General features: G+C 45.8%; 3 protein-coding genes across 15 annotated transcripts in view; 2 read left to right on the forward strand and 1 right to left on the reverse strand.

Moving 5' to 3' along the window:
• Positions 1 to 2,070: 2,070 nt before the first annotated feature.
• Positions 2,071 to 30,821, forward strand: LOC147025771 (transcription factor E2F8-like). 10 transcript variants are annotated; one of them, XM_085880544.1, is made up of 13 exons: positions 2,071 to 2,111; positions 2,154 to 2,191; positions 6,880 to 6,935; positions 7,221 to 7,362; positions 18,016 to 18,163; positions 18,403 to 18,648; positions 19,020 to 19,181; positions 19,992 to 20,129; positions 24,221 to 24,482; positions 25,001 to 25,151; positions 25,396 to 25,530; positions 27,353 to 27,488; positions 30,012 to 30,821. In XM_085880544.1, exons 3-13 carry the CDS (start codon positions 6,916 to 6,918, stop codon positions 30,281 to 30,283), a joined length of 1,812 nt encoding a protein of 603 aa, XP_085736670.1. In that variant the 5' UTR covers positions 2,071 to 2,111; positions 2,154 to 2,191; positions 6,880 to 6,915; the 3' UTR covers positions 30,284 to 30,821. The 10 variants fall into 10 exon arrangements, with proteins under 10 accessions (XP_085736670.1, XP_085736679.1, XP_085736680.1 ...); XM_085880553.1 differs by lacking the exon at positions 27,353 to 27,488; XM_085880545.1 differs by lacking the exons at positions 2,071 to 2,111; positions 2,154 to 2,191 and adding an exon at positions 2,298 to 2,366.
• A 26,374-nt stretch (positions 30,822 to 57,195) lies between these two features.
• The window catches only part of SYT13 (synaptotagmin 13), a 31,299-nt gene continuing 16,405 nt past the window's right edge, over positions 57,196 to 72,089 (forward strand). Inside the window, exons 1-5 of one of the 4 annotated variants that reach the window (XM_085880556.1) lie at positions 57,196 to 57,373; positions 60,026 to 60,096; positions 61,490 to 61,571; positions 61,699 to 61,858; positions 64,227 to 64,428. In XM_085880556.1, the coding sequence (XP_085736682.1) occupies positions 61,700 to 61,858; positions 64,227 to 64,428 (361 nt within the window). In that variant the 5' untranslated portion in view covers positions 57,196 to 57,373; positions 60,026 to 60,096; positions 61,490 to 61,571; position 61,699. Of the gene's footprint in view, positions 57,374 to 59,755; positions 60,097 to 61,489; positions 61,572 to 61,698; positions 61,859 to 64,226; positions 64,429 to 72,089 lie in introns of those variants that run through there. The other 3 variants (XM_085880555.1, XM_085880558.1, XM_085880557.1) reach the window with 3 other exon arrangements.
• On the reverse strand, positions 58,433 to 59,687 carry LOC147025773 (uncharacterized; the record flags this gene model as incomplete). Its single annotated transcript, XM_085880284.1, has 2 exons — positions 58,433 to 59,106; positions 59,387 to 59,687. Coding segments are annotated over 2 exons (894 nt in total), but the record flags the coding sequence as incomplete, so codon positions are not given.

Consider the following 72,089-nt stretch of genomic DNA (forward strand, 5'->3'; position numbering starts at 1 on the left):
AAAGGAGGGACAGTGAGTATTTAAAGGAGGCACAGTGAGTATTAAAAGGAGGACCAGTGAGTATTAAAAGGAGGAACAGTGAGTATTAAAAGGAGGCACAGTGAGTATTAAAAGGAGGGACAGTGAGTATTTAAAGGAGGCACAGTGAGTATTAAAAGGAGGGACAGTGAGTATTTAAAGGAGGCACAGTGAGTATTAAAAGGAGGAACAGTGAGTATTAAAAGGAGGAACAGTGAGTATTAAAAGGAGGAACAGTGAGTATTAAAAGGAGGCACAGTGAGTATTAAAAGGAGGGACAGTGAGTATTTAAAGGAGGCACAGTGAGTATTAAAAGGAGGGACAGTGAGTATTTAAAGGAGGCACAGTGAGTATTAAAAGGAGGAACAGTGAGTATTAAAAGGAGGAACAGTGAGTATTAAAAGGAGGAACAGTGAGTATTTAAAGGAGGAACAGTGAGTATTAAAAGGAGGAACAGTGAGTATTAAAAGGAGGGACAGTGAGTATTTAAAGGAGGAACAGTGAGTATTAAAAGGAGGCACAGTGAGTATTAAAAGGAGGGACAGTGAGTATTTAAAGGAGGAACAGTGAGTATTAAAAGGAGACACAGTGAGTATTAAAAGGAGGAAAAGTGAGTATTAAAAGGAGGAACAGTGAGTATTAAAAGGAGGGACAGTGAGTATTTAAAGGAGGCACAGTGAGTATTAAAAGGAGGCACAGTGAGTATTAAAAGGAGGGACAGTGAGTATTAAAAGGAGGGACAGTGAGTATTTAAAGGAGGCACAGTGAGTATTAAAAGGAGGCACAGTGAGTATTAAAAGGAGGGACAGTGAGTATTTAAAGGAGGCACAGTGAGTATTAAAAGGAGACACAGTGAGTATTAAAAGGAGGAACAGTGAGTATTAAAAGGAGGGACAGTGAGTATTTAAAGGAGGCACAGTGAGTATTAAAAGGAGGCACAGTGAGTATTAAAAGGAGGCACAGTGAGTATTAAAAGGAGGGACAGTGAGTATTTAAAGGAGGCACAGTGAGTATTAAAAGGAGGCACAGTGAGTATTAAAAGGAGGAACAGTGAGTATTAAAAGGAGGGACAGTGAGTATTTAAAGGAGGCACAGTGAGTATTAAAAGGAGGACCAGTGAGTATTAAAAGGAGGAACAGTGAGTATTAAAAGGAGGCACAGTGAGTATTAAAAGGAGGGACAGTGAGTATTTAAAGGAGGCACAGTGAGTATTAAAAGGAGGAACAGTGAGTATTAAAAGGAGGAACAGTGAGTATTAAAAGGAGGGACAGTGAGTATTTAAAGGAGGCACAGTGAGTATTAAAAGGAGACACAGTGAGTATTAAAAGGAGGAAAAGTGAGTATTTAAAGGAGGCACAGTGAGTATTAAAAGGAGGACCAGTGAGTATTTAAAGGAGGAACAGTGAGTATTAAAAGGAGGGACAGTGAGTATTTAAAGGAGGAACAGTGACTATTAAATGGAGGCACAGTGAGTATTAAAAGGAGGGACAGTGAGTATTTAAAGGAGGCACAGTGAGTATTAAAAGGAGACACAGTGAGTATTTAGGAGGTACAGTGAGTATTTAGGAGGCACAGTGAGTGGTTTACCGTTCCCTCCTGTGTTTCCCATTTTATAGACGAGAGTAGACCGTGCCCCCTATTGGACACGGGCTCCGGAGTGAGACGGTAAAAATAAAAATGCCGTCTCGTCGTTGAGCCGACAAGGAGGGACGGACAACTCACATCGATGACGTTATTTAATTACCCTGACGGTGTCGAGGTTTTGTGTATTGTGGTTTTGATTGTGTATTAATATTTATTAATCACTGTCCGTCGTTTTATTTCATTCTGCGGCCTGTAAATCAAAATATAAATTAACTTACAAACAACTTCAACGCCGGACGAGGTTATTCGGTATATCAATCCTGCACAATGGTCGCTAACTTATTGATTGGTCGATAACTTATTGATTGCCAACTAATCCATTTTGAGAATGCTGAACATCAACGAAGCAGCAGCACGTGACCGTTTTCATCGCCGTTGGCACAACTTGACCCGCGGTTCGGGGGAAAATCCCCCCCTCACCTCCTCACGTCACGTGGGCTCTTGGTGTGCCGCTCGTTAGAAGCACGTGACCGCTCCTTTGAAGCACGTGACCGCTCGTTAGAAGCACGTGACCGCTCGTTTTTAAAAGGTAATTCTCTTCGCCGTTTTTTGAAGCGCCTTGGAGTACTGTGTCTGTCGTCATGTCAATGGTTTGGGGTTTCTTGTGTAAAATATCAATAATTACCTGAACGGGAGTGAGATGGAAGTTCTTCTCTAGTTGCGTGTTGTGTCCATGTGCGGCCGGTTTGAGGAGGTTTGAGGAGGTTTTCCCACAAATCAAAATGTCCACCTCCGAGTTTTTGAACGTCCGTGAAGTTAATACCCGTTACCCGTTAACCTAATACCCGTTAACCGTTAACCTTCACCCGATTCAAAGATCGGGTTGTACCATAACAAACACTGGGGGAGTTGTACATTAGTAAAAGGGAGAGTGCGAAATAAAGATTATGTACAATAGAATAGGGTAAAGGTTCTAATGGGGGTTAAAGGTTCGACTATGGTAGAGGTTCTAATGGGGTTAAAGGTTCGACTATGGTAGAGGTTCGACTATAGTAAAGGTTCGACTATGGAAAAGGTTCGACTATGGTAGAGGTTCGACTATAGTAGAGGTTCGACTATGGTAGAGGTTCTAATGGGGTTAAAGGTTCGACTATGGTAAAGGTTCTAATGGGGTTAAAGGTTCGACTATGGTAGAGGTTCGACTATGGTAGAGGTTCGACTATGGTAGAGGTTCGACTATGGTAGAGGTTCGACTATGGAAAAGGTTCGACTATGGTAGAGGTTCGACTATGGAAGAGGTTCGACTACGGTAGAGGTTCGACTACGGTAGAGGTTCGACTACGGTAGAGGTTCGACTATGGTAGAGGTTCGACTACGGAAAAGGTTCGACTACGGTAGAGGTTCGACTATGGTAGAGGTTCGACTATGGTAGAGGTTCGACTATGGTAGAGGTTCGACTATGGTAGAGGTTCGACTATGGTAGAGGTTCGACTATGGTAGAGGTTCGACTATGGTAGAGGTTCGACTATGGTAGAGGTTCGACTATGGAAAAGGTTCGACTATGGTAGAGGTTCGACTATGGTAGAGGTTCGACTATGGTAGAGGTTCGACTATGGTAGAGGTTCGACTATGGTAGAGGTTCGACTATGGTAAAGGTTCTAATGGGGTTTAAGGTTCGACTATGGAAAAGGTTCGACTATGGTAGAGGTTCGACTATGGTAGAGGTTCGACTATGGAAAAGGTTCGACTATGGTAGAGGTTCGACTATGGTAGAGGTTCGACTATGGTAGAGGTTCGACTATGGTAGAGGTTCGACTATGGTAGAGGTTCGACTATGGTAGAGGTTCGACTATGGTAGAGGTTCGACTATGGTAAAGGTTCGACTATGGTAAAGGTTCTAATGGGGTTTAAGGTTCGACTATGGAAAAGGTTCGACTATTGTAGAGGTTCGACTATTGTAGAGGTTTGACTCGGGTCGAGATTCAAAGAGGGTAGAAGTTCAAATCCGATAGAGGTTCCAATTGGGTAAAGGTTTGACTCTGGTAAAAGTTCGACTAGGGTAGAGAGATTCGACGATGGTAGAGGTTCGAATCGGGTAGAGGTTCTAATGGGGTTAAAGGTTCAAATAGGGTAAAGGTTCGAATCGGGTAAAGGTTCTAATGGGGTTAAAGGTTCTAATGGGGTTAAAGGTTCGACTAGGGTAAAGGTTCGAATTCGGTCATGTCTGACTTGGGTCAAGGTTTGAATAGGGTAAACGTTTGAATCCAGCAATGATCTGAATAGGATAAAGGTTTGAATATGACAATGGTTTTGATTGAGGGACAGGTATGATCACCTTCACGAAGAAATGGAATGTTTGGCGAAGTGGAAGAAGTATGGAGAAGCATTTAGGGGAATTGCAGAAGTTTTGTATGGAAGGTCAGGAAAGCTGTTAGGTCGAGGTTTGGTAAAGGGTTGTCGAAGGATAGAAACCAGGTATGGTGGATGGAGGAGGTAGCGAAGGCAGTTGGTGAAAAGAAGATTTGGAAGAGGATAGAGAGGATCAAGGATAGGGGGAGGCACCCGGGTGTGCGGTTCCTGCACCTGTATGGGTAGAAGAAGAAAGCAGCAAGGAGAGCTGTGGATAAGGCGAGTAATGATATGGAAGATGAGGTGTACACATTGTAAGAGGACGGTGGGAGAAAGATTATGTATAAATTGGCTCATGACAGGGATGAAGATAGTGAGGACGTGAAGGGTAGGGGGGTGGGAGGGGCAGTGATTGACGATGGTGGCAGGAGGCCAGTAATAGATTGGGGGGGTAGTATTGAAGGTGTGGGAAGGATATTTCAAAAAGACTTGTTGAACCGGGAAGGAAGCAGCAGCAAGCCGGAGCTACTGTATTGCGTAGATGGGAAAATGGAGTTGGTGGAGATCACAGAGGAGGAAGTACGGATGGCATTGAAGAGGATGAAGAAGGGAAGAGCACCAGGAATTGATAAGGCGTGTACAGAAATGATAATTGCAGCAGGAGAAGTCGGAGTCAGTTGGATTGAAGAGGATGTTGAACATGTGTACGAGAGAGGGTTTGATTCTGGAGGAGTGGAGGACTGGGTTAATTGTGCCGATATGGAAGGGGAAGGGCGATGTTCAAGATCCGGGGAAGGGCGATGTTCAAGATCCGGGGAAGCACAGGGCGTTACTCTCCTAAGTCACGTTATGAAGGTGCTGGAGAGGATTCCAGATGTGAGGATAAGGACGAGTGTGGAGATGGAGATCGGAGAAGAGCAGCGAAGGTTTACAAAGGGAAGGGGGATGACGGATGTGATGTTCGTGCTGAGACGGCTGGTGGAGAAAAGGTTGGAGGTGCAAGGTGAGATGGCATTGGGATTTGTGAACCTGGAGAAGACCTACGACACTGTCCCGAGAGAGATGGTGATGGCGACACCGAGATGGATGGTCATGACAGAAACGGAAGTTAGATTGGTGGAAAGGATGTACAAGGGAATGAAGGGAAGAGTTTTGGTTGGTCCTGAGATGTCTGAGGAATTCAGTGTGAACATCGGTTTGAGGCAGGGAAGCTCTCAGCCCACTCATGTTTATCATGGCGATTGAGCTGGGAAGCAGGATGGTGAGCTTGGGGGTGGTATGGGGAGGATGCTGTATGTGGATGATCTGGCTGTTGTGGTGGACAGTGGGTGGGAGATGCAGGAAGTACTGGGGGAATGGGAGGAGGCTTTTGGGAAGCATGGGCTGAAGAATCTCAATGCCTCTAAAATGAATGACTGGTCCTGATGGAATCCCTGTGATTGTACTGAAGATGTGTTTCCTTCATCCTGGAAAGTGGCACCTGGAGCACCACCAACCTGCCTCTTATGTTTACTTGATAGGCCCAGAAACGCATCGTTAACCTGGTTGGTGCGGAGATGAGTTCAGCTCTTCAACCGCTCTCTCACCGCAGGTCAGGTACCCACTCTTAGTTTGTTCCACAGATATTTTTACGGCAAATGTTCTGCTGGACTTTCTCACTTGGTTCCTCCTGTACAAGTGTTTGGACGCAAGACTCGGTTTGCCATCACTGCACGTCCATGCACTGTATCTGATCCAAAGTGCAGAACGAAAGGCCATGGTGCAGGTAGTTTTATCCCTCGTGCTGTCTCACTTTGGAATTCACTACCTGGAACATGCTTCCCATTATCCTACCATCCACCAAGATTTAAGAGCAATGTCAATTCCTACTTCTTGCATCTTTGAGGTTCCATCGCATTTCACGTGACTTCTGCGACTTCATGCGTCTTGGATGGTTTTTTTTTGTTATTTTGTTATTTCTTTTATTTTGTTTAGCTTTGTCCAACCTTCCCTTAACCACTCACCTGTAGTGGCTTAATGCCTTGTTTGGGGCGATTTCCATAAAAAAAAAATAAACAAACAAGTTTTACTTTGAACCTTATTCATGCTTCAGTCACATTTGGCTCGGCGGCCGTAGGGTCTAAAAAAAAATCTACGGCCACGAGCAATTATAGGGTGGATGCAGTATTTCCACGGTCACACAATGTAGCAATCGCATATGTTTTTCTTTTTCGGGTAGCCGCACGGGGTATTTAGAAATTGTGGAGACTGAAAACGTGGGGGTGCCGTACGGTCTTTGATTTGATGTCGCACGGTGACCTTAGGGCGTCCCTGTGGCGGCCATAGAATTTTCAAGGCAGACGCAAGATGCCCGAAAGGTGACCGCAGGGGGGCCCTCAGGCGAACGTGGAAATAGTGTGGCCGCCGTAATTTTTTGGGGGGTGGCAAAATTCATTTTTCATTGATAAGAGCCTACGGAAAACGCACGAATAACGCAAGCCCACCGTACACGCCCTACGTACGGTCGACGTGGAACACATCTACGTCATGGCTACGGCTTGTCGAATTTCTACGGCGAACCTAGAAATGAAAAAATTTATAACTCCGCGCTTTAATTCCACGGAGACCCCTACGGCCTGTAAAAGATAGCCATACGGCGTAGGGCCACCCTGAGGCCACCTCAGAAACTCTGCGGCCACCGCACGTTTCTGTCAATTCAGGGGGGGGGGTACGGCCACCGTATCTGAGCCGTAGAGCAAATGTGACTCATGCTTTACTGAAACTCTCTCCAGTCCTCAAAGTTAATGTGTAGTAGATTCCACGTTTGTAACCAAAATCTTCATGTTTTGTCATGGTCTCGATTCGAAATTGGATACTTTTTAATGTCTATGTTCATTATGCCAGGTTAATGTTACCGGTGACCAATTTCACTTCTCCTTGTCTGTTCAGCGTTCACTGAAGCTTGTATGAAGTTCATGAAACGTCATGATTGGGAAAATGCCTCGGTGAGATATTAAAAACGAATGAGTTATTAAATGTGGGTCATGTTGGGCAGTTTGTTAATATGGATGCATTTATTATCGGTGGCACATTTATCCAGGTTCTAATTACTTGTCGATTTCTAATTTGCTGGCATGGAGACATTTTGTATGCTGAGTCGTGCTCTGTTTAAAATAAAAAGAAGAAATCCATGATATCTGGTGATATTGTAATTATGTGATGTTTCGCGCGGATATTTGATGATAAAATGCGATGTACAGTATTGTGTTAAAATTTCGCGCGTCCACCAGGTTTCCCGCTCACGGAGAGCGCTTGCCATGGCGCAGTATGCGCAGATTACTTCGGCGGGAAAACAAATCCTCGCAGCCACGCCCAGTCGGTGCAGCCACGCCCAGTCGGTGCAGCCACGCCCAGTCGGTGCAGCCACGCCCAGTCGGTGCAACGACACCCCCCCCCACATTAATCCCAATTCATTTGTTTTATCTCCAACAGCATCCACTCTGTTTTTTTTTTTCTTCTTCTTCTTCTTTATAAGAGCGAGGCTCATGGAAGAGGTGAGGGGATGAACTGATGCTGAACAAGGAAATTAATGAAGAGGAATAAAGAGGATAAAAAATTCCTTTTGTTTATCAAGTGCCTCCTTGTTCAATGCCCATCAAGCTCATCAGCTGAGCAACATCCACCATCGAGGTTTAGACCCTTTTTTTTAAGCCCGTAGGTCAGAACCTCTCTGAATAGGGGCTCTGCAACCTGAATTTCGTGTGAAGGAGAGCAGGAAGTACAGTGTTACCTGCAAGTAAACCGCTTGGGGATCAGGTTTTGGTATGTCGTAATGGAGTAGAAAAGATCACGAGGTGGAGGGGATATATTTATTTATTTTTCTTCTCCGTTCATTAAAAACGCTCAATCAACTGTCTTCATCAAGGAGTTTCACAATTTTTTTTATTTTTTTTTGTCAAAGTGGGTAATTGATAGTTTTTATTTCCAGCTACTCAATTATTGTTCAGCATAAGATCAGGGCTGATTAATAAGTCCATAGCCTGACAACAAGACACTCACTTCAATGAAACAAATATTTTTCTTCCTAATTCTTTCACAACAATACAAGTTTGAAATGAACAATGGTCCTTTTTATTTATTTCCACCTTAATTATTCCGAGTAAGATATAGATATATATATATATATATATATATATATATATATATATATATATGTATATATGTATATATATATATATATATATGTATATATATATGTATATATATATATATATATGTATATATATGTATATATGTATATATATGTATATGTATATATATGTATATATGTATATATATGTATATGTATATATATGTATATATGTATATATATGTATATATATGTATATATGTATATATATGTATATATATATATATATGTATATATATGTATATATATATATGTATATATATGTATATATGTATATATATATATGTATATATATATATATATATAGATATATATATATATATATATATATATATATATATATATATATATATATAATCATATAAATATACATACTAGCGATACCCGTGCACATGGACGGGATAGCAGTAGAACATAGCTGGTAGCAGACGACAGACCGTACACGGGGAATGATAGAAATACGCATTGTGCAAAATGCAAGTGGTACTATGGAACGCCAAGACTTCCCAAACATTATCGGCATGTCCACTAAGTGCCACAGCAATTTCATAGGGACGTGTGACGGCGAGCCGAGTTTTTAGTGTGCAAGCTTGGTATTATAATATATATATATATATATATATATATATATATATATATATATATATATATATATATATATATATATATATATATTTGACATGAGCCGTTGACTCGTGACTGATTGAGTAACTTGGAAAGGAAATTGAAACATTTCTCAATTGGAACCTTTAATAGAAATGTTTCATATTTACATGTCATTGTAATAATAATAATAATACTACTATTGTGGAATATTACTCGTGTTCATCATCCTCATCGTACACTGTATGTGTTTGTATCTGTACAGGGTTCCTAGCTGGGGTTACATTCCTCGACCGGTCACCATTCCGATGCGAGACTCGACTGAGGAGTGCGCGGATTTGTAGTTTGTTCATGCTGCCGACGATAGCTCGCCAATTCCTCACGAAGGATATTGTGGGGTCTTTAACGTGTACCACCTAATGCTGGCAGACAGACGTCAGTTTAACACGCATCCGAGTGACGGCACACACACACACACACACACACACACACACACACACACACACACACACACACACACACACACACACACACACACACACACACACACACACACACACACACACACACACACATATTGATGAATCCCCCTGCCTGTGAAACACCAGGATGGCAGTTTATAGCTGGGTTGGGATTCGAACCCAGGCTAGACAGTTGAGAGGAGATTGTGTGTACGATGTCCTGACCTCGAGGGTCAGTGTCCTGGCAGCCTTATCGAATATTGCTCATGATCATATTTAATCGTTATTATCGATTTTTTTATTGTATTGGCGCGGAATGTTATCGATTGTAACATAGCTACGAGTGAAGATTATTACTGTTCAAGCGAAGCATCCCGCCCCTTTATCAAGCTCTTCCACGAGCCTCGACTCTTACGTATACGTAAAAAAAAAAATCAGTCCACGATGGCAGAATGAACTTGAACCCTCGGACGACCTTCGAGATAAAAAATATTGAAGTTCCAACCAAACGTGATTTAGTGCATGCATGCACCCCATTGGTCGCCCGAAGGTTTAAGTTCAAGGCGTTTGTTTTGGGGTTTTTTTGTTTTTGCGATATCAAATCATTATTGACATCGTTATATGTCCGCAACACAATAATCTCATGAAAAGGATCGATGAGCCGAATACTGATGTCGCATGTGCTCACGAAGTGAACGATCTGCCGAGTTTGAGGCCGTTCGGCGCGAATTGGCGCATTTGGCGGGAGCTATGACTGGCCAGAATCCATAAAAGGAAAGCATAGTGGGCGGAGCGAGCGGTCCCTCGTATTATTTATTAGCGCACGCTCCACCCACGGTTCTCCACTTGCTTATTACGTCGTCCACGTGGATGAGTATTTGCCACACCGGTCATGGTCAGGCGGGTTGGAACGGGCGTGTGTGGACTTGTTGGCTAACTGTATGAAACGTTCGAGTACTGCACAAGGGCGACGTGGCAAGCGGCTTGGGGTAAGTTGAGTGCAGTGATGTAAAGTAGTTAAGTGTTTGAATTTCGATCGAGATCCTCGGACCAGTGTTAATTTTAACTAATTATTAAGGTGTCATTTTGACGACTTCAGTCGCTTCACGTACACACCCGATGGTATTAACGAGATATTTCGAGATTTTCATTCGTAATTCCTGCCGTTTAATTAACAACTGTTGGTATAATAATTTTTTTTATTTCCTAAATATTTGGTGTTTTTTACTGAATGTCAAGGAAGTGAAGTTAATTAATTGTCACTCGTTTTGTTCATTTTTCCCACTTGTCCGGTGTCCTCTTTCTTCTCAGAGCCGGCGTTCCGTTCCAAAACTCCCGGTTGTCACTCAACTTGCACTTGTGACGGTTCGCTAGCCTGAGCTTATAAAATCCTGGTCACACCGACACCGCACACGTCCGTACTCACCAAAACAATAACTATCCACCTCGAGGAGGGTCCCTTTGTCAAGGTGAGTCAGCATGGTTTTACATTGTCATGACGTCATACGATGTTGCTGCTGGCGTTTTAAAAATAGGTTCGTAGCAATAATTCGCACTGTTGTGATTGTTGTTTGAAAGTGGGTGGGGCCTCATGTTTGACTCTGCCCCCGACTGGCCAACACCGGCCCTGCTCTTCCTTTACGCAGTGTGTCATTGTGCGGTTTAACCACCCACACGCTCATTCTTCTGACAACGCAATATCAGTCACGTCATAGCTTTAGTTAGATATATATATATATATATATATATATATATATATATATATATATATATATATATATATATATATATACACATATATATATATATATATATATATATATATATATATATATATATATATATATATACATATATATATATATATATATATATATATATATATATATATATATATATATATATACATACATATATATATATATATATATACATATATATATATATACATACATATATATATATATATACATACATATATATATATATATATATATATATATATATATATATATATATATATATATATATATATATATACATATATATATATATACATATATATATATATATATATATATATATATATATATATATATACATATATATATACATATATGTATATATATATATATATATATATATATATATATATATATATATATATGTATATATGTATATATATATACATATATATATATATATATATATATATATATATATATATATATATATATACATATATACATATATATATATATATATATATATATACATATATACATATATATATATATATATACATATATATATATATACATATATATACATATATATATATATATATATATATATATATATACATATATATATATATATACATATACATATATATATATACATATATATATACATATATATATATATATATATATATATATACATATATATATATATATATAATGGCGAGAAAGAAAAAGAGAGAATTTGATATTGATCGGACGACGTGTTCAATGAGCTTAATCTCATGTTGTCGCGAAAACAAAGTTTGCTTTGTGAGTCATTCCTACTGTGGACACCTGGGCAAGGTGTCATTGTGTACTGTATTTGTGAACATCCCTCGACTTCCTGCAGGGAAATGCCAGCGCGCAAGATGACGTCACCGCCAGCCGTCAGCCCTTTGCGGGAAGGCATCCCGGCCGTTGCCCATTGGTCGCAAGTGAGCGTGACGGTATGTTCGTCTTCACCTGTGTTCACCTGTCGTGACGTCATCGTTTAAGGGGATTCCCGTGCGTGAGATTAAGGGGGCGTGGTCGAATGACATGCTCTCATGTGACTGAAAACGCGTCGCGGTGCAGGAGATTCAGCAAACACATTTTTGATCGAATGACTAAGGAAAGAGGAATAAGAACAGTAGGCCCAGAACAAGTCTGGCGAGTTCACTGCAGGAAGACAACTGTTCAAACAATTATATAATTTAATTAGTCGACAGAAGTGTGCATTTCAGGTCATATGAGGAGTGGCTGAAGAAGAAAGGACTTTATTGATCAGAGAGGAGGGGATTTAAGATGATGAAGGGTATGTATAAAATAAAGGAAGAGCCCTTCAGCAGAATAGACAGTGGTAGGACCAAGGGGCATTGCCTGGGAATAGAGAGGAGAGTTAAGGTGGTAGCAAAGCAGGGGTCTTCCACTTGGTGTAGTTAATGAATAGAATGGTCTCTCTGGAATGAGACAGATACTGAGAATCATTGGAGATGTGGAGGGGTACAGGGATATTGGCAGGACCTGCGCATTGCTTGAGTGTGGAAAAAGTGCATGAGAAGTTGATGTGTTTAATTCCTCACCCAACAACCTTCTTTACCCGCTCCCCCCCAACTCTCAATGTAGCTATGCTACCTGACGGCATCACCGTGTTCCTCCCCTCCATCACTCAGGTGACAAAGTCCAGAAACTGATGGATTAATGAAATGTGTTGTTGATAAAGCACAGGCATGATGGGCCAAATGGCCTTTTGCTGTGTCCAAGTCCCTTGTCTGTCCTTGTACTTCGAAGCACAAATGCGATAAACAATATTGCAAACAAACTCGTTTAGATCATTTTCCTACCAAAACGTGTGTTCGACGACCAGCCGCGTGATGCAGCGTGAAGGTACTCGTACCGTGCATCGTGTGATCTGATATTTTATTTATTCGTTTGCAGCCAACAGCTGCTTGGTTGCATCATTCTCTGGGGGCCTGATGATACCACTAATACAATGCCCCCATTACTAGCATTCTTTCACTCACCCCAGAAGGATGACAGGCTAAGTCAACCCACATTGTGTTAATTCAACGGATAAAACATGGCTTGAACTCAAGACCCTAAGATCTTAAGCCAGGCACCCTAACCGTTAAGCCAACACTAGACTGATATGTGATGAGTGAAATGAGTACAACATGGGTTGGCAGAGCATTCCGTGATGATTTATATAAAGTTTGATGTTTTGCTATTGTCAGTTGAAATAATTTATTTTACATAAAATAAAACATTAATTGTGGATTACAGTATTGGTATATTATTTAATTAGAAACTAGAACGGGCACTCAGTAGAGCGCATACCTTCGCCAACGCTACATTTTGCCACCCACCCCCCCCCCCCCAGAAAAGGTTGATTGTGAGGGTATTTAACCCCATACCACATCTGCTATCTCATATGTGTTATGATGGCTTAAAAACATTCAATTTCCTGTGTCATATCGTATATCAAAAGATTGGGCGTTGAATTCACAACATTTTGGCATTGGTTGCATGCAAATTGGATAAAAATCGACTGCACTATGACGATTTTGACCTTTTCATGACCTCGACCTTGACCTTTGTAATTGGTATTAGAGTGTGGGGAACAGAACAGTCAACATTTTGGTGTTGGTTTCATGCAAATCGGATAAGAATTGACCGTGTTCTGACTAAAACCGCACATTTTGCAATGTTGTGACCCCCCCCTGACCTTTGACTCCCAACCGCTAATAAGGGTTATTACGTCATTGTGTCATGTCACATATCACAAGATGGGGCATTGAATTCTGAACATTTTGGCATTAGTTACATGCAAATTGGATACAAATTGACTGCGCTATGGTAAAAAGACGATTTTGACCTTTTCATGACCTTGACCTTGACCTTTGACCCGATCGCTCCCAAAATCTTATCAGATGGTCCTCGGATAATAACCAATCCTCCCAACAAATTTGCTGTGATTCAATTCAATACTTTTGGAGTTATGCGAATAACAAACAAACAAACAAACAAACACACATATTCACAAATAAATAAATAAATACACAGCGATCAAAACATAATCTTCGCAACAAAGTTTGCGAAGGTAATGAGCAGGAAAAAAACCAACATCATAAATATATGTGGAAAAATTACATGCCCAGACCAGGAATCGAACCCAGGTCCTCAGGAAAACCATACCAGTGCTCTGCTCTCTGAGCTCTCTGGGCAAGTAATTGAACCCAGGTTCTCTGGCAAACCATACCAGTGTTCTGCCATCTGAGCTACCTGTGTGACCTGCCAGCTGAGCAACGCAATTCTTCCACATATACAGGTGCCACTCTAATCTGAACACACACTTATCGACATAACTGATCTCTGGGAAGTCTGAATGGTGTTCTGTGAATTTCCACAACCGTAACAATATATATATATATATATATATATATATATATATATATATATATATATATATATATATATATATATATATATATATATATATACACACACACACACACATGTATATTATATATAGATGTTCGGCTTTCGGCTTTTATGATCCGCATACTGATTTGGCACAGGTTTTACGCTGGATGCCCTTCCTGACGCAACCCTGGTCGCCTCTTACGACACAGGGATAAGGATTGGGTTTTGCCATGATTCCAGGCTGCCCTTCACCCTCTCATAGCGCGGCCCAGCGCAGAGCTCCCGTCCTCAAGCGATCCTCCGAGTAGCCGGATTACAGGCGTACGCCACTACGCCCGGTGTATTTTATATATAGATACACACACACACACACACATATATACATATATATATATATATATATATATATATATATATATATATATATACATATATATATACATATATATATATATAAATAACATGATACATTATGACTTTCTTCAAGTGAGGCTTTATCAGGTATATCGTCTTTCACCTCTTCGAGTCGTACGATTTGTTCTAATTTCAGCATTTTTCCCCAAACGTTGTCAAGCTTCACTTTTAGTAAATCCCTCTTTCCAGTCTTTTCCTTTGTTTTTGGCTCCGGCTTGTATATCTCTGTCGCAGTCATATCCAAAATCGCTGAACTAACTGTGTTGCCTCAGTAATACGTTTGTTACCCTGCGTGCGTGAAGCGAAAAGTGGAGTTCAGAAATTTGGTTCACTTTGTCTATCTTTCTGTCTATAAACATTAGTTTATGATCGAGGAACAACTTATTTAAAATGAATGTTATATTTTAAACATGAATCGGAAAACGAACCTGTAATTTAACAATACTTTGTCTCTGAATTTCTCCCAAATCGCACATGTGCAGAGAAGTGTTTTATTTCTTCTTCTTCTTTTCTTTGTTTGCTCGCCTGGCAGTCAAACAAAATTGAGAATCATTCCAAAGAAGAAACTCAATGTTTTTAAGGACATAATAAAGCACACAAACAGGCACAAATAACTAATATAACATGTTAGTTAAGGCGGTGTAGAAGACTGCAAGACTGGTGTTGGCTTGGTGGTTAGGGTGGCTGGTTTGGGATCTTAGGGTCCTGAGTTCAAGCCCTGTTGGCTGCTAAATTAACACCAGGTGGGGTTAACTCAGCCTATCATCATCCTGAGGTTGACAAAATGAGTACCAGTGTACTGGTGGAAGGCCATTGCATCAGTGGTGCCCCCATACTCGGTAGCAGTGGCAATGCATCGTTGATCAGAGCCAGTTGAAAGTATGGAATTATGCCACCACAATGAGTGGAAGTATTAAAAAAGAAAAAAAAAAAGGACTGCATCAATGGTGGTAAATATCCGAAAAAAAATTATTTTCTACAGCCTTTAAAAATCTCTAATTTCATTTAAATTATACTTTAACACTGTAGAACACAAATCACCTTTTGGCACTTTTGAAAACCTTCCGTTTAGCAGTACTTGCACAAAATATGATGGCATTTTACGTCATCACGACCAATCAAATTTGCTGCTCACAGACCTCACTCACAGTGCAGGGGAAGGTGTTCCTATGAATTCTCTCGTTCCTTCTACCATTATTTTGGGTATCCTTTATGCTCTGCAGGTTCACTGGTTTTTAAAAAAAAAAAAACTTTATTTTGAAATCAAAAGGTCTTGTAATTGTAAATATATTGAAGAAGTCTTTCAAACTTCCTTGCTTTCATGTAATTCAATCATCTTGCTAGTTAAATGAGAGATTCTTCCATAGCTATGCATTCAATATCTCACCGAAGTCCTCAGCATATGATTGAAGGCAGGGACTACATTTGGATTATTCGTGGGAAGAACAGGAAGAGGCAGACCGTGTATGAGCTGGATGGATGGTTTCAAGGCTGCGACCAAGCTGTCTGTCAGGTTCGGGAAGCAGTGCAGGAGATGGATGTTTGGAGAAATCTAATTATGAATGACACCAGAAGTTGGTCATGACTTGACAGAACTAGATACCTACATTTGGATTATCATTATATTTAAATTGATCTCCCTCCCTTTCATTTGTACCACATGGTTATCATGTTCTTCATTCCTGAATCCAAAACCACTCGTGCTCCTTCATGTAGCTATTTTTTTTTAATCTCCGCCACCGAAGGTGGATGGAGGTTACGTTTTCACCCATCTGTCTGTGGACAGGTTATTTCAAAAAGTTGTGGATGGATTCGGACGAAATTTGGTGGAGAAAGGTGGGTTTGTGAAAAGGACAAAATGTTGAGATTTTGGTGAAGATCCAGATAAATATAATTTTAAAAGTGATTCTTCACCATTGAGAGATTGGGCCAAAACTATATAGAGCACGATATTTCAAAAAGCTGTGGACGAGTTATGACAAAACTTGGTGAATGAGTCGGTCAGGTGACGAGAACAAGCCCATTAGATTTTGGTTGAGATCCAGCCTTTGGGTGGTCCAAAATGTGAACTGTTCAGCCTGGTGGAGGTACGTGCTGTACCGAGTGCCGTTCTCATTTGTACCATTTATTAGTCTCTCACTACCTGGAATTTTTTATATATTTTTTTTCAATTATTCGTGTACTTTCCCCAGTCTGCTTCAGAGTGGTGACCTATCCAGGATTGCAACCCAAACCAGGAATCTGCTTTGACAGAAGATGCTCTGTATCGAGCCTGGTGCATAATATGAAGAACAATAATTGCATTCAACATTTCATGGAAAAAAAAAAACAACTACAGACGAGGAAACAAGAATAGCCAACTGTTCATCAGTAATTACCAATTGGTGAAATCGTTTTTTAAAAAAAAATATATAGAAGTGACACCATCACCAGGCTCAGCTCAATTGCTACACATACTTCAGATGAGGAATTCTTGCTGTGGAACTACTTGCTCAGATGGGGGTGGTAGGATAGTCTGGAGGTATGAACGCTCCCCTCTGAACTGTCTAGCCTGGGTTTGAATCTCAGCCGAGCTATAAACTATCATCCTGGTGTTTCACAGGCAGGACAATACATACATCTGTGCGCCGTCCCTCGGATGGATGTTAAACTGGGTTTCTTGTCTTCTGGCATTAGTACGGGGACGTTAAGGACCCCACGGTGTCTGATCAGAAGAGTAGGTGAATTATCATCAGCACCTGGAACAAATGACATGTTCCTGCCTGCACTGCGGGTAGTGAGTGATTTGGTCTTGTTGGAGGTTCCTCGACTCCGGATTATCTTACTTGCTACGTTGTGGTGTGGTTGCTATCTGGACACTATAAACAAATTGACGACGTGGTTCACTTTTCATGTAAACGACGTTCAGAAAAGAAGGACAAACAACACACTTGCTCAGATGATGTGGACAAAACAGTTGTACACAACTAACTTGTGCGATTTCGAGAGCAATTTTGTTGCACAACTGATCACTCAGGTGCGAATCCTGCACAGAAGTACGAATAACTTATTGATGGATTGAAAGACACGTTCTCGTAAGAAGACCGTTTGCTAATCTCTTGAAGATACATTGCGTCCAAATCCTACTTTGCTAATTGCCAATTTGCTCGCCACTACGGTTTGTTACTCATTTGAAGGTTTAACAAGTAAAAACATAACGTTATAACTTGGCACATCTCCATTACCCATCCAGGATGATTTTCAGACATACTCGCAACAACAAAGCCGAAAAGACAAAAGCCTGGGCCTGCTGAGTCTCCGCTTTCTGCGCAACCTTCCCAGTCCAAGTGATGCTGCAACAGGAAGACAGATCTACGTGGACAACATGGCCAGTGTGCTTGGTATGGGAGAAAGGGCTACGATAATAGTTTGGGTTATATATAATATTAACATGCATACTATAGAATGTTATTGTTGACAATCCAGAGCAATGGTGCACTCTATGGTTTTCTTTTCTATCTGAGCAAAATAATGTACTTATGTCTCCTTCCTAAGGTGAAAGGAACTTATTTAAAGCCACATGAGGGAGAGAAAGAATGAGAGGGGCAGAGTAATATATGATGCCCCAATGTTTGTGCAGGTGTTGAGCGCCGACGCATATACGATGTGGTGAACGTGCTCGAGAGCTTGGCACTGCTATCCCGTGTTGCAAAGAACCGTTACTGTTGGCATGGGCCTGAAGCCATGAAGCAGGCCCTCAAGCAGTTAGGTGCACCAGAAGAAGAAAGCAACCCCAGTTCTTGCTCTTCCTCGGACTCTTCAGAAGAGCCTCATCCTATGCATGCAGAAACTGGATCGCGTCTGAGCAACAGATTTCCACACATCTGTGAGTTCTTAATTTTAAAGTTGTGGGTGGCTGCATCCTTTTCTCTTGCACCTATTTATACGTGTGCCTCAAGGCTCCTGATAAAGATGAAAACAAAGTTTGTGGTTGTGGGAGCAAAAACAGACAGCAGCTTGAAATGCCCGTCAAACATGACGGCAGGTGCGAGTTGCCTGTGTGGTGCAGTATGATGGAAGAGTTGATCCGCTACCAACGGAATGTTGGTGCTTTTTCTCTCTCCATCCTCCCAGGACCTCACACTACGATGATAGAGATTTTGTCCCGAGAGTTAATCACAGATGGAGCTTCCGTGTGCATCATTTTCAATGAATCGTTCATCCTGACAACATAGTTCGTTCATTTTCTGTGTGCAGTGCGTGGGGGACGTAAAGAGAAGTCCCTGCGTACCCTGAGCCAGAGGTTTGTGATGCTCTTCTTGACGTCCAGCACAAAGGATATCGACCTTGATACAGCGGCTTCCAGCATCATCAACCATTATTCCCCGTGCGGCCCAGAAGATGAAAAGCAATTCAAAAGTAAGGCAAATGTTGAGGTGCAGATCTAATCGATGCTCAGAACAACGCTCGGATTGAAACTGTCGGTAAATAGCGTTGATCAGCTTTCACTGCTCTTCGGTACTAAGTTGTGGGGAAATACCGAATGAAGACCAGTATAGGAGGGGAGATCAAAATTTTGTGGCCTGACTATGGAGGAAGAAGAATGTTTTAATTTACCTGTAAATATAATGAAAGTAATGCATTTGTTCAAAGGGTGATCATGTTGAAAATGGTGGCTCTTGTTTGTGTACACGTTTCATGTGCATGTTGGGCCAAGAACTCTCGACCCTTCTTAACATCTGTTGTGGACTCGATGACTTTGCATAATATGATGGTTAGTCACTGTACAAATGATAACATTGATGTTACGGAAAGGTAGTGTTCGTTAACTGGTAGTTTTAAAGTGGTGGCATCTTTTGTTAATATTCACGATGTACGCAAATACAGCGGGAATTTGGACAATACCACTCCCCCACCCTCCCCAGTATGTTCCATGCATGTTGCTTCTATCACCGTTCTCCCCGTCCCTTTATTCATATTTCCTCCCAAACTTATTTCCCTTCTCTCGCCATTCCTCCGACCACTCTCCTGACTCCCCATTCGCTTGCCAATGATGCTTTTCCCCCAATCTCTCTCTTTCCTCATATCATCTTCTCCCATGTATACGTAATAAAGTACAACACCTCCGTTTATTATCACGTATCCTCATAATAATGATGGTAGGCAGAAGGAGAATTTAAATCGGGTGACTGTCGATCGATATTGAAAGCATTTCTCTGTTGTCTACAGCCACAGTACGCCGACTGTACGACATTGCCAACATACTCAGCAGCCTCGGCCTATTGCGGAAGACTCATACCGTCAGTGGTGGTCTGCGTCGGCCGACTTTCGAATGGGTCGGCCCGAGTGGCCTTACTGATGCTCACGGTGAGAACTTGTCGCAACACCTGGACTTTTAAGTACTCGATCCTAAACTCCGCTATGGTTCAAATTTTGGGTTTGTCGGTTCGTCGATTGAAAATGTCTTATTCTTTATTGGTTTAGAGTTTACACAGCCGATACCCATGGTCTCAGGTACCCATGGTCTCAGGCCAAAAGGTATTTCTTAAAATAAAAGCATAAGCTAGTGTTTGCAGCTGTACAGGGTAGGGAGCTGATCGTCCTTTTGAAACGACATGCATGCTTTATAATGCAGTACCTACTGCTATTTGTGTTCTTTAAAATTAATTGCAGTCAACTTGAGCCCTCAACTGGATGACTTGCTCGTATCAATCTTCTTCCTCTTCTTCTTCTTCTTTCGTATGCAGCACAAGACTTGGGGTACAATCATTGGCTGAGGGTGTGGCTGTGCTGTTTATGCAGTGCCTTCTGTAGGTTAGGGAAGGAATTTAATTTGTTCAGGGTGCTGGTGATCGCTCTCCTACTCTTCGCAAAGGAGACTATGGGGTCGAGAACATCCACAAACTATTGTTGGCAGATGAAGCGTCTCGTTTAACGTCCATCCGAGGGACGGCATATACATTGATGAAGCACCGGGATGACCGTTTATAGCTTTCAAGATTCAAAACCAGGTTAGACAGCGGAGAGGTGAGTGTGCGTACCTGTACAGCAGCCTGCCAGCTTTTTCATATCAACCAAAAGATGCCTAAATAGGTGAAGGACAGTCTACATACTATGTACACAAGACGTGGCAGAATTCTGACCCACAACACATGGTGCCTTCAGAAAGTATTCACACCCCTCGACTTGTTTCACACTTTGTGTCACAGCCTGAATTTACCAGAGTTGGTGTCAAAGCCACCCAATGCTTGCCTGTTTATACATTTATCGTTTTTAAAAGACTTGTCTAATAATTAATATTTTTTTTATAAAGCATTGCAGTGAAGTCTGATCCAAATAATTTTAAAGCAATATATGTATTTGTATATTATAATCAGTAACAAGAGCGCAAGTGAGCACAATATACGCCGGAACAAGAAGGTATATACAGAATTGTGCTACTACGTGGAAAACAGCATCCTGGTTGCCATGGCAACCACTTTAAATGAACGTATGTCGCGACACACCGTCTCCACAGTCTGTACCTATATACCAAATATGAAACGTGAAAACTTTGGGAGTTAGAGTGCGGACAGGAACGGACGGACGACTGGTATCACATAATATGCCCCGATTATATATATATATATATATATATATATATATATATATATATATATATATATATATATATATATATTGTGACATCCACGGGACTTGAACAGTCCCGCCAACATAGAATGAGCCGAAACGATGGAGGCGGTTTATTTATTTATAACCCAAACATGGCGGTTCTAATCGCTCTACCGCAAACGGGACGAGGAAGGTGGCACAAGTCACTTTTCACTGAGTTGATGATGTTTATTTGTTTTTTTACTATTAACCGGAAATAACAAGACTCGGCAAGAAAAGGGATCCGGGGCGATTCGACGGGATGGTGTGGGATCGGGCGTGGGGAAAACCACAGACAATTCCAATGAATATACAGATCTCAAACCCTCTAAGGCGCCAAGCACACACACACACACACACACACACACACACACACACACACACACACACACACACACACACACACACACACACACACACACACACACACACACACACACACACAAAACGTAGCTATTTCTGGTGGTCAGGCTGGACCGTGGTGTGGACGCAACTGTCCCTGGATCGGCGTCGGACGAGCTAGCCTTGCTCTCATCAGGGGGGCAGGAGAAACCGTGGTGCTGTCGACCTCCTGGTCCCGGCCCAAGTCCGCTCACAGCCGCCAAGGAACCAGTTCTGGCGCCAAGTTGCGAGCAGGAGAGGGAGGCAGGTCCGCCCGCCGTTCGACCCCGTACTCCGAGCCAGCAGAACCCCAGAGCCAACCAAGGTGAGGCACGAGGCTCAGCAAGGCTACAAGACACGATGAAGAACACGATCGAATCAGCACAACAACAAGAATGCTTTTCGCGTAACAGCCTCCACACCAAAAAAAACCGCGATCGTTTTGTCCCGATCTTCTTCCTCTTTCTTTTCGACCCCGAACAGAACCTTTTTATCCTCCTGTCCTCGTCACTTCCAATCGAGCCGTTTATTGGCCCACCGCCGTCGCCTTCTGCCAATCGTGATCACGGGGCGGAGCCATCCGCTGCACTGTCCTGTGACGTCACGGCCAGTCTCCAGAGAATACCAAAAGGGGTTTACGCAGACACACTTACCCTATCCCGTGTCCCTATCTAATTACGTGACAATTATCATTTCCCCCCTTGAAGAAATGAACATTTACTAGACAACTTATCACCACTGAATTGCTACTTATTACATCGAGATCCTGGTAAACTCGAGCAGCATGGCATACCAAATTAAACATCCTAATTACCCTTTGAATGCATACCCCCCCCTCAAACGTAACAATATATATATATATATATATATATATATATATATATATATATATATATATATATATATATATATATATATATATATATATATATATATATATATATATATATATATATATATATATATATATTTCGGGCGTATAAAAAAAGTGTGGTAGATAAAAACATGAGAAAGGAAAAAATAACTTACACCAAAAACTTTAACATTTTCACGCTGACGCTCACACACGCTCACGCTGACGCTCACGCTGGGGGTATCGTTATAGCTCTCTGTTCTTCGAACAGGCGAGCTAAAAATGGATAAAATTAAAAAAAAATTTTTTTATCACAGATCCATACAAAATACATCACTCCATGATGAGAAAATGAAAACATGTCTTAATAATTTTTTTTTACAAATTAATTTAAAATGCAAATCTGAAATGACTTGAGTCAATAAGTATTCAACCCCTTTACTATGACACTCCAAATTGAGCTCAGGTGAATCCAATTTCCTTTGATCATCCTTAAGATGTCTACAACTTCATTGGAGTCCACCTGTGGCCAATTCAATTGATTGGACATTGAGAAAGAAACACACCTTTATAGATACGACGTCCCAGAGTTGACTGTGCATGTCAAAGCAGAAACTCCACCATGAAGTCCAAGGAACTGTCCGTAGAACTCCAAGATAGAATTGTGAAGAGGCATCGATCTGGGGAAGGGTATAAAACAATTTCTAATGTTGAGAGTTCCCAAGAGCACAGTGAGCTCCATCATTAGGCAAACAAAAGAATATGGAACTACCCAGACTCTTCCGAGAGCTGGCCATCTGACCAAACTGAGCAACTGGGCAAGAAGGACCTTGGTCAGAGAGATGAACAAGAACCCAAATGACCACTGACAAAACTACAGAGTTCCTTGGGTGAGATGGGAGAACTTGCTATGGAAGGACAACAGTCTCTGCAGCATTTTGCAAACCTAGACTTTGTGGGAGAGTGGCCAGACAGAAGCCACTCCTGAGAAAAAGGCACATGACAGCACACCTGGGGTTTGCAAAAAGGCACGTGAAAGACTCCGAGAGCATGAGGCAAAAGATTCTGTGGCCTGAAGAGACGAAAATTGAACTATTTGGCCTGACTGCAAAGCGCTATGTCTGGCGGAAACCGAGCACAGTTCATCACCGATCTAACACCATCCTTTGTCTGCATGCCAAACGTGGTGGTTGTCGACCCAGCGGTCTTTGCAAAAAACACGAACATAGAGACAAGACGGATGGCAAATCTTATTAGATGTGTATCTGAACTCGATAAGAAAATACAGGAGTGCGTTTACCCTTTACCTGCAAAGACTCCGATCAATTCAGTGGTTTTACTTACAGTGGGTGTACATAAGCATCGACATATTACGTACCAAAATTCAACTTGTGTAATCATATATAAATAATCTTTATGCGTGTTACCACTCTCTTGTGGAGCACGCGCTCGAGGATAGCTCGTACGCGGAGCTGCACGAGCACATTTGGGGATGACTATATTGATTGTGACGTGAAATGTTAGCCTGGAAATTTGTTTGAGGAGATGTGCATTGACTTGAGACCGTTTGCAGTTCCTCATGATACTTCACCGATGGAGAAGGAATCGACTGCTGCGCAAACAACACAAAAATCAAAGAAGAAGAATGATAAGAAGACTCATCCATCTCAGCCTGCCGGTGCTTCTGCCGAGCCTGGACTGGTGCCGGCAGTTTGGAAGGTTGAGCAAGGGCAGTGTACCGGAGCACATGGAACGGAATCACCTGTCCCGGGGGAAACGACGCCTACCTGTCAATCAAGTGATTTGATTGATTGTGAAAGCAAGGACAATTGCATGTGAGGTTTATCTCATTTTTTTTTTCTTATTCGTTTTTATTGCTTGTGAATCATTGTTAAAAAAAAAAATGGTTTTGGTGTTTTCTTAATAAATCGATGAGGCAAAAACGACGGCTTTATAAACCCTTTGGAGATCACGTGTCATATCGCATGAGCAAACCAAGTTACTACACTTCAGGGTGAAGCTTGATCTTTAAAAAGGTAGACCAAGCGACACCAAACAACGATTAAAAACAACCCAATATTGTCAAACAGGGTGCAGAGCCACAGCCATTATGACAAATACAGAAGCCAAAAACATTCCTACACAAATGACCGGTGGGGTGGAGGGGGGGATTCAAAACTGCTTGAAAATGACATTAGAAAGCCATCTTTGCTAAGTTTTACTGGGGCAGAAGCAGTTCTTCATCGTTGGGGAAAACCTTTGATCCAACCCCCACCACATTCAAGCTTTCAAAGATACTTGAAACAATGGCAAAAATGTAACTGCATTGTTTAATACCTGCTTTTGCTTCAAGGTTTAATACCAGAGTGGAAGATTGTGATGGAGGGCTCACAAAGAAGCAGTTTTTAAAAATGCTGCGTCTTTGTCCGAACGCTACGACCAACTCCGAGGAACAACCGGAATCGAAGCGACGGTGCATCTTCCTTCCTCCTGATGCACCTCCGGTTTGTTGAGCATCCTCAAAACGTCATGTGCTTTACACAGCCAATCGTTGTCCCTCATGTGAAATTTTACCAACTCATTAACATCGCTCAGCAATTACGACTCTGCCACATCATGAGCCAACCCGCCAGCATGTTATCCACATTGTTTTGTAAAAGATGCCGCATTGCCGCCCACCACGGGACATCTGTAAAAAGGGGCGGGAAAGTGATACGCTTTTTTCTTTTATACCTACCCACCTCTTAGTCCACAAAAGTTCTGGAGAAAGAGGGTTCACGAGCTCCAAACACTGCTGAAAATCAAAAGGCAATTGTCCAAAACGTTCCAAGGAGAGAGTCTGCACACATCAATGATGCATCATGCACAACCTACCATGGAAATGTGAGATCATTTTTATTTTATTTTATTTAGAAACAATTGAATAGTCTATGGTGCTAATAAATTTCAATATCGGATCATTTGCATCAACACTTGGTACCTCCGCCACCGAAGGTGGAGGTAGGTTATGGTTGCACCCGTCTGTCTGTGAGCATGACATGTCAAGTTGTGCGTGGATTCGGATGAAATTTGGTGGGCAGGTTTGGTGTGCGACGAAGATGAGTCGATTCTATTTTGGTGAAGATCGGGAGAAGAGGATTAAAAAATATATATATATATATACATGTTCTTTAAATGATTCTTCACCAGCGGGATAGGGCCAAAAACGACACGATATTTTTAAAAGTTATGGACGGGTTATGACAAAACTTGCTGGATCATTTTGGTAGGTGACGACAAGAACAAGCCGATTAGATTTTGGGTCCGGTCTGGATGAAGATCCAGCCTACGAGTGGGATACAAAACGTAAACTCTCTCTTCATCCTGGTGGATGAATGCGCTATACCGGGTACCATTCGAGTTTTAAAATATAATTTGTAACCTGCACTAGTCTGACAGAATGGTGCAGAGGTGATGCGCTTCGCTGCCCAATCTGGGTTTGATTCCCGACCTGGTTATAAAATGTCACGTTGGTGCTTCGCAGGTGGATATTGCATGATTGTCACTCGGATTGACTTTAAGCTGGGTGTACTGTCTGCTTGCATTAGTTGGTGGACCTTAAAGATCACACGGCATCTACTGTGAAGAATAGGTGAGTTAGCATGGGCACCCTAAACAAATGACAAATTGCTGCCCAAATCTCCTTCTACCATAGGTCAGGGCCTGGCCAGTCACTTTGTGGAAGACTTTGGCCAAAAGTCTTACCCGGTCAACCCCCCCGAAGAAGTAGTGGCAGTATAACTTGGAGGTATGTGCACTCACTTTTGAGCAGTTAAGCCAAGGTTGAAATCTCAGCCTGGCTATAAACTGTCATCCTGGTGTTTCACATGCAGGTTGATTTATCAGTGTGCGCGCAGTCCCTCGGAAGGACATTAAACTGGACGTCCTGTCTGCCAGCGTTAGCTCTTCGTGAAAAGTAAGCATGTCATTGCGAACACCCTGAACAAACTAAAATACCTGCATGTACTGCGGGTATTGAGTAGCCTGATCTTCCTGGAGGTTCCTTGACACCAGGTTACACCACCTGCTATCTCAAAATATGGTTGCTATCTGGGAAGCAGTTTCTAGCCTTCTACCCAACAATTCGACCAGGTGGTTTGCATATCTCCTGTCAACGGCCTTCTTCAAATACGAGGGGCAACCACGAACAATAGCATCTGCAGCAGTGGTATTTCTAAACCACATCACTTTTGCAAAATACTGCGCACAAACCAGTGCCCAAGGAAGTGACGTCATTCCTGCATAGTGGTTTCAAAAAGATTCAAGACCACAATATGCAGTTGCTTGTGAATCGGAACCGCAGTTATTGAGCTGAAACGCTGCTTGCTGAAATATATGGGGAAAACAGAAACTTGTCTCGAACAGGATTCGTGGCAATGTATTTCTTACACGAGAAACACCCACTCGTTAAGGGAGCATTGGCAAGTCGTCCGTCGTCCGCCCCCAATCTTCCTCCGCCCTGGCAACACCGGTCTTTATTTATTTATTTTAGAAGAGAAGGGAAGGAACGTGTATAGACCACATGGAGGGGGAGGTGGGGGGAGGTGGGTTAAACGTTCTGCTACGTTAGTTTACATTATAAGTAGATGGCCCTGAATTAACGTCCATAGACCTGTCAGTAAAGTGACATTCTTTGGGGTTTTTAAGTGAGGTTGTCCTCACACAGGTTACGCGACCGGTCATATGGGTGCCTTTCATGTTTGGAGGTGAAGCTCCGGGTCATGACGTCCAACGTGCTTACTCCCGCTGTGCCACGCTTCCTCGAGTGCAGCAAGGACCATGCCAAGGCCGTACTTGCCCAGGTACATGGATGGCCTTTAAAATCCAGTCGTTAAATCAGTAATTCCTTGGTCTGATGTATCATTCTCCTTGACCAATGTCTTCACACAGGTAGTCACAGTAGTAATTTGGGACCAGCCATAATTGCTCTTAGTTATTTATTTATTTGTTTATTTTCTTACTAATATTGTTAATTCACCATGATGAGTCTTGACATAAAATATAATGACCGTTTTTACAGCCATTTTTCCCTGCTGTGCAGGGGTTTGGCTTTTTCTTGAGGGAATGTTTTATGGCCGGATGCCCTTCCTGACGCCAACCCTGGTCGCCTCTTACGACACACAGGGATATGGTACACCTATTCTAACCGGGGCATACACCGGGACCAGTACACTGGCACTCATTTCGCCCACCTCGGAAGGATGACAGGCTGAGTCAACCCCCTGGTGTTAATTCAGCAGCCAACGGGGCTTGAACTCAGGACCTTGGGATCCCAAGCCACCATCCTAACCACCAAGCCAACACCAGGCTTGAGTCTTGACACCTGTGTATAAAAAAAAAAGACTTTCAAATCACCATTCACGCCTCGTAGTGCCTTGAAGAGAGCACAGAATGCAAACAAGATGATTAATATATAGTATACAAACAGGAAATAGAAAACAACACAGACTTTTGTAAGACTTGCTGAACTTGTATGTAAGGAAGACTGATAAACAGAGCAAGCAGATTTCACTTATTCACAAACTTCATGACATTTAAAAGGGACGTTGTGGCCTAAATTTGCTATCGATCTACAGCTTAGCAATATAAATAGTGACAAATTTATCCGTAATAGATCTGCCGCCCAGCAAGGTCGTGAGAGATGCCCCCTAAAAAGAGCGTGTGATGACGTCATTGGTGGTAAAGACTGATGACATCACCAGTTAGTTACGATACTGGCGGTCATAATCCAGTGAACAACAAACCCGATAATACGACATCACGGTCGTTTGCATGGGTTAAAGACCCGTGGAACAGCATTCTGAGAATCCAGAAAGTTTTATTTATTTACCTTTTTTGCATACATTGTCAAGGCTCGTGTGAGAGCTAACACACAACGCAAGACAAGGAGGGCAGGAGAGGGAAGGACAAAACAGTGGGGAACAGAGACATGAGATCTGTGCAAGGGAGAGGGATGGGGCTGGGAACACGGGGTATACAAGGTATACAAGATGGACACCGCAGGGACTTTCAGGAAGGAAGGCAAGGAATTTGGAGGAGGTGGGTTTGGGGTGGATTCATTGGGGTAGAGAAGATCGTGGTTTTGGATGGGGGAACATAGGTGGTGGTGAACAGCTGTTTGGAAGACCTGGAGGGAAGAATGGGATTGAACAGAGTGAGGGAGTTTATTCCAAAGGTGGGGAAAAAGAGAAATTAAAGAGTGAAGGTGAGCGGCGATTCGTGATTTTGGTTGTTTTACCAGAAGAGGGTTGCTGGCAGACATTGAGCACCCTGCGGAAATATGGTGGGGACATCTCAAACAGAGTAGGGGGGGGGGGGGGCGAGGCCAGAGAGGAGATGGTAGAAAACAGAAAGACGACCGACCTGCCTGCGGTGATTGAGTGAGAGACTCAAAGACTCAGCCTCATTGTGGGAGATGCCAATGATCCGAAAAGCCTTGGTTTCCACAGCGTGAAGCCGAGAAAGGTGGGAAGCAGGAGCACCAGCCCAGAGGAGAGAGCAGTACTCCATCAGGCTGTGGACGAAAGCTTTGTATGTGGTCAGGAGCTCAGGTGGGCCGAGGAAGGATTCCCAATCGGCGACTGGCTTTGGAGGCCAGCTTGGAAATGTGGCTTTCCCAGGAAAGATCATGGCAGATCGTGAGACCCAGAAGCTTGAATTAAAGGACATCTTTGAGTTGAAACGCTTAAACGCTGAAACATTGAAAGTTTTTTTTATTTAAAAAGTTACTTTTTAGTTGAAACGTATTTTGTTTTTGTTATTGACAATGGAGGTACGAGTGACGTTACGTGTAGGCACACACGGCACATTGGTTATTCACATTTTTGTGTGTGCGTCATCGTGTGGTTGGAAACGGAATGACATAAAAGCAATATTGATACGGAAGAGTTAAACTTAAATTTTCCTTCAGTGTGTGTGTGTGTGTGTGTGTGTGTGTGTGTGTGTGTGTGTGTGTGTGTGTGTGTGTGTGTGTGTGTCTGTGTGTGTGTGTGTGTGTGTGTGTGTGTGTGTGTGTGTGTGTGTGTGTGTGTGTGTGTGTGTGTGTGTGTGTGTGTGTGTGTGTGTTTTTCCTCACTTCCCCCACAACTCTTCTCTTCTTTTCTTTTCTCTCCCCCAAACAAGATAAGAAATGTCTCGGTTGGTTGTCTCCTTCCTACCTGTGCTGTTTTTCCCTTTGTCACAACAATACGGTGTCATGCTCGGTTTGCGTCGAGGTAGAGATATTGTGAGACTGATCGGAAGAATTACCGGTTTGCCGAGTTTTCTTGTGAAATATTTTCATCATTTGTAAAACATTGCAAAATCTCCTGCTTTGAATGTTTCAGAAACGTGTCATGGGTCTACTTCTGACACCTGCACGAGCTCCACGGGTCACCACTACCAGCCACCAATGCCGTCCGAGCTGCTTGATTCCTGCTCGTGTCTGACCGACTCAGCTCCTGGGTCGCACGGTGTATTGCGGCCGTGTGGAACAGCCGGTCTTTGCATGTCACCGCAATGGGTTCCCACAGCGTCAGCTTTGTGGCTCTTGACTCCGCAGCTCGCCCACGTCATACCGTCCTTACCCAAGAGACCTACGGCTGACCGTATGCATTGAGGCAATTGGGTCACCGTCGGTCAGTTGGGTGTTTATATGACTGTGCTTATGGATTGGCAGCCATGGACGACCATTGAAATGCTGCTTCGTTGAGAGCGGCCCATTCAATGATGGTCAAGGTGCAATATATCAAGCAGACCTTTTTTATTCTCACCAACAGGCACATTTTGTTATTACCTCATCACAAATAATACAATAGGCCCTTATACTCTCGACACCCTCTACGAAGGACCTCTCGCTCGTTAAAAGGCCGACATGGCTGTTGTTGTTGAGGAGGCATGCCGATTTGTGATTATATCTCTAAAACTTGATTCATCCTCAGGAAAACCATTTTTTATATATCTATTAACCTATTGAAGCCTAAATGGACACCTTGTTTGTTGATATGCCAACTGCATATTACTGCAGCACTTCCTTGCTGGGTTTGCAACCCTGTGAGCAATGTTTACTCGTTGAAATGTTGGATTGAAACGTTTTTATGCTGAAGTACACAACTTAATTGAAGAAAAAGATTTGCTAATAAAGCTTTCTTAAACAAGGGGTAAATGGTGGGGTTTTTATTTTTAATACGTTTCTGTGACGAAGTCGTTGGAGGCATTACGTTTTTGTGGTGTCCGTCCGTTTTTGTGGTGTCCGTCCGTTTTTGTGGTGTCCACAAGTCCATACATCTGAATTGTGTTTAGCGCTGGTTGATAGCTTGTTCGAAGAACAGAGCTATAGCGATACCCCCAGCGTGAGCATGAAAATGTTAAAGTTTTTGGTGCAAGTTATTTTTTCCTTTCTAATATTTTTTATCGACCACACTAATTTTTATACGCCCGATATATATTGTGACGTCCACGGGACTTGAACAGTCCCGCTAACGTAGAATGAGCCGAAACGATGGAGGCGGTTTATTTATTTATAACCCAAACATGGCGGTTTTAATCGCTCTACCGCAAACGGGACGAGGAAGGTGGCACGAGTCACTTTTCACTGAGTTCATAACGTTTATTTCGCGAACCAGAAATAATAAGACTCGGCAAGAGGAGGGATCCGGGGCGATTCGACGGGATGGTGGTGTCGGTTCGGGCATGGGGAAAACACAAACAATTCCAATGGATATACAAATCTCAAACCCTCTAAGGCGCCAGGTACACACACACACACACACACACACACACACACACACACACACACACACACACACACACACACACACACACACACACACACACACACACACACACACACACACACACACACACACAACGTAGCTGGTCCTGGTGGTCAGGCTGGCCCGTGGTGTGGACGCAACAGTCCCTGGATTGGCGCCGGACGAGCTGGCATTGCACTCGTCAGGGGCAGGAGCCACCGTGGTACTGTCGACCTCCTGGTGTCGGCCCAAGACCGCTCACAGCCGCCAGGGAGCCAGTTCTGGCGCTAAGTTGCGAGCAGGAGAGGGAGGCAGGTCCGCCCGCCGTTCGACCCCGTACTCCGAGCCAGCAGAACCCCAGAGCCAACCGAGGTGAGGCACGAGGCACAGCAAGGCCACGAGACACGATGAATCCAGGAACGCACCAGCGCAACAATCGAGCACGCTCCGAGCACAACAGCCTCCACCAAAAAACGGTTTTTCTTTACCGATCTTCTTCTTCCTCCCCCCCTTTTCCCCGAACAGAACCTTTTTATCCTCGAGTCCTCGTCACTTCCAATCGAGCCGTTTTATTGGCCCTCCGCAGTCGCCTTCCGCCAATCCTGATCACGGGGCGGAGCCATCCGCAGCACTGTCCTGTGACGTCACGGCAAGCCTCCAGGGAATACTAAAAGGGGTTTACTCAGACACACTTACCCTAACCCGTCTCCCTGTCTAATGACGTCACAATTATCATTTCCCCCTTAAAGAAATGGACATTTACGAGACAACTTATCACCACTGAATTGCTACTTATTACATCGAGATCCTGGTACAACTCTAACAGCATGGCATACCTAATTAAACATCCTAATTACCCTTTGAATGCATACCCCCCTCCCCCAGACATAATATATATATATATATATATATATATATATATATATATATATATATATATATATATATATATATATATATATATATATATATACATATCGGGGCGTATAATGTGATACCTGTCGTCCGTTCCTGTCCGCACTCTAACTCCAAAAGTTTTCAACTTTCACATTTCATATTTGGTACATAGGTACAGACTGTGGAGACGGTGTGTCGTCACATACGTTCGTCATCTAAAGTGGTTGCCATGGCAACCAGGATGCTGTTTTCCATGTAGTAGCACAATTCTGTATACACCTTGTTCGGGCGTATATTGTGCTCACTTGCGCTCTTGTTGCTGATTGCAATATACAAATACATATATTGCTTTAAAATTATTTGGATCAGACTTCACAGCAATGCTTTATAAAAAATATTAATTATTAGACTAGTCTTTTAAAAACGATAAATGTATAAACAGGCAAGCATTGGGTGGCTTTGACACCAACTCTGGTTGTTTCCGCGATAACTAAAGAATGGTTGAAGTGATTCAAGTTATACGTGGTACAAGTATGTATAATGATGCAAACATGAACCGATGAGATTTCTGCACCAAGAGGTCAAAGGTCCCGTGAGGTGAAAATTCTGTAACTGCGTCAACTTGTGAACCAGTGCTGGTACTATATATATATATATATATATATATATATATATATATATATATATATATATATATATATATATATATATATATATATATATATATATATATATATATATATATATATATATATATATATATATATTTGCGGGCTGGCGGGGTCGGGTGAGAAGACCACTAGGTGGGGGAAAGCTACGTCATTTCTCACCAGACTCCCCGGAATTGTTGGCCGTTGCTCACGGATAATTCCGTGATGCGGCAGGTCGCTTAACCGACCATGGACGCCAATACCTCAACCGCGTGGCGTAGCGTCCTCCTATCTAGAATCAAGTTACCTAATTAACCACGCGGTTTCGACTACCGGGGAACCTTGCCCGAACCGGATCACTCTCCCAACTACCGACTACCTTTCCGGATCAGATGCAGTCGAGCGGCACTGCCAAGGACATACCGGCTAGAAGGAACGGATTATCGGGAATAAAGACCCGGCTAAACTCAGATTCGAACCATGCTAGACCAATGGAGGAAAAGACAAAGACGAGCTGGGAACATTTCTACAATTAGTTATTTACAATAAGTTGGGAAAAGGATGTGGCACAACAAAAAGATTTATTCGGTATGTAATGCAGGGGAAAGATGAGACAGGTGCGGTGCGGAAATTTTCCAAGCAACTTACAAAAGTGGACACAGTGCAGACTTGACGCGAGATTAATAAAAACAACAATGAAGATCTTATACAGGCTTATCTAACGGACAGGCGCCAACAGACTCAGACACACAAACCCAATGAAAATAAAAGGGACCTTTTGCAGCCAGGGAGGGAGGGAGTTGAGGTCACAGTTTTTGGTACCTGAGCGTTTCAGGGGAAGGGATGCTCCGTGGTGCGGCACCCAACAAAAGCTGTGCAATTCGGTCCACAGCCGCACGTGTGGTAATCGTGTCTGGCAGAGTCCAAAGAGGCGAGAGATGAGCAGTAGGCAGGACCAGATAAGAGGCTTGGTCGAGGTCGTGTGGGCGAGGACCAGTACAGTAGGCGGGCCGTCGAGGAGAGATGTAGGCAGAGCCAGGCAGCAGGAACACTTTCACAACAATTCTCTTCAACCTCTCCAACTTGCAATTCTCTTCAACGCCAAAAACAACTCACAATTCTAACTCGACCTCTCCAACGACCCACAAAACCAACTCGACACAACTCTGAGGATTGCTCCGTACTTTATAGATCACAGAACTCGGGGAGGAGCCATGGCGAAACCTGTGCTGTGTCACGTGATTGGGTTTTCGTATATCATGCCTCGCCCGCTAGGGGTGGCAGGACTGTGCTTCTGGTCGCGCAATAAAGCGGAGTAGATGGTGGCCCGCGTGCTTCTTGCTTCCCACCGCACCTAGTACACACTAGTTGGCGACGAGGATGGGATCATACGGACTTATGCCCGTTTTCGACGGGGACGACTTCGAATCGTTTTCAGAGCAATTGGATTGCTATTTCCACGCGAACGATGTGGTCGACGAGAGCAAGCAGAAGTCAATCTTGCTCGCTTCACTTTCGCCGGAGCATTATCGGCTGCTGGGTGACTTAGTGGCACCGAACAGGCCCCGGGATGACGGGCTGGCGTTTTGGGACATCGTGGAGAAAATGAAAGCACACATGGCGGTTGAGCAGGCTCGCGGGGATGTTCGAGCCATCACCGGCCACGCGGGGTCGCGAGCGCCCCGGGACGCGCGCACGACCTTCGATGCGGGTCGGACGTCGCCGCGCGGCCACGCGTGCGGCGGGGTGACACCGCGGACATGCTTGGGATGTGGAGGTCGACACCTGCGCCGTGCATGCCCGTATAAAGGCAACGTGTGTTTGAAATGTCACAAGGTGGGTCATTTGGCGCGTGTGTGCCATGGGGCGTCGGCCACCGTTAAAGTCGTGGACGGCGATGTGCGACGCGACTCGGGGCGGAACCAGCGGCCGGTGTTGAGCCTGGGTTCAGTTGGCCCGACGACGGCGCGCCCGATGACGGTGGAGGTCGAAGTGAACGAAACGCCGATCACGTTCCAGGTCGATACGGGAGCAGCGGTGTCGCTCATCGGCGAACAGACCGTGCGTAGACTCAACGGCTTGAAGCTTATCAGGTCAAACCTCGCGCTGTTCACGTACACCCGCGAGAAGATAACGCCAGTCGGGATGGCAGACGTGTCTGTGCGGTACCAAGGCCAGGTCGCCACGCTTCGGGTGTACGTCGTACGGGGGAGGGGGCCGTCTCTCCTCGGCCGAGATTGGATGACCCGCATCAGGCTAGACTGGGCCGCAGTTCACCTTGTGCAACCCGTGCCGAGCCAGTGGGAGGATCAGTTGGAGGAGATTCTTCAAAGACATCAACGGTTGTTTAGAGACGACCTTGGGAAACTCAAGGGCATGGAGGCGAAACTCTTCTTGAAGGAGGGGGTGATTCCTCGGTTTTGTAAACCGCGTCCAGTGCCGTATGTCCTGCGGGACAAGGTCAAGGGTGAACTGGATAGGCTAGAGGCCTGTGGAGTGATCAAACGGGTGTCATGCTCGGATTGGGCCACCCCGGTTGTCACGGTGCTGAAACGGAATGGGGACGTCCGATTGTGCGGGGACTTCAAATCGACAGTTAACCTGGGGCTCAGCGTGGAGCAATATCCATTGCCGTCAATCGATGAAATATATGCGCGATTGGCGGGGAGTCGATACTTCACGAAGCTAGACCTGCGTGATGCATATTTTCACCTGCCGATGGATCCCGGGAGTAGCGAGCTTTTAACAATCAACACGTGTCAAGGACTCTATCGATATACCCGACTCTGTTTTGGGATTGCTTCGGCTCCAGCTTTGTGGCAGAAAGCTATGGATCAGGTTTGCATTGGCCTGCCCGCTCAGACCTACCTGGACGATGTACTCATTGCGGGAAAAACGGCGGACGAGCATCTGGCGAACATTGCCCGAGTGCTGACGAAGCTAGAAGCGTGCGGCCTGCGCTTAAACAGGAACAAGTGCACGTTCTTCAAGCAGCGCTTGGAATACCTTGGGCACATCATCACGCCGGAGGGGCTGTTGAAAGGTCCTCGGAAGGTGGAGGCGATTCAGCGCATGCCACCGCCTCGCGACAAGACGCAGCTGCGCGCGTTCATTGGTATGGCCCAGTATTACCAAAGGTTCGTGCGCGGGCTCAGCTCACAACTTGCGCCGTTAACATGGTTGCTCAAGAAGGACGAGCGCTGGGCTTGGGGGTCTGCACACCTGGCGTCGTTCGACCGCGTCAAGCGGCTGCTCACAGAGGATACGGTCCTCGTGCACTACGAGCCTGCGCGTCCGCTCCTGTTGGCATGCGACAGCTCTGCATATGGCATCGGGGCAGTGCTCTCCCACAGGATGGACGATGGTTCCGAGCGGCCTGTTTGTTTTGCATCCCGGACCCTGTCCACAGCAGAGCGCGGATATGCCCAGATCGAACGGGAGGCTCTCAGAATCGTCTGGGGTGTGCGGAGGTTTCATCAATATCTGCTGGGATGGCATTTCATTTTACAGACGGATCACAAACCGCTTCAATTCATCCTGAGACCCGAACGCGGAGTGCCGGTGGTAGCAGCCGCGCGAATACAGCGGTGGTGTCTGTTTCTGGGTGCTTACGATTATGATATTCAGTTCCGAAGCACCGAGAAGCATGCTAACTGCGACGGGCTCTCACGCTTGCCGTGTGCGGAGGGTCCACCTGCGTCTGAGCTGGGCGACCGGGTCGACGTGTTTGCGCTGGACCAGGTCCAAAGCGGGCCGGTCACGGCCAGGCAGGTCGCGGTGGAGTCGGCTCGTGATCCGGTGCTTGCCCGTGTCGTCCAGGCGATTTCTACGGGGAATTGGAGCGATCTGCCTTCGACACTGGCATTTCGACCTTTCACGTCACTCGCAGCGGAGCTGTCGTTGGTCCAACGGTGCATAATGTGGGAATGAGGACCGTGATTCCACCGAGGTTCAGGCAGCGGTGTTTGGAAGAACTGCATGTCAGTCACCTGGGCATCGTGAAGACCAAGAGTCTTGCTCGTAGCCTGTTGTGGTGGCCGGGGTTGGACAAAGATATTGAGCAATTGGTTAAGCGTTGCACCACGTGCCAGACAGATGCTGATAACCCACGTCGAGCTTCGAGTCTCTGGCCTGTGCCAGACCGAGCTTGGCAGAGGGTCCATGTAGATTTTGCGGGACCGGTTAATGGCAAGATGTTTTTGATTGTGATTGATGCATTCTCGAAATATCCGGAGGTGGTAGTAATGCAGCATACTTCAGCAAGCATTACGGTAGAGAAGCTGCGGACGATCTTTGCTAATAAAGGGTTGCCGGAGATCCTGGTCTCTGATAATGGTCCGCAGTTCATCGCGGGTGTATTTGATGAGTTTATGCGCCAGAATGGTATTCGACATCTAAGGTCCGCACCGTATCATCCTGAGACGAATGGCCAAGCTGAGTCGTTTGTCAAGATGTTGAAGCGGGCTTTGTGCAGGGGGGGTGTTGCACCTGTGCAGACGGTGGTCGATGTTTTTTTGCTCCATTACAGGAACGCAGTTCATCCTGTCACGGGTGACTCGCCTGCTATTCGTCTCTATGGACGGGCTTTGCGGTCCAGGCTAGATTTGCTGCGACCTGGAGGGTCGGTGAGTGGGGCTATGTCGCGTCCGGCGCGGCTGCGCAGCTTCGAGGTGGGGCAGCGGGTGATGGTACGCGATTATTTCCACGGTTCCAAATGGGTGCCGGCGGTGGTCTCTGGGGTGCTGGGGCCGGCGAATTGCATGGTGCGGACTGATGGTGGGGATGTGTGGAAGCGGCACGTGGACCAGATGCATGATCGCTGTTCAGAGTCACCCCCCCCAAACCTCCCCGAGCCGAACGTTGCGGGGCCCCCACCGGTAGTCTCGCCGGCACCTGACGTTGTATCGCCGGGACTGGCTGGGCCGGCGCCGAGGGGGTCTTCGCCTGATGCCGTCCTACCCGGGGACGTCGAGCAGGCTGGGCAGTCGGGGGTAGCTGGTGTTGCGGAAAGTGCGAGTCCGGCGAGGGTGTCACCTCGACCGAGCCGGGAGGCGTATGAGCCTGGACTGTCTGGTGGCGCTGCCCGTCCGAGGCGGGTCAGGGTGCGGCCGCGGTACTTGGAGGATTATGAGTGTTGATGGGTTTCTGATGGTCATGTTGTGAGTATCCGTTCGTTATGTGACGGGTCATTTTACGGGGGGGAGGAGTGTGCTGTGTCACGTGATTGGGTTTTCGTATATCATGCCTCGCCCGCTAGGGGTGGCAGGACTGTGCTTCTGGTCGCGCAATAAAGCGGAGTAGATGGTGGCCCGCGTGCTTCTTGCGTCCCACCGCACCTAGTACACACTAAAACCGACGTCATCGTCCGATCCGAGCATTCCGATTGGACCGGGCCTTCATGTGGTCCGCCCTTCTGGGTAGGGTTTCGGCCAGACGCTAGTTTGGCCCCGCCCACCTGGGTGCAAAACGAACGTGATTCACCGCCCACGTCTGGTTTAGATTAGACGGTGGAATACTCAAAGCGCAGGTCTACTCCATGGTGCATGTTGCGATTTTGCCTCAGAAGCGATCGTTGGGGAGGGTACCGTGGGTTCTCGTGGATTTTGCCTCGAAATGAAATGGAGTGGGATAAAATAAACGGGAAAAATGATTTAATAACCTAACTAAAGCCCATCGCAACGCACCCCCGTGTCATCCCACTACATAAGAAAGGGATCTAACTACACGTATATTTATGGAATAACTGACTCGGGACAACGGTATGTTGTATGCATACGGTTCCGAAAACCGTAACAATATATATATATATATATATATATATATATATATATATATATATATATATATATATATATATATATATATATATATATATATATATATATATATATATATATATATATATATATATATATATATAGCCTGGTGTTGGCGCAGTGGTTAGGGCAGCGGCTTGGGAGCCAAAAGGTCCTGAGTTCAAGCCCCGTTGGGCCACTGAATTAATACACCAGGGGGTTGACTCAGCCTGTCATCCTTCCGAGGTCGGCAAAATGAGTACCCGTGTACTGGGCCGGTGTATACCCCGGTTAAAAATAGGTGTACCGTATCCCTGTGTCATAAGAGGTGACCAGGGTTGCGTCAGGAAGGGCATCCGGCGTAAAACATGTGCCAAATCACTATGCGGATCATACGGATGATCCGCTGTGGCGACCCCTAACGGGAGCAGCCGAAAGAAGAAGAAATATATATATATATATATATATATATATATATATATATATATATATATATATATATATATATGTATATATATATATATATATATTGCAAAGGTGAACCAATTAGATTTCAGCATCAAAAGGTCATGTCAGATAAAAATATGATACTTGAGAACAGGCGAAGGGATTGTAATCAAACTTGGTACAAGTATGTATAAAACCTCTGTCAGTGCATCCAGCCATGATAGATTACTTGTTACTAAAAGGTCAAGGGTCAGAGGTCAAATTAAAACTCCTGTTAATATTGTTGCGGGCCCGGGCGTCGCCGCGAGCACGACCACCAGATGGAGCAGTAGAGTCGGCTCGACCGATCGCCCAGAATTTAGATCGTACCTTTTCGGAAAAGTACGGGTCCCTTTCGGACCGTGACTGCTCAATATTTCTACCACGTGGTACAGGGTTATTCGCCAATTTTCAAAATACCTAGAGACCACGTGGCGATTTACGGAGTCTCCATACCCTCGACGGCACCCATACGGAACGAGCTGTTTAGCGTACTCAAACCGTGTGCGATCTGAGCGGTTTGATCGCCGAGATCCGTCGGTCCCAAATATCTCGTTACAGCGGCAACAGCCTGGCTAATTTCCCAACACGCAGCACGCTAAGCCAATGGAGGAAAAGACACGAACGAGCGGATACATTTCACAAATGGGGATATTTATTTCCAATGGGGGAATGAGGGGAGCACATAAGGGCAGAGTTAAACCAATTAATTAAAGCATGTATGTACAAGCAAAAAGCACTTATACCATGCCCTACTTATCTGACTGGCAACACAAACACACACACGCACACACCCAAAAGAATCGGACCAAAATGATCTTTATTGAGGCCTATCTCGGACCAGTCCACCTCATGCGGTCTTCAAGGACCAGGTCCTCGGGGCAGGACTGGACCCCCAGCACGATCCAGACAGTCCAAAGACCCTCATGACCGGGCTCTGGGCAAACGGAGTCGGCAGGGCGAAAGAAGACTCTCCGTGGCACCGACCACTCCGTGCGCAGACACTTGTGCACTCCACCGCCTTGCCAGATGTTCACTTCTTGCCAGACCTCTCAGAACCAGAACCCGTGCCAGACCCAGAACGCGCACTTCCTGCCAGGACCAGAACAACCACGAACACGTTGACCGCGCCTATAATTATACCCCCCTCACCCCCCTCTTCAGAGTGGGGGGGGGCGTCTTCGCGACCCTGCCTCTCTCACTGGCTGGTTTTGGTGCGCAAAATCGCTCTTCGTCTCTCTCACTGGCCAAAACGGGCGGCAAGCTCTTTGATTGGCTCGGGGGCGTGGTGATGTCACGCGGAGCCCTTTCCTCCTGTCACGGGATCCGATTGGCCGGGCGACGGTCACCTCACTTGTTGCACGCTGATTGGTCGAGGACCGCCGTGCGGCTCTTCCTTGAACTCCGCCCACCATGACGTCAGCCAGAGCGAGGTGAAGGAAGCGAAGTGAAGGTGAGGGTGGTGTGGTGTGGTCGGCGTTGATGTTGGTGGAAAAATAAACGAAAAGAAAACCTGACTATTAAAATAACTCCACAGCGCAGGAACATTTAATTACCCATTAGACTAGGGTCGGGACCCTAACTGGCAACACGTACTTTCCGATATAACTGATCTATAGGACCTGTATGTTGTGTGCTCATGGCTTCCAGATTCGCAACAATATGATACCATTGGCTTTGTGATGTGAACTAAATCAAGTCCATGGACCATGAGTCCATGTACCATGATACATCTGTGCAGATTAGATATCAAGGTCAGATGGTCTCGATTTTAGGTCAAAGTTCAAGTAAGCAAGAGTTAAAGTGGGCAGAGGCAAATTGACCAACTTTGCGACGTGGAATTGTATCGTTTTCCTTCGGGTTTCATCAAGACCTGGTCTTGTGGAAGGATTACGTTTTGCTTTTTATTCGCCTTGTATATTCGGAAAGCCCCCATTTTGCAATCGCTTGACCAACAGATGGAGAGACACAGAATACAGGGTAAGGAATTGCCTTACTCTAAATACATAAGTGTGGCGAAGGGTAGAGGGTGGGCTGGTGGGATTGGAGGCGGAGAGCGATAACAAATCTGTTAAACATTGAAAATAAATAAATAAATAAAAACAGATCACTGAACAATGAAGAGCGTTTGTGGAGTACATAGATTACAGTTTCACAATGCACTACTCTTCTGCTATTTTAACAGACTGCTCTCATTTCGACCTCTCCTTCATTCCTTGCCTAAAAAATCCAACTATTACAGCGCTTCTTCTCTCCATTCTCTGAATTCGCCTTCATTGCATCCATCAAGAATTGTGTTAAATCGCATCTCTGACCTAAAACTTTTAAAACCCACAGTTTGCCATGGATGCTCGCTTTCCATCAACCATTCTTTTTTTCCAACTTCAGTGCCAACTCACCCCCCTCACCCTTCACTCTCACTCTCAAAGCAACCATCCCACTCCTCTCCCTCCAAGCCTCCCTCTCACCTCTCTCAAAAATTCCCCCCTCACCTTTCTCCCACCTTTCATCCCTCTCACTCTTCCTTCTCAAAGTTGCCCCCTCCCTCATCCACCAACCTGCCTCCCTCCACTGCCCTCTCACCTCCATCTCTTCACTCCACCTCCTCAAATCCTCAACTGCCTTCTTCCTTGTCTCTTGTACCCCCTCTCCCCCAGCACCACAGAGCCTTTTCTCCTCCTCATTCGGCCCCCTCCCCTCGCTATTCTGCAATACCCCACACTCCTTCAGCAACCCTCCTTACCTTCCCCCCTCGTCCCTTGTCCTACCCTCCCCCTCCCCCTCCACCTCCTGCACCCAAAGCCTCCTCCCCTTCCTCTTCATTAAAAGTGTGGACCTCAAATATCCGGGGCCTTCGCTCAAACCTTTCAGATCTTTCCATACAGGTTGCCACTGACAAACCAGACATTATCTGCCGAACAGAAACTTTCCTCTCCCAATACGTGTCTGACTCCCAAGTATCTCTCCCTGGTTACTCCCTCTTACGGTATGACAGACCTGAGCCTCGTCCTGGTGGAGGTGTTGCTCTCTTCATCAAAGACTCTATTCCTCACTCTCCATGCACTGCTCTCACTCCCCCACACCCCCAGGAATACCTCTGGCTTCGGCTTCCCCTCCACTCCCACCTCATGTTTATATGTGTTCTGTACCGTCCACCGAACAGTGATGACCATCTACACCTCACTATCCGAAAACATGGACCATCTTCTATCTTCTCATCCAAACTCTCTCTTCCTCATATGTGGTGACTTCAATTGTCATCACGCCAGTTGGCTAGGTGTGGGTACCTCTCTCACCTGCCATGGCACCTCAGCAAAAGCTTTCTGCGACTCAATCGGTCAACTTCCCGACCCGGATCTCAACCAATGGTACTCCATCTCTTCTGGATCTGGTTTTGACAAATTTCCCTGACAATATCTGCTGCTCTTCCTTCGCTCCAATTGGTTCTTCTGACCACGTCCTTGTCAAAGTGGACATCTCTCTGGCTGTTATCAGAGAACCACCTCACCGCCGTCGAGTCTGGCATTTCACTCAAGCCGACTGGCAGGGTCTCCAAACAGCCATCAAACTTATAGACTGGTCTCCTATCACTACTTTCTCAAACATCAACTCATCCTGGGAATTCTTTCAAAGAAACTTGCTCTTCCTCATGCACAGATTTATCCCCTCTCGTGTTCAGTTGTCCTACCCTTCCTCCCGCCCTTGGTTTACTGAAGCTTGTGGTGAGGCAGTTGTCCTGAAACAACTTGCCTTTGCCTCATGGAAAGCAAACCCAACTGAGGGCAATCTCAGTTTTTTCCACAAAGCTCGGAACAAGTGTGTATCTACCCTCAGGAGAGCCAGAAAACAACATCTTTCTCATCTCAAGTCTGAACTCTCAAACCTCTCTCCCTCCTCAAAATCCTGGTGGTGTCTAATCACATCTGTTTCTGGTGTATGTTCCCCCTCCATCCCCTCCCTTACCTCAAATGGCCGCACTGCTGATTCCACACGTGATAAAGCCGAATGTCTAAACTCGGTGTTTGCAGCTAAATCTTGTGTCCTAAACCCATCACTTTCTCTACCCACTTTACCCAGTCGCACCCAACTGTCCCTGGACTCTGTATCCTTTTCTCCTGACAAGGTGGAGAGCTTGCTTTCAAACCTCGAGTCAGATTCTGCAACCGGTCCAGACGGCATCAGCCCACGTGTCCTCAAAGCCTGCTCTTCTGCTCTTGCTCACCCTCTCTCTGTTCTATTCTCCCTCTCATTTGCCCAAGGTCATCTGCCATCTGCTTGGAAATCTGCTAACATCACTGCCCTGCATAAAAAAGGTGCAAAAACAGATCCCTATAACTGCAGACCAATCAGCCTTCTCCCAATCATCAGCAAGGTGATGGAATCCATCATCGCTTCAGAAATGAAATCCTTCCTCTTCTCCAATGGCTTGATTTCCAATCATCAATTTGGTTTCAGACCAGGTCACTCTACCCTGGATATGCTGCTTCTGCTCTCCCATCAATGGATGGAGGTCCTCAATGCCAGACAGGAAATCCGAGCCGTATCCCTGGACATATCACGTGCTTTTGACACAGTCTGGCACCCTGCCCTACTCACCAAACTCTCTTCCCATGGTATCAAGGCCATCTCCACTCATGGCTCGCAGACTTCCTCTCCTGTCGCAGTCAACGTGTGGCCCTAAATGGAGTTCTTTCATCCCCTCTTCCTGTGCAGGCTGGAGTTCCTCAAGGTAGCGTTCTGGGCCCTGTTCTTTTTCTGGTTTTCATTCATGATCTCTCGGACTCTCTGGAAAATCCTCTATTTCTCTTTGCCGACGACTCCACCCTCTGCCGTACCATCTGTCATCCCTCAGACCGGCAAGCAGCAGCTTCTTCGCTCACTGCAGATCTGGATAAAAATCACAAACTGGTCCAACACGTGGAACATGTCTTTCAATCCAGACAAATCTCACACTCTCACTATGTCTCTTCGAAAGGACCGTTTAGAAACCCCCCCCCCCATCCACTTTCTCAACAATCCTCTGGAAGAAGTCTTTTCTTTCAAGCTTCTGGGTCTCACTATCTGCCATGACCTTTCCTGGGAAAGTCACATTTCCAACCTCGCCTCAAAAGCCAGTCGCCGACTGGGAATCCTCCGTCATGCAAAGTCCTTCCTCGGCCCTCTTGAGCTCCTGACCACTTGCAAAGCTTTTGTCCGTAGCCTGATGGAGTACTGCTCTCCCCTCTGGGCTGGTGCTCCTGCCTCCCACCTTTCTCGGCTTCACGCTGTCGAAACCAGGGCATTTAAGATCATCGGCATCTCCCGCAATGAAGCTGAGTCTTTGGGCCTCTCACTCAATCACCGCAGGTTGGTCGGTGGTCTTTCTGTCTTCTACCGACTCCTCTCCAGCCTTGCCCCCCCTGGTCTCTCTGCGATTTGTCCCCACCACATTTCCACAGGGCGCTCAAGGTCCGCCAACAACCCCCTTCTGGTAAAACTACCAAAATCACGAATCACTGCTCATCTTCACTCTTTCATTCCTCTTTTTCCCGCCTTTGGAATAAACTTCCTCACTCTATTCTTTCCCATTCTTCCCTCCAGGCTTTCAAAACAGCTGTTCACCACCACCTCTTATCTTCCCCCATCCAAATCCTCGATCTTTTCTACCCCCGATAATCCACCCAAGCCCACTTCCTTCATTTCTCCTGCTTTCCTTCCTGAAAGTCCCTGTAATGTCCATCTTCTCTTCGCCATGTTCCCCGTCCCATCCCCATCCCTCTCCCTTCCACAGTTCACCGAATGTGTCTGTTCCCCACTGTTTTGTCCCTTCCACTCCCGCCCCTCTTGTCTCATGCCTCCTTGCTGTGAGTTGTGTGTTTGCTTTCATACGAGCCTCGACCAAGGCATACAAAAAAAAAAAAAAAAAAAAAAAGTACATCTGAGAACCAGTGCCAACTCATTCACTCACAGCTTTCAGTGTTCCTTCAGAGAGGTGCACGTGCTAAACGAGTCTCCCAATACATTTCCACATCTTTACACAAAATCGATTGTTCCTCATTGTGACGAACAATACAAAGGTAATGGTTCATAGTGAAAGGTTAACCTGTGTCATCATTATAAATGCATGATAGAAAAATCGGTGGATCGATTTCAACTCACCGCTCGGGGTTGACGTTGACGTTGATGCCGCCACCACCTTCTCCTTCTCCTTCTCCTTCTCCTTCTCCTTCTCCTTCTCCTTCTCCTTCTCCTTCTCCTTCTCCTTCTCCTTCTCCTTCCCCACTCGGCTCTTTTATATACAGGATCCGGATCTCCTTAAATACTAAACACCTCTACACATCCTCGCATTGAGGGTGCCTTTTGAGAGCGTCTATCATTAACTTTTAAATATATTCGGACATTTGCTTTAAAGTTTCGAAAAGTTCACGTTACTATTTAAAAATTATTCCATTTAATGTGTTGTAATTTCGTAAATACACGATTTTCTCGTCATGAACAGGAGCCTCCATGACGGGTCTCGCTATTGGCTCCATCGAGGCACGTGACGAAATATCGGAAGTTGTTGTTGTTATCGCCTTTAGGACACGGCCCTTGGACACATTTGTCCTTGTTTTTTTTAACCACGCCTACACCACTGCTATTGGTTGGGCCCTTCATTACAAGTCCATGACATGCAGCCAAACACAGTGAAGAAACTTCCCAATTACAAACCACGAGATTAATCTCAAGATTGGACATAATGAAGATTCAAGGTTAAAAAAACAACAAAACAAAAGCATCAATCATCAAAATTGCGTGTGTAGTTTCAGAGAAAAAGCAAATACATATTTTGGGGGACAAACCCCCTGTAGACCCCGATTTTTCCAATGTCATGAATAAACTTTGGTACATACACGGTGATGAACGTTATGGTAACGTTTCACGGACATTGTATGTGTAGTTTCAGACAAGAAGTTGAAGTATTTGTGGACGGATGGACTGACGGACGGACGACGTGCCATCACATAAGCTCCATGGAACTACGTTCCAGGTGAGATAAAATGAAGCTCAAATCATGGAAATGAGAGGTCGCGTTCGCGAAATTGGTCCACATGCTTCATTTGTCGCGCAATTTGCTCGTTTTAAAACCAATTGTATTGTCAAGGATCCGGGATTCGAGGTTTGTCACGAGGGGGAGCACTTTGGTCCCTCCCGAACGCCCGGTCCTGAGGCTGCCGGGCACGGATAACTCTGCACACCGGCAGGTTGCTAAGCAACCACGAACGCCAATTAGCACGGCCAATCCGGGCAGGGTTACACTACTTCGCATGATACCGTTCCTGTAGACGGCCAGCTAATTGGGGCCAGTGCCCTCAGCGCACACTCGGATTACTGCCGAGCGTTACAGTGAGTGTGCGCTGGCTGACAAAGCAAATTATTGGGTAGAATGTCCCGTCTAACTTTACTTTTGAACTGCATTGGACCAATAAATGAAAAGACAACTGAGATGGATTGTAAACAACAACAAACAATTATTTATTAGAAACACACAAGCAAGCAATCCTTTATAAGCAAGAAAGCAAAAAGGTACATCAGAGCAGATTTAACCAGAACACGCATTCTTCTTCAATCTTACTTAAACAAGACTTGTCCATCATTCATTCAGGTGCAAAGAATAAAACAAGAATGACTTGAAAATAAAATAAAAGTACAGAATGGAGAAAAGGAAAGCGTCATGAACATGCATGTGAGATGTGACATGGGGGAAAAGGAAGAAAGATTGAAAGTGACAGAAGGATTGAAGAGAACGATGGTGTGAAGGAAGAAAGATCGAAAGTAACAGGGGGACTGAATAGAACGATGGTGCGAAGGAAGAAAGATTGAAAGTATCAGAGGGGGAGGGGGAGGGGGGGGGGAGTCATTCCAGTGGGAAAGCTAACGTCACAAGTTCGTCACAAAAAATACAGCCAAGCTAACGCACAACCTCTGAACAGCAGCAACCCTTTGACAAGGGACCAATGACTATCTACACAAAGATTCATGAAATAAGTGATCCTCAGGTCACCTACCTGTCCATGAATGCACTCCCCCTGGGGTTCTCCAAAACCATTACAATATTTTGCATCATTTTAATCACAAGCATGCACTGAATTTTACTGCAGCAACTACGATGGAACTTACGTACACAGACATGTACACAGAATAGTATTGCTTGTGCACGCAAGCACGGAAACGGAAAGCAGCGGTACAGCTCTCGGCGCACGGAAACGGAAAGCAGCGGTACAGCTCTCGGCGCACGGAAACGGAAAGCAGCGGTACAGCTCTCAGCACGATGGCTCAGTACAAGCCACAAAAACTCAGCATCGACATGGGGAAAATGATCATTTAAAAGAATGGTCCGAGAGTCGTACACAAAGATATGGTATTTTTCCGGGATGTTTGACAAAATAATAAATAATAAAAAAGGGGGCGGCCTCAAAAAAGGAACCGGGCAGGGAAGACAAATGGTGTATTTACTTCACCTGGAATGTAGTTCCGAGGTACTTATGGGATGGATTTATTTGGCCTTGCAATGAAAAAATAGCCCCGTAGGGGACTGACGGTTATTTTGGAGAAAATGACGGTGAAATGATGAAATTGAATGACTTGGGGGAAGGTATTGTTACGGTTCTAGGAACCGTATGCATACAAACATACCGTTGTCCTGAAGTTAGTTATGCCATTAGTATATGTGCAGATAGATCCCTCCCTTGTGTGTAGTGGGAAGACACGGGTGCGTTGCAATGTTTTTTTTTTAGTTCGGATTATAAATCATTTCTCCCCTTTTATTTTATTCCCCCCTCTTATTGGAACCACAGTGTGACGAGTGCCTACCCAGAGACTGGTTATATGAGGCAGAATCCCGAGGATGGTTATCTAAGGCAAAATCTTGCAGTAGTTCCTTCTTGGCGGGTCTTAACATGCGTGGAGTGGGCGGGCTTGTCGGCCGAGCCGAAACCCCGCCCAAAAAGGGCGGACCCCACGAAGGCCCTGTCCAATCGGGACGGACGACGACGTCAGCTTCGCCAAGGCCCCTCCCCGCCCAGGGGGATCTATAAAGTATGAAGCGATCCTCAGAGGGGGGTTGAGTGCTTGGAGTTCGTAGTTGGATTTGAGGGTTCGTTTTGTGGGGGTGGTTGAGTTGGTGGAAGGGTCTTGAGAAAGAAAGAAGGTCGTTGGTTCTTTGGTGGTCGGAGAGTTCGGTGGGTTCGTTGGCGTTGTTGCAAAGTGTCTACCCACGTCTCACCTCTACGGCTCGCACTCTCCACTCAAGCTCCTTCACGGACACGAACTCCACACTTACCGTTGTGGCTGACCAACTCAACCTTTGTTAGGTGCCGCACCACGGAGCATCCCTTCCCCCGAGGCTCTCAGGTACCGAGAACTGCGACCTCAACTCCCTCCCTTCCGAACTGCGAAAGGTCCCCTTTTCTTTTGTTGGGTATTTTTTTTCGGAGTGTGTGTCTGAGTGTGTGGCGCCTGTCCTTTAAGTAAATTGTATAAGATTTTTGATTATTGTAATTGTTGCTTGTATTAATCTCACGCAAGTCTGCACTGTGTCCGCTTTTATAAGTTTCTGTAAAAATTGTAGCACTACATCTCTCTCTTCTCACCCCTGCGTAACACACACACAATAAACCTTTTTCCTATGCCACATAGCTCGGAATCACTGTTTCCATCACTTTTGTAAGTGCTCTCGTTTTCAAAATAGGATCTTGGAGCGATTTTTTTTTTTTTTTGTATATCTTGTCGAGGCTCGTATGAGAGCTAACACACAACTCACAGCAAGGGGGCATGAGACAAGAGGGGTGGGAGTGGAAGGGACAAAACAGTGGGGAACAGACACATTAGGTGAACTGTGGAAGGGAGAGGGATGGGGATGGGACGGGGAACATGGCGAAGAGAAGATGGACATTACAGGGACTTTCAGGAAGGAAAGCAGGAGAAATGAAGGAAGTGGGCTTGGGTGGATTATTGGGGGTAGAAAAGATCGAGGATTTGGATGGGGGAAGATAAGAGGTGGTGGTGAACAGCTGTTTTGAAAGCCTGGAGGGAAGAATGGGAAAGAATAGAGTGAGGAAGTTTATTCCAAAGGCGGGAAAAAAGAGGAATGAAAGAGTGAAGATGAGCAGTGATTGGTGATTTTGGTAGTTTTACCAGAAGGGGGTTGTTGGCGGACCTTGAGCACCCTGTGGAAATGTGGTGGGGACAAATCGCAGAGAGAGCGGGGGGGGGGCAAGGCTGGAGAGGAGTCGGTAGAAGACAGAAAGACCACCGACCAACCTGCGGTGATTGAGTGAGAGGCCCAAAGACTCAGCTTCATTGCGGGAGATGCCGATGATCTTAAATGCCCTGATTTCGACAGCGTGAAGCCGAGAAAGGTGGGAGGCAGGAGCACCAGCCCATAGGGGAGAGCAGTACTCCATCAGGCTACGGCCAAAAGCTTTGTAAGTTGTCAGGAGCTCAAGAGGGCCGAGGAAGGACTTTGCACGACGGAGGATTCCCAGTCGGCGACTGGCTTTTGAGGCGAGGTTGGAAATGTGACTTTCCCAGGAAAGGTCATGGCAGATGGTGAGACCCAGAAGCTTGAAAGAAAAGACTTCTTCCAGAGGATTGTTGAGAAAGTGGATGGGGGGGTTTTGTAAACGGTCCTTTCGAAGAGACATAGTGAGAGTGTGAGATTTGTGTGGATTGAAAGACATGTTCCACGTGTTGGACCAGTTTGTGATTTTATCCAGATCTGCAGTGAGCGAAAAAGCTGCTGCTTGCCGGTCTGAGGGATGACAGATGGTACGGCAGAGGGTGGAGTCGTCGGCAAAGAGATATAGAGGATTTTCCAGAGAGTCCGAGAGATCATTGATGAAAACCAGAAAAAGAACAGGGCCCAGAACGCTACCTTGAGGAACTCCAGCCTGCACAGGAAGAGGGGATGAAAGAACTCCATTTAGGGCCAAACGTTGACTGCGACAGGAGAGGAAGTCTGCGAGCCATGAGTGGAGATGGCCTTGAATACCATGGGAAGAGAGTTTGGTGAGTAGTGCAGGATGCCAGACTGTGTCAAAAGCACGTGATATGTCCAGGGATACGGCTCAGATTTCCTGTCTGGCATTGAGGACCTCCATCCATTGATGGGAGAGCAGAAGCAGCATATCCAGGGTAGAGTGACCTGGTCTGAAACCAAATTGATGATTGGAAATCAAGCCATTGGAGAAGAGGAAGGATTTCATGTCTGAAGCGATGATGGATTCCATCATCTTGCTGATGATTGGGAGAAGGCTGATTGGTCTGTAGTTACAGGGATCTGTTTTTGCACCTTTTTATGCAGGGCAGTGATGTTAGCAGATTTCCAAGCAGATGGCAGATGACTTTGAGCAAATGAGAGGGTGAATAGAACAGAGAGAGGGTGAGCAAGAGCAGAAGAGCAGGCTTTGAGGACACGTGGGCTGATGCCGTCTGGACCGGTTGCAGAATCTGACTCGAGGTTTGAAAGCAAGCTCTCCACCTTGTCAGGAGAAAAAGATACAGAGTCCAGGAACAGTTGGGTGTGACTGGGTTAGGTGGGTACAGAAAGCGATGGGTTTTGGACACAAGATTTAAATGCAAACACCGAGTTCAGGCATTCAGCTTTTTCACGTGCGTTATCAGCAGTGCGGCCATTTGAGGTAAGGGAAGGGATGGAGGGGGAACATACACCAGAAACAGATTTGATTAGACACCACCAGGATTTTGAGGAGGGAGAGAGCTTTGAGAGTTCAGACTTGAGATGAGAAAGATGTTGTTTTCTGGCTCTCCTGAGGGTAGATACACACTTGTTCCGAGCTTTGTGGAAAGAACTGAGATTGCCCTCAGTTGGGTTTGCTTTCCGTGAGACAAAGGCAAGTTGTTTCAGGACAACTGCCTCGCCACAAGCTTCAGTAAACCAAGGGCGGGAGGAAGGGTAAGACAACTGAACACGAGAGGGGATAAATCTGTGCACGAGGGAGAGCAAGTTTCTTTGAAAGAATTCCCAGGATGAGTTGATGTTTGAGAAAGTAGTGATAGGAGACCAGTCTGTAAGTTTGATGGCTGCTCGGAGACCCTGCCAGTCGGCTTGAGTGAAATGCCAGACTCGACGTCGGTGAGGTGGTTCTCTGATAACAGCCAGAGAGATGTCCACTTTAACAAGGACGTGGTCAGAAGAACCGATTGGAGCGAAGGAAGAGCAGCAGATATTGTAAGGGAAATTTGTCAAAAATCAGATCCAGAAGAGATGGAGTACCATTGGCTGAGATCCGGGTCGGGAAGTTGACCGATTGAGTCAGTCCTAATTTCATTTTATGCATTATGTGATGTAAATTTCCACAATCTACTCTCACGGACTAATTAAAGTACATCATCAAAATCTGTGTTCAGTTTTGAGGATCATAGCTTGTGGACTTATTAAGAAGAAGGAGAAGAATTTTATTTCACCAAGTTTAATTTAAACACAAGGAGTGTATCTTGGTGTTGGTCACACATACATTCACAATAAATCATACACCTCAGCAAAGTCAACCAGAATACATGAGACGATAAAACTGAATTCAAAATAAACTCAAAGCTCCACCAACAACCTATCACTCAACACATCGAAAGCACAACAAAATGTGAAAAATTGGCAAATTAAAATGATACAATCCCAGAAGACTGCTGTTTATGTGGTCATGGAATTGGACAGGACAATAACTTCTTGAGGAAAACAACTATTCCGAAAGCGATTTGTCCGACACCTAAGTGACCTTTCTCGCCTCCCAGATGTCAAAAGCTGAAACAGGACATTAGCTGTACATGAGGCATCAGAGACTATCCTCCGCGCTCTAGTCACAGTACGCTCTGTGTAAATTGAAGCCAAAGAAGACAACACACATCCAACTATCCAACCAGCAGTGTGCACAACCCTCTGGAGCCGAAGGTTCCATCATTGGGTGCACCTGCCATACCACACACATACAGAGAAAAAGTCAAAATACTTTCTATTATGGCCCGATAAAACTGGATGAGAATCTCCCGGCAAAGGCCAAACTTCATTAGCTGCCGCAGGAAGTGGAGCCATTGCTGAGCTTTCCTGATAATATCTGTGTTGTGGCCCCACTTTAAACTACTGGTAATGGTTGTACAGAGAAGTTTAAAGCAGTCACCAACTTCAATAACTTCACCATTGATGGTAAGAGGGTCCACTGAACTTTTCGTCCTACGAAAGTCCAACAACCATCTCCTTAGTCTTTGCAGTATTCAGCTCGAGGTTGTTGTGTTTGCACCACGACACAAACCCATTATCTTCCTGAAGGTATTCTGACTCATCAGAATTCACGATAATACTGTTACGGTTGTGGAAATTCACAGATCACCATTCAGGTTCCCCAGAGGTCAGTTATTTCGGTAAGTGTGTGTTCCAGGTTAGATTTCCCCATCGATGTATAACGGGAATTATTTGTGTGCCGGGCTGTGCATCTTCAGTTAGCCGTTATTCTGTCTCTATCTTTTATTTTAACAACAACGACAATAACAACAACAATAACAACAACGACAACCCACGGACGCGTTTTACGGTGATCTCCACCACATCCGCGTGAGGCCGGTGATTTCTACCACGTCCGCGTGTAAGCATGACTTGCAAAATGGATCAAAACGGCGAGAGGGGCAGAGCCAGCCGGGGGTGAAGGGTCGAAGGTGAAAGAGCAAGCACCCCCTCCCCCCCAAAAAAAGCCGTGCTGAAACGCCGAGAAGCGAGTTGAGTGTTGGAGTCCGGAGAGTTGAGTTCAGAGTGTTGGAGTCCGGAGAGTTGGAAGAGCACTTGAGTTGGGCGCTGGACTTCGTGGCTTGCAGTTGGCGGTGGGAGTGGAGAGATGCCCCGTTGGGAGCTGGAGAGTCCGGAGTTCAGGCAGTTGGTTCGCTGGCGCAACCAGGAGGCCTGAGGCGAGACCCATACCCTCCTCCAGCGCGTCGTCGGCTAGACCAGGCTGTCGTGGAGGCCGGACGACCAAGGGAGCCATTCGGAGCTCGGGGGTCCGGGCAAAGACGTCGAGGGTTGCCGAACCAGGACCCAGCGAGTCACCAAGAGGGTGGTCAGGTAACCCGCTCAGTCTCTCGGAGCCCCTTCGGTCATCCCGGCTCCGAGCAGTTATAAAGGCTCACGAGCCCGGTTCTTTCTTTGTGGGGTTTTGCATGAAAGTCTGTTGCGCCTTGTCCATAAGTTACAAACTGATTAAGTGCATGTACATAATAAATAGACATAGGCTGTAGGTTTTTGCTCGTGTCATGTCCCCATCCCCCCATTCACTGCTTACGTGCATTGAAAATAAATACCCCCATTGTTTGAATATTCACCTGCTCGTTGCGTCCCTTCCTCCATTGACTGCCATAATTGCGTTCGGGATATTAGCTGGCTGATTATAAGCCGATAAAACGTACATCTGGTCCCACGGGACTTGGCGATATAAAACCGCTCGGCAATCACATACGGAACGAGCTGCTTAAGCGGCTCGTTTTCGTGCAGATCCCGTTGAGGTATAAACTCCCGGCATTTTTGTCCGCGCGAATAATAAGGTACATCGACAATTCGGCGATCGACCCTGTAGCGCGTGGACAGAAGAGTTGGCTGGTTTATGGTGTGTTAAAAACACCCGTAGCTGGGTTTCGGCGTTGATCCGGAAGCTGCGACTACATTTCCACGTTCGGTGGGCGCGCGTGGCCGCAATCGGGCTAAAGGCGGTCGTCCGCACGCCGGAGTGGCGAAAATCCACAACAATACCCTCGATGGTCGTGTCGTCGGCAAACTTCACGAGCTGCGCAGACTCACGATGAGACACCCAGTCATTGGTGAGGAATAGAGAAGAGGTGACGGCACACACCCTTGTGGAGCACCAGCATCCAAGACAATAGTCTTGGACAATTTATTGTTTAATTCGACTGTTTGTGATCAGTTAAGTTAAGTTAACTCCAGTTAAGGAGAAAACCCAGTAGCAAATTAAGGGATGAAGGCCAAGGGACTGGATTTTTTTTAAGTTTCTGAGGGACAATGGTATTAAAAGAGGAACTAAAAACAATACGAGCATAACGACTTGAAAATTCAAGATTCTGAGGAACAAAATGAAGAACTAAGGCAACAGCATCATCAACCGAATGATATTTCCGATAGGCAAACTGACGAGGATCAGGCCTACAGGCGGTGATCAACTAAATGTGCTTGAGAACCAAATGCTCAAACACCTTCATCACGACCGACGTGACAGCCACGGGTATATAATCGTCGAGCATTGTCACCTTCGATTTATTTAACAAATGGCTAATATAATCGATTTGAAACAAAGAGGCACTATAGATTGTTGCAAAGAGCTGTTGAAAATACAAACAAAAACATAGGACAGTTGTGAACAATGCTTAAGAGTTGCAGGAGAAACACCATCAGGACCAGCTGCTTTTCAGATATTCTGTTTCCTGAAAAAGATGCCTCACTTCAGCCTCCTCCACAGTAAAAGGCCGAGGAAGCAGTGAATCAGTAACCGGGAAGGAAACTGTAACGGGCACAGTATTCTGGTGATCAAAGCGGCTGAGGAACGCTTAAGTGTCGAAATCTGTTGTGAGATCTGAGAATTTAAAGAAATTAGCGATTCTTATAACTAAGAGTATTTACTTTAAGCAAGCTGAAAAAAAAACACAGAAGAAACTGGTGCAGAAGACTTTCTTTAGCTTCTTCCAGAAGGTTGAAAGGCCTCAAAATGATTAACACCTGCAACATCAACATCCTCAACAACATCAACTCCACCACCACGATGAAGTGCAAAGAAGAAGCCAGCATGTCCTCTCGTGGAGAGTTGTCAGACATGGAGGAAGGGGCAGATAACCCTGAGCCCTTGTCTGACTAATTATTATCAACACCATACTCTACATCCCCACACGGTGACAGGATACCCGAGAGGTACACGTGCTCGCTCTCAGCTGTGTAGCCTGGGTTTGCATCCCGACCCAGCTATAAACTGTCATCCTGGTGTTTCACAGGTTGAGTGATTCATCAATGTGTGTCGTCTCTCGGATGGACGTTAAACTGGGCATCACATCTGCCAGAATTAGTTAGTGGATGTGTAAATGTGTGTGGTCATAAAACATAACATAACATTCTCTTTGCTAACTCTCCCTCCCTCTTCACCTTTCTCTCCCCCCCCCACGCCTTTTCTCACTCTGTCCCCTCCTTGCTTCCCCCTCCTAATACCATGCAGCACCTTCCTCCCACACCTCTTTCGTTCTCTACTCCCTCCCTCTCTCTCTCTGTTTCTCACTCCGACCAGTCCCACCCCCTTCCTCGATCCCTCCCTTCCCCAGTCTTTAGTGAAGTGAGACATCACTATTCCACCCCCCTCCTTCCTCGCTCTCCCACCACTCCTTGCTCCCTTACTCCTCCTCACTCCCTCCTCTCTCGCCCCTCCTCACTCTCCCATCCTCTCCTCATTTCCTCTCTCTTCCTCTCTCTCTCTTCCCCCTACTCTCTCTCTCTTCCCCCCTACTCTCTCTCTCCCCTCTTTCTACCCCCTAACTCTCTCTCTTCTCCCCCCCCTTCTCACTCCTCTCTCTCCTCCCCTTTTCTCCCTCCTCTCTCTCCTCCCCTTTTCTCCCTCCTCTCTCTCTCCCCTCACCCCTTCTCATCCTCTCTCTTGCTCTTCCCCCTCTCCATCCTACCACCTTCTCTCCCTCCCTACTCTCTCTCCCCTCCGCGTCTTGCTCTACCTCCTCTCTCTCTCTCTCTCTCTTCCTCTCCCCCTCTCTTTCGCTCCTCTATCTCTCTCCTCTCTTTTCCCCTTCTCTTGCTCCCTCTCCTCTCTCTCTCCTTCCCCCTTCTCTCTCTCTCCCCACGACGGGTGGTATTTTCTAATTATAAAATAAGTATTAATTTTATTTTTACACCATTGTCCAGCGAGCCTGTGGGAGCCATTGTGTAAGAATGATGGGTATTTTTAACATCAGTCTAAATGTATCCTTTGGTTGTTACTCCTGTACTGAGAGCTGTCCGAGGTATTGAGCGCTGTCCGAGGTACTGAGAGCTGTCCGAGGTATTGAGAGCTGTCCGAGGTACTGAGAGCTGTCCGAGGTATTGAGCGCTGTCCGAGGTATTGAGCGCTGTCCGAGGTACTGAGAGCTGTCCGAGGTATTGAGCGCTGTCCGAGGTACTGAGAGCTGTCCGAGGTTTTGAGCGCTGTCCGAGGTACTGAGAGCTGTCCGAGGTTTTGAGCGCTGTCCGAGGTACTGAGAGCTGTCCGAGGTACTGAAACAAACGGCACCTGTCTGGAAATTCCTTCCCTGTTCCCTCCGATAGTTAAAGAGAAAGCGAGACGTGGCAATCACAAGGATGGACACTCTCCTTCAATCCGTCTCGGCTGGGTTCGATTCCCGACCTGACAAACTATCCGATTGGTGTTTCATAGGTGGGGGTGACATCAGTCCATCCGAGGGACGTTAAGCCGGTTGTCCAGTCTGCTAGCATTCACTGGTGGACGTAAAGGACCTCACGATGCCCTTGATGTAGAGTTGGCCATTCTGTGCTCGTACCACCACCAGCTTCCTCATCGCTGCCTGAACGTGCACCTCCCCACAGGGACCTACCTCATCGTGGCGACCTGCCTGCCAAGAGGGTCTGTTGCGAGCCACGGATTCCGTCATCACCGACGATGACGTATGCAGCCACGAACAATCAATATCCTGGCGCATCCTTTGTTAGAAGACCTTTTTGGAACCACCCCATTGTTTACCATGCCCTTATTCCTTGGGAATCTCCATGATAAAACGCAAAAGGGAGAAGTGACGTCACGGCTCGTACGTATTCTCTGTGTTCAAATATAGAATATGAAGAAGAAGATTAAGATGGTCCGTTTGGGGCGAGGCCGAGTGACGTCACGGCTCGTACGTATTCTCTGTGTTCAAATATAGAATAAGAGGAAGAAGAAGAATAAGATGGCCCGTTTGGGGCTAGGCCCGTGGGCCGATGTTGGGCTTCAAGGTTGCGGTGTGCACTCTGTATCGTACGGTGCGGAGTGTGGTGCTGCTGAAGATTGTTTGCTTCCATTGAGGAACAAGACCGATACAGACGCACGTCGGTGATCATTAACATTTGAAATTCAGAGTAAGGAGGGGAGGGGTGATGAGATTAGGAGTGATGAGGAGAGTAGGAGTGATGAGGAGAGTAGGAGTGATGAGAGTAGTGGTGAGGAGATTAGGGGTGATGAGATTAGTGGTGAGGAGAGTTATGGTGAGGACAGTAGTGGAGATGAGAGTAGTGGAGATGAGAGTAGTGGAGAGGAGATTAGTGGTGAGGAGATTAGGGGTGATGAGATTAGTGGTGAGGAGAGTAGTGGAGATGAGAGTAGTGGAGATGAGAGTAGTGGAGAGGAGAGTCATGGTGAGGAGATTAGTGGTGAGGAGATTAGTGGTGATGAGAGTAGTGGAGATGAGAGTAGTGGAGATGAGAGTAGTGGAGATGAGAGTAGTGGAGATGAGAGTCATGGTGAGGAGATTAGTGGTGAGGAGATTAGTGGTGATGAGAGTAGTGGAGATGAGAGTAGTGGAGATGAGAGTAGTGGTGAGGAGAGTAGTGGTGAGGAGATTAGGGGAGATGAGAGTAGTGGTGAGGAGAGTAGTGGTGAGGAGAGTAGTGGAGATGAGAGTAGTGGTGAGGAGATTAGGGGTGAGGAGATTCGTGGAGTTGAGATTAGTGGTGAGGAGATTAGTGGTGATGAGATTAGGGGAGATGAGATTAGTGGTGAGGAGAGTAGTGGAGATGAGAGTAGTGGAGATGAGAGTAGTGGAGATGAGAGTAGTCGTGAGGAGAGTAGTGGTGAGGAGAGTAGTGGAGATGAGAGTAGTGGAGATGAGAGTAGTGGAGATGAGAGTAGTGGAGATGAGAGTAGTGGAGATGAGAGTAGTCGTGAGGAGAGTAGTGGTGAGGAGAGTAGTGGAGATGAGAGTAGTGGTGAGGAGATTAGGGGTGAGGAGATTCGTGGAGTTGAGATTAGTGGTGATGAGATTAGGGGAGATGAGATTAGTGGTGAGGAGAGTAGTGGTGAGGAGAGTAGTGGTGAGGAGAGTAGTGGTGAGGAGAGTAGTGGAGATGAGAGTAGTGGAGATGAGAGTAGTGGTGAGGAGATTATGGGTGAGGAGATTAGGGGTGAGGAGATTCGAGGAGTTGAGATTAGTGGTGAGGAGATTAGTGGTGAGGAGATTAGTGGTGAGGAGATTAGTGGTGAGGAGATTAGGAGAGATGAGATTAGTGGTGAGGAGATTCGTGGATGAGATTAGTGGTGAGGAGATTCGTGGAGATGAGATTGGTGGTGAGGAGATTAGTGGTGAGGAGATTAGGGGTGAGGAGATTAGGGGTGAGGAGATTAGGGGTGAGGAGATTAGGGGAGATGAGATTAGGGGAGATGAGATTAGTGGTGAGGAGATTAGGGGTGAGGAGATTCGTGGAGATGAGATTGGTGGTGAGGAGATTGGTGGTGAGGAGATTAGTGGTGAGGAGATTAGTGGTGAGGAGATTAGTGGTGAGGAGATTAGTGGTGAGGAGATTAGTGGTGAGGAGATTAGGGGAGATGAGATTAGTGGTGAGGAGATTAGGGGTGAGGAGATTAGGGGAGATGAGATTAGGGGTGAGGAGATTAGGGGTGAGGAGATTAGGGGTGGGGAGATTAGGGGAGATGAGATAAGGGGTGAGGAGATTAGGGGGGATGAGATTAGTGGTGAGGAGCTTGGTGGTGAGGAGATTAGTGGTGAGGAGATTCGTGGAGTTGAGATTAGTGGTGAGGAGATTAGGGGTGAGGAGATTAGTGGTGAGGAGATTGGTGGTGAGGAGATTAGTGGTGAGGAGATTCGTGGAGTTGAGATTAGTGGTGAGGAGATTAGTGGTGAGGAGATTAGTGGTGAGGAGATTAGTGGTGAGGAGATGAGATTAGTGGTGAGGAGATGAGATTAGTGGTGAGGAGATTAGTGGTGAGGAGATGAGATTAGTGGTGAGGAGATTAGGGGAGATGAGATTAGGGGAGATGAGATTAGGGGAGATGAGATTAGTGGTGAGGAGATGAGATTAGTGGTGAGGAGATTAGTGGGGAGGAGATGAGATTAGTGGTGAGGAGATTAGGGGAGATGAGATTAGGGGAGATGAGATTAGGGGAGATGAGATTAGTGGTGAGGATATTAGGGGTGAGGAGATTAGTGGTGAGGAGATTAGGGGTGAGGAGATTAGGGGAGATGAGATTAGTGGTGAGGAGATTAGTGGTGAGGAGATTAGTGGTGAGGAGATTAGGGGAGATGAGATTAGTGGTGAGGAGATTAGTGGTGAGGAGATTAGTGGTGAGGAGATTAGTGGAGATGAGATTAGTGGTGAGGAGAGTAGTGGTGAGGAGATTAGGGGAGATGAGATTAGTGGTGAGGAGATTAGTGGTGAGGAGATTCGTGGTGAGGAGAGTAGTGGTTGTGGTTTTGTGGGTGTGTGGAGGAGTACGGGGAGGGGGTGGGGGCGGATTTTCCCGATATCCGAAGCCCACGTGGGCGGGTCCGCCGTGTTTTTCTCAATGAATCGCGCGCGTCCCCGTGACGAACGCACGTCACGTGATCGACGGCCCGTGCTCCTCTTCGCTGTGCGCTCTCTCTCTCTCTCTTCTGTCCGGGGACGGACGAACCCGGAGCCGCCGAACTCCCCCGGTGCTTCGTGTAAATAAATGTCCCTTCCTTCTCGGTGACATCGTCAATCCGGGACTTACGCAACGTTCGTCTTTTCGCACAGGGGGAGTTTGAAGAGGGTTTCGGGATCTTCTGGAACCATCTCCCTTGGTACAAAGTCTCAGTGCTCTCCGGGTAGGATGGGGGTTGGGGGGGGCTCCTTTTGTGGAAGGGAAGGGGGGGTCATATTTTAAGGAGTCGTGTGGGGGTGGGTCTCATGTGTGGAAGGCATGGTGCTTGGCGGGATCATATTTGAAGGGGTCAGTGAAAGGGAGGGGGTTGGATTTGAAAGGGTCGGTGGAAGGAGGGTGGGGGGGCTCGTATTCCAAGGGGTCGTTGAAAGGGAGGATTCGGCGAAATGGAGAGGCCTAAATTTGAAAAGGTCTGTCGAAGGAATGGGTGACAGCTTATCGTTGATGGATCGATGTAAGGGAGGGGAGCTGTATTTCAAGAGATTGGTGTCAGGGAGGGGGCTGTATTTGAAGGGGTGGGTGGAAGGGACGGGTCTCATATTTGAAGGGGTGGGTGAAGAGAGGAGGAGGATGAGGGGGGGTTCGTATTTGAAGGTGTTAATGAAAAGGAAGGGGAGTTTGCATTTGAAAGGGTCGGTGGAAGGGATGGGGGGGTCCAGTTTAAAAAAGAGAGGGGCTCATATTTGAAGGAAGGGAGCGAGGTGCATATTTGAAGGGGGGCTCATTTAAAGGGATGAGTGGAAGGGGGACCTCATATGTGAAAGGGAGGGGGGCTCGTATTTGAACGGGGTTAATGAAAGGAAAGGGGATTTTATATTTGGGAGGGGGGGGGGATTTTTTTTTGATCCTTCAGAAAACATGCTTCACATTGTTTGGATTTCATTCCCACCAGGAATGACAAACATCATATGGAGGTCAAAGGGCAATTCCATTTCATGCACTTGTAGCTAATTAAGAACTAATTATGGTTTGGTTAGTGAGCATAGGGGATTTGGCAAATGAACGGTATTTTAATTACACAAACCAGACCTGTACTCGGCTATGTCGTAATTACTCACTTTATTCTGTTTAACAGTTTTAATTACTCAACTTCCTCCTCCTCTTCCACCATCACCTTCTCCTCCTCCTCCTCCTCATCCTCATCTATATTGGGGCGATGATGACTGATTGATGGGATTGTCGGTGTTAGCCAAATGTGTGTCTGGACCTGATGGGTAATGTAATCAAATTGTCGATCTCCAGGACCTCAAAATTTGTGAGAGACAGAGACAGAGACAGAGACGACCACATTATAATGATCAATTTGCGGTTTATCGACATTCAAATGATAAAAAAACGTTTGAACAAACCAAGTTTGTCGAACTTGTACCATTTGACATCCTAACAATCATGGGAAGAGGATTGGAATCGTCATGAATAGACCCCTTCCTTTTGTTGACCATTTCAGATATGCGTTAATTCCATGCCAAAGGCAAAAAGTATGTAATATGTAGACGGCCACGTATCCTGAATTTGACTGTTCAAAGACCTTTATTGGACCGGTGTGGTTTGAGCAGGAGACTCCGCATCAAAAAGCACACCTACCTGAGGGATACCAAGTCCACCGTTTTACCTGCACGCGCATGTGTAAGAGAGGAGGTGAGGATCATGGTCACACCCCAGCGAGAAAAAGGCATTGATTGGTGATGGCATCATGATGTAGTGATGATGATGGTGACATTGAGATTAATAATGGGTCTTGCGTTCCCCGTTTTTCTGGTTGCAGGATGACCATGTTCCCGGCGATGGTGTTGGGTGGCCTATTGGGCGCGGTGGCCGGCGTGCTCTTACTGCTGTGCGTTTGCTGCCTCTGCAGAAGACACGCCAAACAAAAGCCTCAAGTTTATGGTGGCATCATCCATCCGACACTCATTCCAGGCTTCCTGGTAATCCTAAGGGATTTAGGGGACACCTATGGATTGTTTTGGCAAAATTGAAGGCACTGCTGATTAATATTGCCGTCCAGGTGGCAAGGCTCGGGTCCAACGTTTTGACCATCGAGTGATCTTGAAGACCGTTGAGTCCTATCTGAAGACCACTCGATAGCCAAAATGTCAGACCTTGAGCCTTGCCTACTTGCTGCGACTACTACTACTACTACAACAACTACTACTACTTCTCTTATTGTCCCAAATACTTTCAACCTTTTTTGTGGTCTAAGTCTATCACGTACTGGATGGCCAGATCCGCCCTTCGACTGGAGGTGATTTGCGCAGGAATTCGTAATTTGTTCAGGGTGGCAATGACTGCCCTCCTCCCTGAGAAAGACACCGTGGTGTCTTTGACTTCCAGCTAATGCTGGCAGAGTTGACAACCACCTTAATTAACATCCATCCAAGGGACGGCATACTTTTTTAATGCGGCATCCCTGCCTGCGAAGCACCAATCTGACAGTTGATGGTCGGGTCGGGAATCGAATCCAGACTAGCTACCTCGGCATTATCCAGTCAGACAAAAAAAATTTTGTCGACAGGGTCGAGACTTGTGAGAGAGCGAGAGCAGAATGGAAAGCGGGAAACATCAACAGCAGAATAGAAGTGAGTGAGATCAAGAGGGGGAAGAGAAGCACACATGGTGGGGGTGAAGAAGCTTCACACTAGCTGAATGAAACACAGAAAGAAGAGGAGGAGAAAGCGGTAATGAAACAGAAAGAGATGAGGGAGAGGGAGAAACATCACAACAACCTGGCAAAATGGATTGCTTTGGGAATGGGGTAGTTTGGGGGTACAAGAGATCATGAGTATGGATGGGGGGAATGACCTGAGGTCGTGGTGAACTTGAAACTCTGGAAGGAAGAATGGGAGAGAACAGACTGGGGAAGTTGGTTCCACAGGAGAGAGAACATAAGAACAAATGAGTGGAGGTGAGCAGTGAGCCTGGATTCTGGGAGTTGAATAATAAGAGGGTTACTGGCAGACCGTGTGTGTGCCCTGCAGAAACCAGGGAGGGAGGGAGCCAATAGAGGGGAGAGGGTGCAAGACCAAAAAGGAGGTGATACAATGCAGAGAAGGGCAGCAACCTGTCTGCGATGCAAGAGTAACAGGCCTCGACACTCGCGGGAGATCCCAATGATTCTGTGAGCCTTGCTTTCCACGGCATCAATAAGGGCAAGGTGTGAGGCAGGAGCGTCAGCCCAAAAGGGAGAGCATTACTCCAAGCTGCGAATGAAGGCCTTGCAGGTTGTCAAAAGTTGAATTTGAATGTTCTCTATCCATCTTCCGAGGTCAGCAAAAATGAGTGCCAGCATGCTGGTATACTGTGTCGGAGTGGTGACCCATCCAGGATTGTGCCCAATAGCCAAGGAGACTGCTTCGGCAGCACCAACGCTCTGCGCAGAGTATGGTCCCGATCTCCTCCTCTGCTCTATCCATCAACCCCCGTACGCACACAACAGATCGATTACTTGACTTCGCACACATTCTAATACTCCTATTGACGTGATATCTTGCCTCAGCCACTCGTGCTCACAGGAGACCGGATTTGCACGGAAACAAGAGTGATCCACATCAAGTTTTGTCAAACTTGGAGTGACCTGTTTTGCACTGTTGCGCGTGGGTGAACAACCGGATTTACATAGTCCATCGGTCATTCTCTCCGAGTTGCAATGATCCATCCGGCACAGCACAACTGATCTCAGCACCGGTGATGATCCACACTTACAACATTAAAGCTCAGCCAACAGTAAAACGCAGCGCTTGCCATTTGATGGAAATGTTTGTTAAGTGTCGGTTGCGCGGCTCTTGAAGTACATTACGACAGTGGAACACAACACGCTGCACACTCAGCACTCACAACAATCTATTACGATATTGCACACGGGCTGGATAACCTCCATCAGGAGATGTCACAAAGGTGGTTTATGTGTGACAAACCTCAGTGGTGACGTGATTGCAGTCTTTGAGATGTTGAGTATGGGTTCGATTCCCGACCTCACGATATAAGCTGGTGCTTCGCAACCAGGACGTTGGTTGCATCAGCAAGCGCATAGTCCATGGGAGGAGACATCTGCCAGCATTGATTAACTGGTGGACATCAAATATCCCAGGGTTCTAGGTCATTATGTCCCTGCACGCTGGCCAAATGTTACCTTGACTGCTGGGAAAGGCACTGGCAAGCCACTCAGTGTATTCCCTGTCATGAGACTAGTTATCTTTTTTTTTGGATTTGGATTTTGGGTTCTTTCACAGTTGGTGGATTCCAGAAATACTCTGAACATATCCACCCTTCTTTATCCTGTTTGTTTTTATTATTCAGAAAAAGCCATCACCCATCCAGCCTCTCTCCTCGGCCAAGCTCCCCCCAGTGCCTGCACCCCTCGACACTCTCACGGGTGTGCAGCCACCTACTCAGCCCGGACACAGGCCTGACCCTCTGGTGAACACTCCATTGCCTGGCAGTGATGGTGTACTTGAGGACACCGATTGTTTTGAAGAGAAGAACTTTTCTTCTCAAAAGGGTAGGATTATTTTGAAAAGTGTAAACCGTCTGCTCTTCTCACCTTATCGAGGAAATAAATGTACAATCTAACGAACCTAAGTAAACATGTCTACCTGTCATTATTCAGCTCTGGGTTGTTTTGGCTGTCTTGTATCTGCCATTCTATGATTTGCTGCCGTCATCACTTTAGTTAATTGTATTCCACCGGGTTAAGGTTATGACAAGGACTTGGCTTATCTCCCTTGTTTCTCTCCAGGTAGTATAAAGGTTTTTTTGAAAGAGATGTTGATAATTTATAACATGGAGAGGGGGAAGAATATATATATATATATATATATATATATATATATATATATATATATATATATATATATATATATATATATATATACACATATACATGAACCTGGTGTTGGCGCAGTGGTTAGGGCAGCGGCTTGAGATCCAAAAGGTCCTGAGTTCAAGCCCCGTTGGGCCACTGAATTAATACACCAGGGGGTTGACTCAGCCTGTCATCCTTCCGAGGTCGGCGAAATGAGTACCAGCGTACTGGGCCGGTGTATACCCCGGTGAAAATAGGTGTACCATATCCCTGTGTCGTAAGAGGCGACCAGGGTTGCGTCAGGAAGGGCATCCGGCATAAAATATGTGCCAAATCACAATGCGGATCATATGGATGATCCGCTGTGGCGATCCCGAACGGGAGCAGCCGAAAGCAGAAGAAGAAGATGTGTGTATATATATATATATATATATATATATATATATATATATATATATATATATATATATATATATATATATATATATATATATTGGTGGGAGTCGGGTGAGAAGACCACCAGGGAGGGGAAGCTATTTCGGGTTCCCACCAGACTCCCTGGAATTGCAGGCCGTCGCACATGGATAATTTTGTGATGCGGCGGGTCGCTAACCAACCGTGAATGCCAATAACTCAACCACGTGACCTCGGGTCCTCAGTCTATGGGTTAACCGGGTTACCCAATTAATCACGTGACAATTACCAGGGACACGCCCTCGGAAAGCCTTGTCCGAACCGGATAACTTTACCGGATCAGATGCAGCCGAGCGACACTTCTAAGAATGTACCGGCTAAAAGGAACGGATCATTGGGAATAAAGTCCTGGCGAGGTTAGGATATGCACCATGCTGGATCAATGAAAGAAAAGACAAAAACGAGCTGGGAACATTTCTACAAATTTATTAACAGGCAGGTGAGGAGAGATATGTGGCACAGTGAATATAGCTGTTATTGTTGTATGTATGTAAGCAGGAATAGGAAGAAAAGTGTGGTGTGATAAACAAGCAACTTGCAAAAGCATACACAGAGTAGAGTTATCCCGATATAATTCTTGTACAATCTTAACTTAAGTGAGGACAGGCGCCATGACACACACACACACACACACCCTGATGAAGAGGAGTTGATGAAGAGAAAAAGGAGAGGAGTTGAGGCTAACGGTCTCTCAATACCTTGCACGATTGTCCAACCGCGCCACCAATACGTTTTGGGGGGATGCTCCGCTGGGCGATACCTCCCTGACAGCTAGAGCGTCGTCTCTTGCTTCGTGACACTTCCAGCCGCTAAGCGTCAATCCAGAGAAAAGGTGTGTCCTACAGGCGTGAAGAAAGGACTTTGGGCAGAATCAGAAGGTGGAGTCCGGAGCAATGGGCAGATGGGTAGAGTCAGCGGCAGGCGGTGATGAAGGGGCGGAGTTGGCAGGCGGAGCCAGCAGGCTAATGGGTGGGTTGTCAATCCTAGATACCAAGACGAGCAGGACGAGCCGACAGGAATGATCAGACAGGAGCGGTGCGCAGGAACGACACTTTACCTCCCCGTGACTCGTCCTTTTATAGATCCTGTGTTGCGGGCAGGGGTGACGACCCGAAGCGATGTGTGCCACACATGCCCTGCTCCGTGTGCGATAATAAATTATCCCGGGACTGCAAGTGGGTCTGCCGCCATTGAGCACGTGGCCATTTATCAAAGGCGGTGTCGTGTGCACGGTGCCAGCCCTGATCTGTTTCAGGGAATTGAGGGAAAGGATTGGATGTAATTATTGTATGTAGATTCGGATTGAAAAGAGGACAGATATGATTATTAAATGGAGATTTAGAAATGGGTTGAAAAGAGTACGCCGCGCGCGTACTGTAATTTGTTCGCACTTGGTGTGCCGCTCTGTCTACTTCCTCAGCGCAACATTCCTGCAACGACGTGGTTGTGTTGGTTATGGTTGTTGTCACCTGGACAGTTGGGGTGGGTTTATCGTTCCGCTGCACAAGCTCCGTGCAGTGCTGGCGTTTATTGTTGGCTTCTACTGCTGCCCTTGGTCTTCTGTGAGGACACATTCTTACACGAAGGGCCCGTCTGTGGTTTTTTTACAAATGGGTGGCCGAGCGTAATGCCTGCTGGCTTTCGCGAACACCCATGTTTCACAGTGCAGGCTCGCGGCTGCGTTTTTTTAATGATGGGTGTCCGAGCGTAGCGCCTGGTGGCTCACACGAGGACCCCTTGCTTGGATTTACCTCAGGAATCGAGATAAATAAATAAATAAATAATAGGAATGAAGTTCAGAGATTTAATCAGACCTCGCTATGAGATTTACACAACGCACTGTCCGTTTGACCCACGAGACAAGAAGGAAGGGACGATCTGAATGTACATTAATGAAATAACTGACTGGGGACCACTGTATGTTGGCTGCTATTGGTGTTGGAGGGATGCGGTTTCCAGAACCGCAACTATATATTGTTACGGTGTCGGCCGCGAACCGACCGCTCTCAACGGAGCCGCAAGTCGAGTCGGCCCGACCGATCGCCCGGAACATAGATCGCCGCCCGGATAAGTCCGAGTCGACGGGTCCTTGTACAAGAACCGAAATACGCCAATGGGCAGACCACGTGGGGTAGGGTCGATTGACAATCTTCGATGTACCTAAATACCCACGTGATCCAACTACCGGGGTATTCCACCCTCGACGGAACTCGTACGGAACAAATCGCCGAGGCGAGCCTGTCCCGTGCGCGATTCCAAGCGGCTTAATCGCCGAGAACCGTCGGTCCAAATGTCCCCCTTTTACGGCAAACCAACGGCTTTCTAACTCCAAACACACGAAATGCTCAGTCAATGAAAGAATCGACGCGACGAGCTGAAAACATTTAACAATTGGGGTATTTATTAATAATAATGGGGAACGAGGGAAGCACGTAAGAGCAGAACTATTCCGACTATACGAAATGCAATGCAAAGATTTACAGCACACAGCACTTAACAATTTCCTACTTATTAGACGGGCCCACGGATACACGTACGCACACACACACACAAGAAATGGTGGCAGAGGCCATTAATAATGAGCTCCAGCTCGGAGGACAGGTGAGCTGAAACCCAGAACCTATCTCGAACCTCTCCACCTCGTGTGGTTTTCAAGTTGTTCGGACCCCGGCTCCAGCGATAGCGAGCTGGACCCAATCGCCGTGAGCCGCAATCCTTCCCGAGCTCCAGCGAATCCTCCCGCGCTTCTCAACACATGCTGGTGAGATGAGGCGCCGATCCTTCCCGTCGATGCATCGCTTCCCTGAGGAACCACCTCCAAGATGAGGTCGATGAGTCGCACCAAGCCGGGAACCAAACGGAGAACAAAGAGCTCCAAGAACCAAGAAGAAGAAGAAGAAGCCACCATTCGCAGCTCGAGCCGAGCAACCGGCTCAACTTTCTTCCAAACAAAACAGCTCTCCAAAAAGCCAACCGAGCCAAGCCGTGGCCTAAGCTCTGCTGAACAACTCCTCTGCAGAAGCAAAAAGCTTCCGAAGGCCTCAACCATAACCCAAGCCAAACAGGACCCAAAGGTCTGCTGAACGACGCCCCTCAACTCCCACTCTCCAACGCAGAACAAGAACCAAGAAAGGATCTCCTCTTTATCCTTCTCCGCCCCCTCCCCCGCGCCTGGCGTGACTCGTGCCCTCGTGATCCATCCCCCGCTCAACCACGGGTGGGAGGGAGTTGTTGACATCATGAATCACGGGACGGCAGGGTTCTTCTTCCTCTTCACAGAAGAGGGGGGGGGGTACATCTCCATTGTTTCGTTCCCTAACTATTAAATTGATCTGCAGCGCATCTAATCGATTTCTAAACATTTAAACAATGCAAGGTGAGCTATCTAGGGAACAAGCACTTATCGACATAGCTGACGAAAGGAACCTGTATGTTGTGTGCAATCGAATTCCAAATTCGTAGCTATATATATATATATATATATATATATATATATATATATATATATATATATATATATATATATATATATATATATATATATATATATATATATATATATATATATATATATATATATATGTACATACACAACCATTATATTCTTATGTATATATGTACATAGTAGTGGGGTATGCTTACACATTGTAAGCAATAACAAACCGTGCTTCTCCATTGTCTCGGGTCGCTCACCTGCTTTTGTTTTTCTTTCATTCATCTAATTATTTTCAATAATTTACATTTTCATTTACGGACACTTTTCAATGGATCTGTGATTCCCCCCCCCCTGGTTGTATCGACTTTGATGTTCATCGTAACGATATTTCCGCTTTCTTCGTCACCCGGAATGTAGCAAACTTTATCATCAGTGAGTGAGTGAGTGAGTGGTTAAAATGAGCTTTATATATTACTAGCAAATACAACCCATCGCTTCGCTGACAGAAATATTAAGGGGAGGGTGGAGGGAGAAAGAGGGAGGGGATGGAGAGAGGAGGGGTGGGGGAGTGAGGGGGGATATATATATATATATATATATATATATATATATATATATATATATATATACATATATCACTAGGAATGGGGGGGGTGTGGGGAGAGTGACATGTCACCAAACATCGCTATGCACTCTGGGAAGGGGGTGGGGGTGAAGATGGGGGAGAGAGAGAGGAGGTGGGGAGTGGGTTTGCGAGGAGGTGAGTATGAGGGGATGGGGGTTCTGTACTTGTATTTGGTGAGGGACTTGTGGAGAAAGGGGGGGAGGCAGTACAGGATTGAACAAAATGGGGTACATTAATGCAGCATGCGGAGATCGCCAAGAGATGTACTTGGGGGTGCAGAGGGGAGGGTATTTAGGTGGAGGTAAGCCTGAGGGGAGGGGGAGAAGGCAGCATGATTGGAAGGGAAGGGAAGGGAGATTGAGGGGAAGGGAAGGCAGTGAGAGGAGAAGGGAAGGGAGGGCAGTGCGAGGGGAAGGGAAGGGCAATAAAACGTGCCCAAACAGCAACATTTTCTTTTTAACCGCCGGGTTCTCAATAAAACTTAGCAGGAGCATTTAAAACCCATGCTATGTCCCTGACAAAGGCTTGCCTGCCTTCATGCATACTCGTACATGCAGTGACCTTTGCACCCATCTGGGTGATTCACTCTAAATCTGATTCATACATTCTCCACTGTTGGGAAGCAGATTTAAATTCAAAACAAAACCATCAGTCTTTAACAAAGGGGGAGAGGTGGGGGATGAGGAGGAGGAGAGAGGAGGGGGGAGTGAGCGATAGGGAAGGGAGTGGAGGAGGAAAGAGGATGTGGGGGGGAGAAGATGGAGGGGAGGGGGAGTGAGGGAGGAGGGAAAGAGGAAGAGGAGGAGGAGGAGGAAGTGAGTAAAGGGGGGTGTTGAGCAATTCCTCACCAAACGTTGCTACGCACTACAGGAAGGGGGTGGGAGCGAGGAGGAGAGGGGAAGTGGGGAGGGGAGGGGGTGTGAGGGGAGGGCTTCTTGACTTGGGTTTGGAAGTTTGACTTGTGCAGATGAGGAGGGGATTGTAGAACAGGATTGAACAAAATTGGTTATGCTAATTCAGCATATGGAGAGCGCCCGGAGATGTCCATGGTGGTGGAGAGAGGAGGGGGTTTGGTATGAGTTAAGCATGAGGGGAGGTGGAGGGAAGGCAGCGTGATGGGAAGATAAGGCAGCATGAGAGGAAGAGAATGCGGTGTGAGAGGAAGGGAAGGGAATGGTGGCAAAACGTGCCGAAACAGCAACATTTTCTTTTTAACCTCCGGGTTCTATATAAAACTGGGTGGGAGCATTTAAAACCCATGTTATCTATCAATTAAATGGTTGACAAGGAACGGCTGGCCAGGCTGTGGCTGAAAACCATATAAGATCCCTTTAACTTTAAAACCAGTTGTCACCGTGCCCACAGCAGTTAAATAAATTAAATGAATTCATTTAAGTGATGACTTCATCCACAAAAGAGTTGCTGTTTAATGAAGAACAGTTGGAGACATCACAAAGTTTAATCGCTTGTGAAATAAACATTGCAGATAATCCGCCACCTTGCCTGCTTGCCTGTGCATGCGTCACATGGTACATCAGTTCGAGTCCACGCAAACATGATAACTTTATATTAAAACGTGTTTTTCACCAGATTTGCTTCGATTCCCTGTAGAGCACCTCGCAAAACCTCCAAAAATATAGACACAGATCTGGCAGATGCTATGGATAGGCAGTCCCTCTAAGGGACAGGGTGTGAGTCGAGCAGTGAATGCATTAAATCATCCAGCTCAATGAAGCTGGTTAATTTTGGCACATTCCTAATTTTTTTGTTTCACTCAATATAATTCTCCAAACAGTAGACAAAGATAATTTTAATGCTTTGAAAATTACACATTTTCTTGTGTATATATGGAGAAGGAGGTAACAGCCTTGCTTGCTTCAATGTAAATCGGTATATCAGCTTTGTTATAAGACTCATTATTTCTTTAAATTATCAGATTTCACTCCAGATTTCGACACTTATTTAGTCTGTATGAATTTATGATATCCGTTCCTCAAAGCCAAAATAATATTTCAATGATACACTTTAATTAGCCCGTGAGAGTAGATCGTGGAAAATTTCATCAAATAATGCATGAAAATGCTGCAAGCTCCTAATTTGAAAGCGATAGCACTTACAAAAGCGATGTTTACAGCGATTCGTAGCCATGATGAAAAGGCATTCGATAATATAAGGAAAGTGGAAAAAAAACTATCGTTAAGAAATTGTTGCAGCCTGTTCCAAGTCAAGGTATGGTTGAGCAGGCCAAAAAACATGGCGGCTTCAAACCCCAGCGAGGTTACCCAGGAAATGCCTTAAGACCCCATAGAGAGCGAACTGGCCGTGGATGCGCCTGATAAAGGATATAACTAAATAAGGACATTAATTATCTTCAAAAGGAGGGGTTTCAATTAACCCAAATACCTATATTTCACTCATGTACTTCCTTGGAGTTTTCTTAGTATGCATGCAAAGTTTCAGACTGCAATCTTTCATGGTCTTGGAGTTATGGAGGACGCGCGCACACACACACACACACACACACACACACACACACACACACACACACACACACACACACACACACACACACACACACACACACACACACACACACACACACACACACACACACACACACACACACACACACACACACACACACACACATATATATATATATTGCACAGTACTGTGAAATAGTCTTGGGCCACCTTGGGATTAGGATCTGCTTGCACTTGTTGGCTCACGAAAAAATATTTTCAAGAAAAAAATAAGTGACCACTATATTCGTTATTGTTGTGTGTCTGTCTGTCTGTCTGTCTGTATGTCTGTCTGTCCCAA

This window comes from Eptatretus burgeri, chromosome 5 (genome assembly GCF_056783735.1).
Source record: "Eptatretus burgeri isolate ZD-2024b chromosome 5, Ebu_testis_v1, whole genome shotgun sequence".
Classification (NCBI taxonomy): Eukaryota; Metazoa; Chordata; class Myxini; order Myxiniformes; family Myxinidae; genus Eptatretus; species Eptatretus burgeri.

Bases quoted from the DNA above. Each gene is read 5' to 3' on its own strand.
- LOC147025771 (XM_085880544.1), top strand. From the start codon at position 6,916: ATGATTGGGAAAATGCCTCG. The intron at 7,363-18,015 runs GTCGGTGCAACG...TTACCCATCCAG, and splicing joins AGTCGGTGCAGCCACGCCCA to GATGATTTTCAGACATACTC. The intron at 20,130-24,220 runs GTGAGAACTTGT...GACCGTTTGCAG, and splicing joins TGGCCTTACTGATGCTCACG to TTCCTCATGATACTTCACCG.